General features: G+C 32.3%; 7 protein-coding genes and 1 pseudogene across 11 annotated transcripts in view; 5 read left to right on the top strand and 3 right to left on the bottom strand.

The window, feature by feature from the left end:
• LOC109347698 (CDT1-like protein a, chloroplastic) overlaps window positions 1-3,893 on the bottom strand; it is a 5,017-nt gene extending 1,124 nt beyond the window's left edge. Inside the window, exons 1-6 of the mRNA XM_019587707.1 lie at window positions 3,872-3,893; window positions 3,559-3,753; window positions 2,871-2,990; window positions 2,554-2,779; window positions 1,291-2,022; window positions 67-217 (exon numbers count right to left, since the gene is read on the bottom strand). Coding sequence (XP_019443252.1) covers window positions 67-217; window positions 1,291-2,022; window positions 2,554-2,779; window positions 2,871-2,990; window positions 3,559-3,722 — 1,393 coding nt within the window. The 5' untranslated portion in view covers window positions 3,723-3,753; window positions 3,872-3,893. The remainder of the gene's footprint in view (window positions 1-66; window positions 218-1,290; window positions 2,023-2,553; window positions 2,780-2,870; window positions 2,991-3,558; window positions 3,754-3,871) is intronic.
• Window positions 7,450-9,935, bottom strand: LOC109347699 (annotated as a pseudogene).
• On the top strand, window positions 22,313-44,793 carry LOC109347696 (ABC transporter G family member 11-like). 2 transcript variants are annotated; one of them, XM_019587705.1, is made up of 11 exons: window positions 22,313-22,317; window positions 38,141-38,536; window positions 39,576-39,865; window positions 40,869-41,040; window positions 41,350-41,472; window positions 41,797-41,925; window positions 42,207-42,401; window positions 42,892-42,978; window positions 43,086-43,358; window positions 43,938-44,045; window positions 44,306-44,793. In XM_019587705.1, the coding sequence occupies exons 2-11, from the start codon at window positions 38,144-38,146 to the stop codon at window positions 44,660-44,662; spliced, it is 2,127 nt and encodes a 708-aa protein (XP_019443250.1). In that variant the 5' UTR covers window positions 22,313-22,317; window positions 38,141-38,143; the 3' UTR covers window positions 44,663-44,793. The 2 variants fall into 2 exon arrangements, with proteins under 2 accessions (XP_019443250.1, XP_019443249.1); XM_019587704.1 differs by lacking the exon at window positions 22,313-22,317 and adding an exon at window positions 37,981-38,009 and having other exon boundaries at window positions 38,113-38,536.
• LOC109346973 (F-box protein At1g80960-like) lies at window positions 24,965-25,606 on the bottom strand. Its single transcript, XM_019586713.1, has one exon. The coding sequence runs from the start codon at window positions 25,604-25,606 to the stop codon at window positions 24,965-24,967; it is 642 nt and encodes a 213-aa protein (XP_019442258.1).
• LOC109347697 (probable leucine-rich repeat receptor-like protein kinase At1g68400) lies at window positions 29,273-32,077 on the top strand. Its single transcript, XM_019587706.1, has 3 exons — window positions 29,273-30,254; window positions 30,394-30,783; window positions 31,216-32,077. Exons 1-3 carry the CDS (start codon window positions 29,429-29,431, stop codon window positions 31,812-31,814), a joined length of 1,815 nt encoding a protein of 604 aa, XP_019443251.1. The 5' UTR covers window positions 29,273-29,428; the 3' UTR covers window positions 31,815-32,077.
• On the top strand, window positions 47,757-58,168 carry LOC109347693 (uncharacterized protein At5g08430-like). 2 transcript variants are annotated; one of them, XM_019587698.1, is made up of 8 exons: window positions 47,757-47,963; window positions 48,471-49,149; window positions 50,114-50,217; window positions 51,454-51,513; window positions 51,680-51,730; window positions 53,756-53,826; window positions 54,166-55,433; window positions 57,614-58,168. In XM_019587698.1, the coding sequence occupies exons 2-8, from the start codon at window positions 48,471-48,473 to the stop codon at window positions 58,039-58,041; spliced, it is 2,661 nt and encodes an 886-aa protein (XP_019443243.1). In that variant the 5' UTR covers window positions 47,757-47,963; the 3' UTR covers window positions 58,042-58,168. The 2 variants fall into 2 exon arrangements, with proteins under 2 accessions (XP_019443243.1, XP_019443242.1); XM_019587697.1 differs by having other exon boundaries at window positions 47,799-47,963; window positions 48,373-49,149.
• LOC109347694 (T-complex protein 1 subunit gamma) lies at window positions 59,503-65,192 on the top strand. 3 transcript variants are annotated; one of them, XM_019587702.1, is made up of 14 exons: window positions 59,503-59,622; window positions 59,838-59,877; window positions 60,318-60,379; window positions 60,477-60,549; window positions 60,688-60,755; window positions 60,922-60,991; window positions 61,297-61,365; window positions 61,464-61,535; window positions 61,747-61,820; window positions 62,947-63,609; window positions 63,682-63,807; window positions 63,919-64,023; window positions 64,096-64,170; window positions 64,668-65,192. In XM_019587702.1, exons 2-14 carry the CDS (start codon window positions 59,853-59,855, stop codon window positions 64,851-64,853), a joined length of 1,668 nt encoding a protein of 555 aa, XP_019443247.1. In that variant the 5' UTR covers window positions 59,503-59,622; window positions 59,838-59,852; the 3' UTR covers window positions 64,854-65,192. The 3 variants fall into 3 exon arrangements, with proteins under 3 accessions (XP_019443247.1, XP_019443246.1, XP_019443244.1); XM_019587701.1 differs by having other exon boundaries at window positions 59,503-59,646; XM_019587699.1 differs by having other exon boundaries at window positions 59,503-59,647; window positions 59,829-59,877.
• LOC109347695 (tubulin beta chain-like) lies at window positions 66,647-69,790 on the top strand. The gene is made up of 3 exons (XM_019587703.1): window positions 66,647-67,120; window positions 68,535-68,804; window positions 68,898-69,790. Exons 1-3 carry the CDS (start codon window positions 66,718-66,720, stop codon window positions 69,572-69,574), a joined length of 1,350 nt encoding a protein of 449 aa, XP_019443248.1. The 5' UTR covers window positions 66,647-66,717; the 3' UTR covers window positions 69,575-69,790.

The raw sequence follows: 72,089 nt of genomic DNA, 5'->3' as shown, positions 1-72,089 counted from the left end.
CTTAGTTTACTATTAACAATCAGCAAGGAACTTCTTGTGCATTGTAAAAATTGAGTTGGAACATACTAATCTCAATAAAATCCAAGCAATTCATAATTATCTTCTGCAAGAGCTCCTCTTTTGTGATTGGAGTTTTTTTGAGAGAATAAAATATAGAGTGAATCACATTAACCATATCCAGCATTAATGAAGATCCTTCATGACATGTATCTTCTACCTGCATTGAAAAACCAATTTAAAATAAAGAATCACTTTTGCATTTTAAAAAATCTTAAGATAAAATTATTTACAATATATTCGTGATTTTTCGATCGGAACCTTTCAGGAAGCAATATCACATAACATAGAATAATGGCCCAACAAGTACATCAGGAACTCAACAAGTGGACTTTCAAAGGTCAAAACTAATCAAGTGTATAGCGGTTCAAAAAGAAGGGATATTGACATCCCATGCAAAGGGATAAAACAGCATTAGCAATTATTAAAACTAAGCAAAAAATCAAGATGTGACTGCAGAACAGATTTGACTGATGCTAGAAAAGCACAAGCATATTACATGCTCATGTGAATCATGAATAGGGAATGCAGAACAGATCTGACTGATGCTAGAAAAGTTGAGACCAATAGAAAAAACAAAGGATAGTTGGTAAACAAATAAAATTAAACAACAACCAAGCCTTAATCCCACTAAGTATTAATAACTCAACTAAAACGACGTCATACTACTCAATCATGTTTATTGACAAAGCAATAATCTGTACATATTTCCTAATAGTTTCGCATATGGTTTTATTGGCCTCCCTCTTCCTCTAAAGAAATGGACTAACCCCCATTTGATCTACTCTCTTTATAAGGGTTTCAAAGGTATTCTCTACATATGTCCAAACTACCTAAAGTACGATCTACCATCTTTTCTACAATAAGAACTACTTCAACTTTCTTCCTAATGCATTCATTTCTAATTCTATCTTGTCTGGTGAATCCATTCATCCAACATAACATTTTCATGTAACCGACCCTGATGTTTTCATTGATAATCTTCCCACACATTTCTCACTGCTTCCTTATCTTCATAACCGTCTCCTCTGTCCCACCCTTTCATGCATGCACATATTATGTGGGCCGCACTATTTAGTTAGAAATTAACATGAATAGTTACAATGTTAGACAAAATTTGCTTCATTTGCAAGTTCTCCACTGATGCAGAAATAAAGCTTCAAAATGGAATAATTCTCAGAAGTATGACACAGAGAATCAGTTAAAAATTAAAACAAGGGTGAGATGACATACCAGAGGCAGAGCAACAGAACCAGAAAAATTGAAATCCTCAGAACATCCTCTACTAGGTTCAGGAATGCTATCAAATTCATGTCTGCTAGATTCTATCTTGTCTTCTCTAATGTCTAAATCATCATCGCCTTCTGTGAGTGAGAAGTCAAGCACTCTTTTTGCAGGCTTATAACATGATATTGAGTTTTGGGTAGTAGCATTCTGAAGCTTAACATCAGAAGTCGGCATCAATCTCTGAGGTGCTGACTGCACAGGTGTCTCTGTCATTAAACTATCAGTGCAAAAGACAACTTTGGTATCAGGGCTTTTAGAACTGATGCCACTAATAGAATCTGGAGGGGAGATCATATGCACCGGTGTATTAATAACACTAGGTTGAAAACGAATAGAGAATGACTCCTGCTGCTCTCCTTCGTTATTCGGATTACTCAAACGATGAGATGATGCTACACATTCTTTCTTACAACTGCTTTCATTTTCTTGGTTATCCAGGCAAGCAGACATATTGGATAGTAGAGGAGTTTCGGATGATGGAAAACATGACAAATCCATCTTTTGAGAAAAGTGTCTGCCAAAAGATGGACACAAATGGGATTTCCCTGGAAACGGCTCAATTTCACTGGAAGTTGATGAAAGTGTTGTTGATGGATTCACAGGCAAATCCACACTAATCAAGCTACAAGTTCTTTTGCTAGAGGGTTCTGGAAGTATGGCCTCCGGAATATCAGTAGCCTTATTCACACAAAAAAAACAAAAAAAAAATGAAATTAATTCCTCTCTATTAATCAATTGTCAAATTCCTCAACCTAACAATATCAAATAAAAGCAATGAGCTGAGCCTGAGCCAGGAAAGCAGCTGTAGAGAGTTTAGCCCAATCACAGAATCTCATATAGCTACTTTCTATCTATCATCAACCATTTTTCATCAAAGAATAGCATGCTACAACAACATATTATGTCTACATATTAGATGAAACCCAAAATTCACAGCATAGAATACATTGCAGATAAAATAAATGTCACCACAGTAATAATCTTCAGTTCCACATTCGATACTGTCATCAAAATAGTTGTATAACATTGACTATGTTGGACCTAATCAGATGAATAAGACACAACACAACCAAACAAGTTCCAAAACCCCCTCAGAGTGGAGTTAGGATCGAGGATTCTGAGCAAAAATATAATACTCAACATCCTAGCTAAAAATACCTACCACCAAATACAACTAACAAGAACAACAAGCCAAATTTAAAATGTTACCTCAGGATGCATTTTGAAGAAATCAATCAGCTTAGAGCTAAAATATCGTCGAAGAGCCATATCAGCAGAATCTTTATAGTTTTCTTCCACAACCTCAAATACCAATGTGATATTCATATCTGGTTTCATACACGAGCTCTTACTATCATAAACAAGCACCTTCTCTATAAGTATGCCTTCAGGAAGTATATACTTCATCTGTGCAAGATGGGCATCCAAGAATTTTCTGGAAATAAAACATAGTCCTATCACCTCACTTCCTTACCATCACTTGAATGCTTCAAAAGATTTGAATTTGGTTAATGTAAAATAATTACCTCTTGGCCAGAATTTCAACCTGGGCACAAACATTTCGAAATGTTGGAGACTTTTTGCGAAGATGCAACAATCTAAGTGAACAAGTCACATGACTAAACAAATCTGCAATGGCCTTATACCTGAACAGAGAGAGGAAACAATAACTAACATCACATTTTTTGGAATCATTTTTTATAGTAATGATCCAAATTGGTCCCCAAAAATAATAACAGAAACACATTTGGTCCCTAAAAAATAAAATAAAAATATAAACTCAGTCCTAAAAAATCTCAATTGTTGGTCAAATCAGTCCATCTAAACATAAACTTGATGGACAGTTTAGTGCCTGGGAGGGGCTATTAATACTCCAATTTGCCTAATCGCTTTCTTCCTAACTAATCACAATTTTACAAAAACAAAATCAAAATCAAATCAAGATTGATTATAAAAAGGTTGTTAATAGGCAAACTAGAGTATCAATAATTTCATCCTTAGCCCTCTCCGGAACTATTTAGACCACCATTTTTCAAAATCATTCTTTTTTTTTTTTCATTTTCTTCAAGCCCATTTACTAATTTTAAAATTTGGCACAAGGTTGTTACACCGAGGCTCACCCTCTCTCCCTTTACTATTTATAAAAGAAAATAAATTTGACAATGAAAATATTCAGAAAAGTAAAAAAAAAAACACTGAATTCAGAGTTCATACTTCTCTGGAAGCTGAGTTTGTCCCTCCTTAGATTTGGTTGGTAAGGGTTCACTCGTCTTCTGTGGAGTGGGGCACTCAATTACTTTATCAACTCCTTCTACAATCTTCTCACATTTGAAATCCAAATCATTTTTCACAGATTCCACGCACGCTTTTTGATCCATTTTCAATAAACAATAATGCAGTACCAAAAAACTGTAGAGCATGGAAAATTCAACGAAAAACAAAAAAGAATTTTAATTCAAACGAAGATTTCAGTGATAATTGAATTTAAACGAAAAAACGAAACAGTGAATTTCGAAAGAGTATTTACCTGAGAGTGGTTGAGGGAACCCTAGATGGATTTCGAACGGAGGGAAATTATGTGCTTTCGAAAATGAATGTTTTCGATTTTATGAACGAGCCTTTTGGTGAAAAGACGTAGTTACCCTCGTTTTATTTCAACTTTTATGTGTTTTTGGGCCTCGGAATTTGACCGTTGAAGGGCACATGAAGTCCTCAGATTTTTTCCCTATTCGTTTTTTTTTTGTTTTTGGCACCTCAGTCCATATTTCGAAGTAATATTAATTCTTGATTCTCGGTATACTTTAAGTATTTTGACTTTTTTAAATGATTTTTACTAACATTAGCGTGTGGTAGTCACTGCGTATCTGCCCGATCCACATCTTTTACTTTTTAGTATTGAATATTTAATTTTTATATATTTCATTTTAGAGAATTATATCATTTTTTTCGTACATGATATTTTAATTTTTTTATAAAAATATAAAAATGAATTGTGATATTATTAAAAAATGCTGGTAGTTTGATATATTTAGTGAATGTAACTACCTCTAACCTTCATTTATATTTTTTATCGTATAGAAAATTATTGTAATAATTGTTAATTATAAGGACAAAATAAGTAAGTGGAAATTATGTTGTGTAGGTAGTTATAATAAGTTTGACTTTATATATAGTATAGATATAAGTACAACTTTTTAAGATTTTTAGACAGTCACTTCAACCAATCAAATTCGTTAATTAATTTTTCCTTGTTTACTCTTTTGCCTAGTGTTATAAAACTTGGCTGGAATTCGGCCTGACTGGTTCAACCATGAATCGGATATCTAACTGGTTTGAGCCTCACATCTAACTGGTTTGAGCCTCACATCTAACCGGTTTTCCATCAAATTGGATTGACTCGGTCAGTTTAAGCTTAAAATTAATGATTTAGGTAGTCGGACCGGTTGGACCGGCTGAGTCAATCAAAAAAATATTTATAAAAAAACAACCAAATCCTGTTAACTTATTTGTAGTTATGTTTGTCATTTGTTAGTTTAATTATCAAAAAAAATTCATTGTTCGATGATGTTATCAAACTTACTTGTATCATTTTATAATAGTGAAATATTCTTTTTTGTTGTTTAATTAGACATGATAATGTTTTTAAATTTTGAGTATACGATTATTAAATATTGTTACGTAATATTATGATGTTGTTAGAATTTTAATACAAATCGAGTTAACCAATCCAACAATTGATCTACTCGTTAAACTATTGACTTATTGGTTTAGTATCCTATTCCTATCTGAGTTGTTGACAATTCCAAGTTTAATAACATTGCTTTTGCCTCTTATATTGTCATGCATTATTACTTGAATTATATTGTAAATAATAGCCATTATTCCAAAACATTATTAGCAATATTTTATCAAAAATATATTTTATATTGTGATTAACATTTCCAACTATTATCTTAAAAAGAAAGTTATAATATATTAAAATTTAAAATTACTATATAAATTAATATTGATATGAATAAAAGTTGTACGAATATTAACTAAATTAAAGAATATATAATATATTAAATTTATTATTAGTAATAGTTAGGATGAGAAACATGTGAAATCATCTTTCAATTATCTATTATTCAACTTATATCATGGCACACCAAACTTTTTTCATAAATAAATTAGGTTTTGGTTTCTTATAAAAAGTCGGTTTAATTTAACAAGCTAAACTTTAGACTTTGTAAAGGACAAATTAAACTAAAAGGTCGTAATATTTAATTATGTTATAATAATATTTACAAAAGTAAATTACACGATATCCCATGAGTTTTAATGAAATTATACAAATTACCCAGACTTTTTTAAAAATTACACAAACCCCCCTAATTATATATATATTACACTGACTACCCCTGTAAGATAGATAAGTGTAATTTCTTAAATAAAAAATGGTGACGGATGTAATTAAGTCAAACAAAATACGATATATTATGAAGACAAATCCAAATAATATAAAAGTCGATGTTTATTCTTTATTTTGGTTAGTTACAATATAATATGAGAGTAATTTAAACACCTCCTTAGACTTATTGATGTAGTTTGTAACGAATAAAAAATAATGAATATACATCACGTTTATACTATTTGGACTTGTCTCCACAATATAACATATTTTGTTTTGACTTAATTATACTCGTCACTATTTTTGTTTAAGAAATTACACTTATATCTCTTACGTAGGTAGTCAATATAATATATATGTATAAATAAGGGTGGTTTACACTCTATTTACAACGTATATTTTAATATAACTATTATTATTATATATAAATTTTTAATATAAAAATATATGCAAAAAATATATTTTAATTTTTAGTTTAGGACCTATTTAAAAGCATATTTGTTAGCATATTTACAGATAATTGATTTATGTGAAGATCTTGTATTATGATATATCTTTAAATAGGCTCATAAGCTAAGTTTTTAAATAGACTAGATATAGAATTTAACTTTTTTAAATAAACTAGACTCAAGATCCTCTATATTATAGGTTTAGTTTGTTTAAAATAAAGTCTAGTATGACATGTATCCACTCTTATTTAATAATAATATTTTAACTTTAGTGAGAAAATAAGAATAATATATAAAATGAAAATATGTAATAAAAAATAATAACTTTTATAAGCCATATTTCATAATATAGTCAAAATGGAAATTCCACTTTAACAAGTCCATTGTTTATATTTTGAATCTTTTAAGTGCAATAAGTAGTTTAGTTTGATTTTTGCAATTTAAACTAAGAAGAAAAAGCAATGAACTACCATTATTTTTTTGCTTTTCATCATATTTATGAATGGGAAGATGAATAGTTTTATCATAAACCATATTAATAGTACTAGTTACCGGGTGGGGATTTGTCTCATTTGGTGTCCCCATCCAATCAAAAAATTTTATTTAATTAAAAATAAAATTTATAATAACATAAATTAATTTTTGTACGCTATTTTATGAGATTTTATTGGCTTGATACATGGGGACAGGAATTTCTTGGGACAGAGGATCCTTGTCCACAAGTTACCACCACCAATAGTGCTTCCAAATATGCAACATCTCTTTAGTCACAAACAAGTGAAAAGAGAATGATGGTATATAAGACCTTATCCAATATGTTCAATCATTTTGATTTAATAATGAGTAGAGGTAAAAGTAGTTGGGATTCATCATGTCTATGAACGAGTTTAACTTAAAAAATTAGATCTAATAAATATCACTTTAATAAAGTAAGACAATGCATTTTATTGCTACAACCTATCTATTAATATAATTTTATATTTGTAATCATACTTTTTCAATTGTTTTTGCTAATTATTTAGAGATTCTTTTACAAATGATTTATTGTCAAAAAAGTGTATATTATTTCATATATCATCAATTCTCTAATATTTTATCATATATACAAATATGTAAATAATTAACAAAATGACTTCATATATATCATTTCATATATCAAATTACATATCCATAATAATAAGACATTCAGAAAACTTTATTTAAAAGGGGAGAATGATTATATTTAACCAGTCTATAGCAATATTCAAGTTCAAAATCTAATCCGATCAACATTTAAGATTCAATGAACCCATTCAAATTTTAACATATATCTAGTTGTACAGTATCAGTCTAATTCTAACACTTAATCTTGATCCATTTCCACCTTCAAACTAAAGTTTCATTCATCTAACTTTTGATGCCATCTTTACTACACAATTTAGAGTATACTAGCTCTAAGGAAATAAAGCATTCAATACTAAGCTACAAAAACAACGACAGAACTTGATGTGTCTTGTCATTCATTCTTCATCATCAGAACTAGTATATGCCAAGCCCAATAATCCACCAACAGAGTTATTCATATTAGGCTTAGCTTCTGTTTCTAGCACCAACACATGACGATGTTGTTCCTCTACTTTCTTTGATTCAGACGATGGTTGATCCTCAACTTTCTTTGGCCATGACAAAGATTGCTCCTTCTCTTTCAAATGGCCATGATCGGGCGTGCGATTTGTAACAGGAACAATACTCGAAACTGGGATTGACGGATTACCATTGGTCCTAGGGTGCTTAGGTTTGATCTCGACGACCTTTTTCAGCAGATCTTGCTGCCTATATATCACAAAAATATTAATAGTATGAATGACACTAAAACGAGAAAACGAATTACATGAAATGCATGCAAGGGGAGGAGTAGAGGAAGAAGGTTTACCTGATTCCACTCTTTGGCTTTGGTTCAACCCGAAATGGCAACGGTACTGTTGCAGGTGATGAATTTGCTAAGCTTGCAGCTCTGTATCCCTTGGTGAAGGAAACAAAAGAATAACAGAATTACAAGCACAAGAAATTTTATCATCATTAGAAAAATGAAGTTTACAAGTATCATAAAATAAATTTCACAAATTATTGAAAAAGGAAAATAATGCACCATGCTACATATGTATAGTCTAGGTCTCTAGGGCATAAAATCATTTTGAACCAAAGATAATGAAGAAGAAAACATGGTGCATCATTGGGTGTGATGATTACAAAAGGATATCTTAAATGCAGCAAATGCCCGTTTTTCAGTGCGACGCAGAAGGTGTTATGCATCTTCCTCGGCTTCCATTTGCTCCTTTAGAAAGAGTAGATCGTCGTTGGCCAACGCTGCATATCTATACCTTAAAAAGGACCCAAGAAACTTAACATAATATAAAAGCAGAATACTTAAGCAAGTGGTGAGGGTGCACAACTGCAAAAGGAACACAAAAATACAAAAGGCAAGAAAAAAGAGTGATACCACCATGTCCATGAAGGTAGCCACCAAGCTCCCCAGCAACCTCTTGCATATATGCTTGTATCAGCCACCCAGTGCAGGAAGCCAATATCCCTGTCGGGGCATGTTATCAGCAAAATTCCTTGAAACATGAAAGATATTGGAATTTTAAAACAACATAGACAGACATTACACAACTAAAAGCGAAAACATGGAAGAATAGAATCTCCTCATTATGCATTTTCTCTTGTATCCTCCTGAGTCATAAGTTCAAAGTTTCCTTTTTCAATTGAAGTAGATAACTAGAGCTTCAGATGTTAGCATATTTGTAAGTGTCAATAAACAAATCTTATTATCACTTTGGTGGATCCTCATATGGTGCAAAATTCTTGCACACTGGCAAGTGGCAACACGTAAGGTGTAACTATGAATGATAGACTCTGGTCTCACACCTCGGAGGAGCATTTACAGTTCTCTAAACTCTTGGAGCACTAAAGACAACTAAGTTACAAACTTAAAATCAGCTATCAACAGATAGCATTAGCATGACTTAGGTTTTAGATAAATCTTCACTCATTCCTCAATCAACATCATTGAAGAGAAAAGAAGCTACCTCCAAACCTTATTCTAAACCTGCTAACTCATAGTGAATACAACAATTAAATAAAGGCATCTAACAACAATAGAATACAAGGAATAGTGTTATAAATAATCACAGACACTATTGTATATACTTTAAAATGATTTCATCGAAAAGAAATGTACTGTAAAATGCAAAAAAACATAAATAAAAAAACAAATGGGAGAAAAAGTAAATAAAAAAACTCATACAACTGAAAATCAAATATTAGTACATTTCAAATGGATACCCAACTATATAAATTTGTTTTCCTTAAAAATTGAATATATATACATATGAAAAAGGGAATTGAAGAGAAAATACCGGAAGGTGATTAAATGCGCTAATCTTTGCAACCATGCGTTGGAAGGTAACGTCTTCATCGTCAATCCTATCTTTCCCTTTACCCAATTTTTTATCTGCAAAATTAACACATGCCCACTACCTCAAAATCATAAAATATCAAAACTTTGAAGAAAAAAACATAAAAAATTGAGATTAAAATTTGAAATACCTTTGGGGTCGCTTAGGTTGGTGTAATCTCGAACTTCTCTCCCTGCCATATCCAATGCACTTTCTCTGAAGAACTTCTCTTTCCTTTTGTTGATTGAATTGCAATTTGTGAAGGTTATTACTTATTAATGATTTCTTTTTTGTGAGAGAGACTCTGAAAGGGGAAGATAGAAGACACACTTCCAGAAACATAAGTGTTATTTTATCTCACAAAATTGGTATTTTTATTATTATTTTATGTTGAAAATTGAAAAAATATAATTAATTTTGTTGTTTTTTACCAACAAAAAAAGTGTTTTACGGTCTATATTTAATTAAATAGGTTCTTCTTTTTTTGAGTGGCTGGATTTTCAATTTTGAACCCTGTACAATCCTAACCATTTAAAAAAATCAAAATGCTATTTTACTTCCTTCAATTGTTACATTTCTATATGTTATTTTGGAACATATTTTTTGATATGCTCTTACATTTTGACATGTTATTTTTGGAACATGTTCAAATAATTAATCAAGTACATAAACAAAAGTAAAGATAGAAATAGGTTCAAGATGAAGATGTTATACTTGGGAGATCTTATTGATTCAGCAAAGTAGAATGTTGGTGTGGGGATTTGAGAAAAATGTAGGTATGTGAGGTTTGAGAAGAATGTTGGTAGTAGGTGAGGTTTGAGAAGAATGATGAAGTTTATGGATTTAAGAAGTGTTTTACCCCTCTTTCACCCAAGCTACCATCTCATCTGCCGTCCTTTTCTCTTGATCATCCAACTGATCATACGAGAAACCAAAGGAGTCAACATGCCTTTGATGAATTCCCTCGTTCCAAGAGAAGGGGAAAAACGAGACATTGCGAAGGCCATATGCCCAATTATGACATCCCCTGGGTCTCAACGCGAAAAAAGTTACCCTTTCAGTTCTTTACAGAACCCTCAAAGGGAAGAAATAGAGCTCGCCCATTCCGGGATTGAAAGGATGTCCACCCACGACGTCCAGCCCGAGCCTCATCCTTGTTGGAACTACGAGTCACCCAGAACATTCAGAAAAATATCTAAAGCGTGCAAGGCCATTCCATGACCCGACAAAATAGCTTGAACACCCGAATGAATCCCCAAGAGTTAGGATGAAGCTGAGAGGGGGCTACCTGGAGATGTTGTAATACCTCCGTATACCACCCTTCAAAGGGGATTTTCACCCCTATCCGTCGGCAAACTTGTTCGTACATATCAAAACTCCATCTATTCTTGGTCTCCAAGAGAATATCCCGACAAACTCGCTCCTAAGCAGTAGGAGGGTACCACTGGATATAATTAGCCGGGCGCGTCAGCACATCCACGGTCGGGCGCACATCCGAGGGGAAGTAGGATGGGATTCCCTTAACTTCCTGATCAACCCACCAATAGCGGCCATCGTTGCCCACCATGTCCTCCGGGATAGCGAACTGATCGACACGATCAGAAAAGTTCTACCCCATGATAGACCTATCATCAGAAGAAGTATCAGAGTCCGAGTTGGAAAAGTTATCCAAGATCGAACGCCACATCTCAGAAAAAGACAAGTGAAGAAGACTGAAGAAAATGACCTCTATTTATAGGAGAAAGGTTCGGCCCATGCCATACTTGAGGCCCAACATCACCTCCCATCGCACCCATCCAAAAACCCTCAAAGACAATCCAACGGTGGTTAAACAAACGAGGATGAAGAATCGAAACGAGCACGCGCGTCGATTGGGCACTCGAGGTCATCAAAAAGGATACTATTGATCCCCCGTGTCAGCCTAAAAGAAAATAACCATCATGACCTACCCCTATACCTATATATGTTAGACTAACATTGGGTCATAATAGCCTGAATCAACTAGCCTGGTCCATTCTCAACCAACCTGATAGACTGGGGGCAACTGTTCTACCCCAGTTACATCTGGACTATCCTCCATCCGCCCCCGAGTATCCAATACAATATTCCTCATCTCCTCATTACCCGCCTCAAATGGGCATACGCGACAAATGCCATAAATGCTCTTGACATAACATAAATACTCTTTATGCGACATTAATGTGACTAGCTCACCATTTAATACACCTCTGACCCCATTATTAAAGTGTCATTGACCCGCCCTCCATGTCAGCTAACAGGCTGCATGTCACGCAGCCTACATATTCCGTCTGCCCCCAACAATTCGACAAAAGCAATTCTACACGACAAAAAAGGACGACCAAAGTACATCCACTGTACCCGTTAGAAGATCCTTCAAGGAATAACGTTGTTCGGATTTAGATAGCCGACGTACTCGACAGGAGGCAATTTCTCAGAAAAAGACAAGTGAAGAAGAATGAAGAAAATGACACCTATTTATAGGAGAAAGGTTGGGGCCAGGCCATACTCGAGGCCCAACATCACCTCCCATCGCACCCGTCCAAAAACCCTTAAAGAAAATCCAACAGTGGCTCCACAAACGAGGAATAAGAACCGAAACGAGCAGACGTGTCGGTTGGGCACTCGAGGTCATCAGAAAGGATACTACTGATCCCCCACATGTCACCCTAAAAGCAAATAACCATCATGACATACCCATATACCTATATATGTCCGACTAACACTGGGTCAGAATAGCATGAGTCTACCAGCCTGTTCCATCCTCGACCAACCTAATAGACTAGGGGCAATTGTTCTACCCCAGTTATATTCGGGCTATCCTCCATCTATCCCAAGTATCCAATACAATATTCATCATCTCCTCATTACTGCCTCAAATGGGTCCACTTGTGACATATGTCATAAATGCTATTGAGACAACATAAATACTCATAACGTGACATTAATCCGTCTGACTCACCATTTAATGCACCTATGACCTCATCATTAATGTGTCGCTTGTCACGCCCTCCATGTCAACTAACATGCCGCCTGTGACGCTGCTTGTGACGCCGCCTGCACATTCCGCATTCCCCCAACAATTCGACAAGAGCAAATATGCATGACATTCAAGGACGACCAAAGTACATCCACTATACCCGTTAGATGCTGACCAATAACGAGATATCATCTCAGCATACCTTAAACTCTATAAATAGAAGAGACCACATATGAAGTATAATTAATTCTCATTTCCTCATTTATTGCTACACTTATTACTCCAACTTCTCTCTTATTTACTCCATTTATCTCTCTAGAATACTCCACTGACTTAATCGTCGGAGAACCTTTTCAGGTATCTCCCCCGGCGGGTCCAGACGACAATCCGATCAAGCTACATGATCTCTCGCATTCTACCAGACATCTACCACCAACCATCCTTCTTCCACTACCGACTATCCCTTCCTAATACAAAAGAACAACAAGGAAAAAATTGAGAAGTTATTGTGTCTGATTTGAGAAGATGAATGGGTTATGAGAGAAGAAGGGATTGTGGAGGGAAAATGACATTAAGTGTGTTCCATCCTGGTCAAACGATCTCCACCTTGATCTGGTTGGGATACTCCAAGTCAACCAAAGACTAAACATTTCGTAAGGGCTCATGTTGTAATCTGATCGGTCGTACAACACATTAAGGTATACTATTGATCAAACACAATTGTATAGACCAATACTAGGACCACGCATCTGCCATCCAATTATCATGCGCCAATATTGGACTGTCATGTTGCCTGCGATAGACATCTGGTGCATGCCACATGCATCTCTCACATAACTCTCTCCCCTACGACAATGACATGCCTAGATAACGGCTACTAAACCTATCAGAGACTATAAGTCAACTATACTCAGAATACGACCTTGTCGAACAGCCTGATACAGATAAAACAACCCATTGCCAACCAAGACAGACCGACAGGCCCAAATGATGGACCATGCCAACAACATATACTAGAGAGTATTCCACTAACCTTCACTATAAATAGGGGGTCCACCCAATAAGGAAGTAACATTATTCCCTCATATCTTGAACTCTTACTTTGTCATATTATTTTCTTCAACTTCCCTCCTCTTTCACATGATGATTTGATTGTCAGAGCACCTTCTTAAGTACCTCCACTGACATGTCTAGGCTCAGACCAAACACTCTAAGAAGACCTCTTGCCTAGCTACTATCTGACTCAGTCACCAGATACCACACCGAGGAAATCAGAAGAAGACCCTTTGCTCGAATACTGTCCGACTTAGTCACTTTTTATCACCTCAAGAGAACAAAGTGTATTATGAAAATTTTGGGTTGAATATTAATTTGTTTGAGTTCAAAACCCAAACTCTGATTTTGGCTTTTCTAATGTGTACATGGTGTTAGGATCGATCCTGTCATATCATAAAAGTCTATAAATTATGTTCCAAAACACGTTAGGAAACCTTTTTTTTAATTTGATCGGAGAAACATTTTACATGACATGAGCGGACCATGACACACTGTGTTCAAACCCTCTTTAAATGGGTCTAATGACCATAGTTAATTCAAGAGAGTTTTTGAGACCTTAAACCCACCAACTAATAGGGTGGACTCAAATCAACATGTACATCTAAGTCAAGAGTGATGATGATAACTCTTTTAGTTTGTACTCATAGGTGCAACTATTAAATGCATCATCAAATATGATAGAAAGGCATTGGAGTACAAATAACCTATCTACTATCTTTATAAGAATGCAATGAGCTGCTGTAATTATCATTTTAGACATTCTAAAACTTTGACACTTGCATTTTTAGGGGTTAAAATTGTAATAGCAAAATATATTTTTTAAATAAAAAAAAAGGAATTTCATATTTATTTTACAAATGTAATGACACACATCTCCTTTTTCCACTCACCCTTTTCAGAGACCCATTTCATTTCACTTTTCCTTCTTCTTACCCCTCCATTTACTATTTTGCGTTTATTCTGTTTCCATAGGTATTCCTTTTTTCTCTTCTCTCTTTCTTAGTTGTTTCCCACTTTCTTCTGTTCACCACCTTTTCTGCATGTCCATTGTTTTCTGACCATTACAATCATCTCACTCTATGCTGTGTTTACAAGGGTCTCTCTTACTTTTCTCTTCTTTTTCAATCTGTTGCATAACTTTTATATTTTTCATAGATGTTACTAGATAGATAGTGGGGTGGTTACTAAACAGTGAAAGTGTTAGTAGATAGTGATGTTATGTTATCTAATCCACTACTCTTCATTTCTTCTTTCTTATTCCCTATTTCATTTCTTCTTCTTCTTCAAGTCTATACTTAAAGTAACACAACACGTCAGGTATCAAAGTATCATATTCTACATTTCTCCTTAAAAAACCGATTTTTAGTGTAGAAATGTTTTAGATCCTATTTTTATCGTTAAAATTTGGATATTTATTATACATTAGTTTGATTTTAGCTTAAAAATTCAATCTTTATCGTAGAAATGTTCTAGATCTATTTATATGGTTAAAAATCATATCTTTGTTGTATATTTCTTACCTTTTTTTGCTTAAAATGTAATCTTTACCGTAAAAATGTTTTGGATTCTACTTTTATGTTTAAAAATCGGACATTTATTATACATTACTTGGACTTATTGATTAAATATTCATTCTTTAGTGTAGAAATGTTCATTGTTTTCTGACCATTACAATCATCTCACTCTATGCTTTGTTCTCTTACTTCTCTTCTTTTTCAATCTGTTACATAACTTTATTATTTTTTATAGATGTTACTAGATAGTGAGGTGGTTACTAAACAGTGAAAGTGTTAGTAGATAGTGGTGTTATGTTATCTAATCCAGTACTCTTCATTTCTTCTTTCTTATTTCCTATTTCATTTCTTCTTATTCTTCTTCAGGTCTATATTTAAAGTAACACAACACATCAGGTATCAAAGTATCGTATTCTACATTTCTCCTTAAAATACCGATTTTTAGTGTAGAAATGTTTTAGATCCTATTTTTATCGTTAAAAATTGGATATTTATTATACATTAGTTTGATTTTAGCAAAAAAAAATCAATCTTTATCGTAGAAATGTTCTAGATCTATTTATATGGTTAAAAATCATATCTTTGTTGTATATTTCTTACCTTTTTTTGCTTTAAAATGTAATCTTTACTGTAAAAATGTTATGGATTCTATTTTTATGTTTAAAATTCGGACATTTATTATACATTACTTGAACTTATTGATTAAATATTCATTCTTTAGTGTAGAAATGTTCATTGTTTTCTGACCATTACAATCATCTCACTCTATGCTTTGTTTACAAGGACCTCTCTTACTTTTCTCTTCTTTTTCAATCTGTTGCATAACTTTTATATTTTTCATAGATGTTACTAGATAGTGGGGTGGTTACTAAACAGTGAAAGTGTTAGTAGATAATGATGTTATGTTATCTAATCCGATACTCTTCATTTCTTCTTTCTTATTCCCTATTTCATTTCTTCTTCTTCAAGTCTATACTTAAAGTAACACAACACATCAGGTATACAAGTATCTTATTCTACATTTCTCCTTAAAAAACCGATTTTTAGTGTAGAAATGTTTTAGATCCTATTTTTATCGTTAAAAATTGGATATTTATTATACATTAGTTTGATTTTAGCTTAAAAATTCATTTTTTATCGTAGAAATGTTATAGATCTATTTATATGGTTAAAAATCATATCTTTAATGTATATTTCTTACATTTTTTTGCTTAAAAATGTAATCTTTACCGTAAAAATGTTCTGGATTCTACTTTTATGTTTAAAAATCGGACATTTATTATACATTACTTGGACTTATTGATTAAATATTCATTCTTTAGTGTAGAAATATCCATTGTTTTCTGACGATTACAATCATCTCACTCTATGCTTTGTTTACAAGGGCCTCTCTTACTTTTCTCTTCTTTTTCAATCTGTTGCATAACTTTTATATTTTTCATAGATGTTACTAGATAGTGGGGTGGTTACTAAACAGTGAAAGTGTAAGTAGATAGTGATGTTATGTTATCTAATTCGATACTCTTCATTTCTTCTTTCTTATTCCCTATTTCATTTCTTCTTCTTCAAGTCTATACTTAAAGTAACACAACACATCAGGTATACAAGTATCTTATTCTACATTTCTCCTTAAAAAACCGATTTTTAGTGTAGAAATGTTTAAGATCCTATTTTTATCGTTAAAAAATGGATATTTATTATACATTAGTTGGATTTTTGCTTAAAAATTCAATCTTTATCATAGAAATGTTCTAGATCTATTTGTATGGTTAAAAATCATATCTTTATTGTATATTCCTTACCTTTTTTGCTTAAAAATATAATCTTTACTGTAAAAATGTTTTGGATTCTACTTTTATGTTTAAAAATCGGACATTTATTATACATTACTTAGACTTATTGATTACATATTCTTTAGTGTAGAAATGTTCTAGATCTTTTTTATTTTTAAAAATTGGATCTTTGTTATACATTACTTGAATTTTTTGTTGAAAATTTTATTCTTTAGCACTGAAATATTCTAGATCCCCTTTTTATGGTTAAAAATTGGAACAATGTTAGTTGTGATTACATCTATTTAATCTATTATGTTCTATAATAAAACATGTAAGACATATCAAGGAAACATCAAAATCTCTATAACAGAACTCACATTCAACATAGATCTTGCAGTGTGGTGTGAATGCTGATTTTTTATAATGATATTTTTCTATCATTAACGCTGATTAAACTGTGTATTGGTAACATTATTTTTCGTTTTATTAAGATTTTCTGTCCAGAAGTTGTATCTAATAGTGTCTGAAATTTGTGATATTTCTTTATATACATTTAAGAAGAGTTCTGATATTCTTCTCCTACCTTATTTAATAAAGAACTCAATACCTTATTTAATAATAATGTATGATATTATAAAATGCATTACTAATGACTTATGACAAATCTCCGAGTTCATTATATTGATACTGTTAGTACCTTATATTTTTCAACTGTGTGTTACTTAATTTATGAAGTTGACTATGTGCATGTCCATCGTTTGAATGTTCTTTTTTTTACATTATAATTATACTGTTTATTAGTTTTTGAACGTTAGAATTTTCTTAATTAGCACTTTAATATGCATACTTTAATGGACAAAAGTCACCCCTATTATATGTTGTTGTTTACTTCACTTCATTAGGTGATCTTATGTTTTTTGTTGGCATGGACTGTATATGTCTATTCCTATGATCAAAAAGTTACCTTAACATTTTTTACTTTATAACAATATTCTTACTTTCATGAATTGTGAGTCATGTCTTCAATATTATTTCTTAGATTCTGTTTTTTACCTAACAACAATATTTCTTCTTACATGTAAAACTTAATGTTTGTATTTGTGGTTGGTTAATGTTTTTATAAGTTAGTCTTTGCTGTATTAATGTTAACATCACGACCCTTCGAGCTGATAAGGGATCTGAATGATTCAAAACACCTGTGGAAAATCGTTGTTAGAATTACTGAAATTTGGTTTGTTCAACTTCCACCAAAACCTGGACATCTGGAAATGATATTGATGGACTGCAATGTAATATGTTATAAAAAATATGTTATTTTTTTAAGCAGGTTACTAATCTCCAATTCTTTTAATTGGGGAGACAAGATCCAAGTCTCTGTTAAAAAGGATGAGTTCAATCAATGGAGAGAACATTTGGTTGAAAATAACACCTATGTCATGCATAATTTCAATGTGTTCCACAATGATCTTCAATTTAAGGCTTGCAATCATGCCTATAGAATGCAATTTACTGCTGGTACAACTCTAAGAGATAAAGAGTTTCCCGAAATTCCACAATTTGAATTTGTTTTTAAAAAGTTTGCTGACATATTTGCTGGCAACTTTGAAAGTGATTTGTTAGTAGGTAACTTTTTATTTATATAACATATATATTTTCATATTTATCTAATTTTAATTTATTTCTATTATATTAGCACTTTATTATGATTAATTTGTAGACATTATTGGCACTATTGATAAGATGGTTTTCTCTCAGACACAAGCTTCTTTAAAGAAAGTTATTTTCACTCTCAGAGATTCAAGGTAATTGCAAGGAGACTTTATTTGTTATTCTCAACAATTAACTTATTCTATCACACATGTTTTTCACTGTAATTTTTAATCAGTGGTAATGTTATAACATGTACTCTATGGGAATCTCATGCCATTAAGTTTTTTAACTGTTACAACAAATTGTCCCTTGGTGAGCCCATGATTGTTCTGCTGACACATGCTAGAGTGAAGGAAGGACAATGTATTTCTTATCCTTCTACAATTACATTGTTGTGATTATTCAATTATGAATGGTACATGAAAGTTGATTGTTTTGTAGGTAAGTATCCACCGACTGTGAGCAATTCATGGCGTGGATCAAAAATATTGATTGATGATGAAATTCCTGATTATCTGAAATACAAAGATAGGTACAAATATTAAACATTTCATATAAATGTCACATTCTGTTCATATTAATCTGTTTTGATGTATTCTATATTAGTTTATCACATATTTGTTTGTTTATTATATTAATCATTCTATTTTTTGTATTGCTTTTTTGTAGTTTTGCAACAGTCAGTCTATCATGTGACTCATTGAGCCAAGGTAACACTCAATTGTCACAGTATTCTAATTTACCTGATGATGATCATTTCATGTATAAGGCTAAGGAGAAGACTCTTTCTCAAATTGCTGCCTTAACATCACCCGAGGTATATTCCTCACCCTGTCAATTGCAGCAAAGCACAAAAGATCAAGGCATATGCAACACAACCTTGTCTTAAAAAGAAAAACCAATAAATTAATATAATTTCTTAAAGTAACATATTATAATCAGATGATAGCAAATGAAAAAAAAAGTTTTCATTTTTATAATCAGATGATAGCAAATGCAACAAAAAAAAATTAGTATAAAAAATAACGTTTTTTAAGATACCCAATTCAAAGTCAAATTCAACAAACAACTCAGAATCCAAAATTGAAGAAACATATTATATTTATGTTGTGTTTTCCTTTTTCTATTAGTTATATCATGACCCAATTTTCTTAATAACTTGTGTTACTATTGGAACAACTACAATGTTTATTGTTGGAAAACAAGGGTTGTACTGTGATGGTTGTTTGAAGTGCACTAAGAAGATTGATATTAAGGATGGACCTTTCATGTGCAAGTGTGGAACTTATAACTTTGAGTTCTACCCCTAGGTAAAAGAATTTCATTATATAGTTTACATTTAAAATTATTATGTTCAATTTCATTACTTATTTTTAATTTGGATTTATTTTCAAGGTACAAATTGGACATTAAGGTTATTCATGAGAATGAAAGTGGACGGTTTGTCTTTTGGGATCGTCAATGTGCTGATATTATTGGTGTATCTGCTTGCGAGCTTTAATGAATATGTTTTGATCAAAATTCCAGGTAAATTATTCAATTTTATTCGACATACACATTTATGTTATATGTATTACATTTACTATATTTATAGTAACAACTATTCTAATGTATACTTACAGGCGATGAAAAAGAATACTTGAGTTCAGATGAAGTTGATATGTCTGATGCTAATGATAATGAAGCATTCAACATATTAACTCCTGAATTTCTAAATTCACTTTCAACATCAGGTCTTCCAAATCATAAGATCAAGCTAAAAGTAGGCACCCCGATTATGTTGTTAAGGAATTTAGATCAATCTGAAGGGTTATGTAACGATACAAGGTTAGTGGTTACGAAAATGGCTAATCATGTACTTGAGGCAAAAATAAAGTCTGAAAAAAACATTGGGAATATCGCTTACATTCCTAGGTTATCAATGTCACAATCCCAATCTCCATGGCTTTTCATGCTTATCCGAAGACAATTCCCTATAATTGTATCATATGGTATGACAATCAACAAATCGCAAGGACAATCACTAGAAAGCGTAGGGTTGTATTTGCCTAAACCAGTATTCAGTCATGGTCAATTATATGTTGTTGTTTCAAGAGTACAAAGCAAAAATGGATTGAAGATATTGATACATGACAAGGATGGTAAACCACTGAAGACAACGACAAATGTCGTTTATAAAGAAGTTTTCCAAAATCTATAACATGTATTCTATAAATTATTTTACATTATGTTTCAAACATTTATTTCTAACTAATACAATTTTTTAAATAACAGATTCAATATCATCCCAATGTACAACAACTTTACATCAACAATCAAGTATATACAAAATAAGGTTTATGAGGTAATATTTATTCACATTCTCATGTTAACAAAAATCATCTTTGCAACTACATTCATTCTAATTTTCATAACATTTTTCATTATTTTAACATTAATGGTTTAATATCATTTCATAGTCTCAATATTTTTACATCAACAATGAAATATTACATATAATGTTTTAGTAAGTAATTCTCAGTAACATTTTCATTAACAACTTAAGTTGTCACTCTTTAATTAAATTCATACAATACACATTATCACCCGTGCGAATGCACGAGTTTCCTACTAGTTCGAGAGAAAAACAAGATGTCATAATGTGCACTTTAAGAACACATTATTTTATTTTTATGAGATAGAATTCTATTATTACAAATAAATATAAATAATGCATGAATGATATATTGGCTTATGTATAAAATATAAAATGTATAAAAATTATATTCTTATTATTAACTAGTAGGTCGATAGTGATTAATATGTTATATCATTTCTTTTTAATACTATTTGTTGAGTTTCTATATTATTTGTTTGAAGATTTTGTTTGCCAACTATTTTTTACATGGATTTAGTGCTATTAGAATTTACATTACATTTAAATATATAATAGCCAAAACTATTATATTCTTATATTAAGTTATTTTTCAAGTCATCAGTGATATAAGTTATTTTGTTTCAATTAAGTTCTTGAAGTTACTTTTTTATTTTTAAATTGATTTTTTAAGTTTTTTTATGAAATTGGTCGTATAAAGTATTTTCAGTTAGATTTATAACTTGAAATTCATTTTTTAACTGTAAAGTTTCATAAAACTAATAAAAATATTTTTTACTCTAAACTACATGATGTTAATATTGTGAATTTTAGTTGAGAGTTGAAAGAGTTTCCATGAAAAATATACCAATAAGAGTTAGGAGCAAAATGGAACAAAAAAATTACAATGTGTTAAAAACATAAATATCTTGGATCATCCATGAAATAATGTTTTTAACTAAAGTATGACATGATGGGTAAATACAATATGGTCACGGACAATGCTATGTGTAATTTAGAGTGTGCAAATGAGCACCCTAGTATTTTTGAAAAAATATAATATTACTTACTGTTAGATGTCTCTCATTACTGTGTCTTAAAAGAATTTTATGACTATTTTATGGCTCTCTTTAAGGGCATTTTATGTCACTTTTATGGCTTTGTTTCCAAGCATCCAATGCTTCATATCCAAGATACCAAGACTTTGCTTGCCTATAAAAGGACACATATAGAGAGCTTCAAAATCATCTTCACAACACACAACATCTCTTTCATTTACACATATATTGTGAGTGCATTCTTGGTGAGAATTCTTGTTCCATTTGAGAGAGTATTTGTGAGAAAAAATATTGTCAAAGCATTGTATCGTTGGTTATAGTATTAAAGGAGCAAAGACCACTCCAATATCGCTTAAATTTAGTAAATAATAAGCAAGGGTTACAATGCTTATGTTAAACATACATGTAAAGAAATTATTTTGTCAGTCTAGGATATGAACATAAATATGAAATATACACACTCTCACATGTAAATCAATGTAAATAGTAGACACAGTGATTATGAGGTTGACCAATTTTATATGCCCACAAGGAACTTAGTTGTTGGGAAAATGGTAACGGAATTAGAAGCTTCAAGTTTTAAGTGGTGGTACACTAGTAATACAAGATCGAGAAATGAGATGTGTATGACTGTAAATTAGGGTTGAGTATAGATGCTCCTTCCTCTTTGTATACTACAAATTCATACATTAATAGAGCTTGACGTACAATCCAAAATAGAGTTTTGGTTATCGATGTAAGGATTAAGATTAGTCTGGAGAGAAAAGGACAATATAGAGTTCTAAAAATTAAATAATATAAATTGAAGGGAAAGGAAGGTAAGAGATCCAATCAGGGGGCATTGGAGGAGGGCTTCAAGAGGTATAGGAAGTGTTAAGGATATGAGAGGAGATGATTGATGAGTGACATATGTATAATAAGGGTTTCACAAACTTTATCAAACATGTACATGTATATTCCACCAGTATTTTCTCTATATTATGCTAGTGAGCGATATAGATTTGAGCTCAGTAACCCGCTCGAAAGTTCGTAAAATTTAATTGAGCCAAAGTCGAACTGAAAACATAATTCAGCATTGAACATAACTCAAAACTCGACTCAAGTCGATCCTAAACAAATCGAGTTGATCTTAACTTGACTCATTTTCACCTGTAGAATATTAAAATCACATTGCATAATATTTCACTAAAGAGAAACCCCAAATTATTATAAATATATTGTTCACATTTCAGTGACATTTAAATTGAAGCGATAAATTTCTTCCTGAAGTTATTCATATCAAGTTTCTCTCTATCAGTAGGAGATTAAAATTATTGAAATAAACCAAACAAAGAAAGTAAGAAACATGCCTAATAAGGAATGTTAAAGGATAAACATCCCTTTCATAAAAAAAGTATCAATTCATAATATTACTTGTATTAACCTTCAAATTGATGGAAAGTTGTTAGAAGCTTTGGGTAGTGACAACAAATATTCATCATCTTCCGTTAAGGTATTGCATAATATGGTGACTTTCTTCATCATTGTGGCCTTTGCTATTAGGTACTTCACAAATTCTACTTCTAGTTCATTTCCTTTGAATGCCTTTATCTACACAAACTTCAGCTTTTCATGTACACAGTAGCACAATTCTTGTTTCTCCCAAAACATTGAGATAGGATATGGAAAATCATAGTCATTAGGGCTACCAATAATTGGATTCTCAATATCCTGTGAAGCAAAAGTATATTATGCATCATATATACTTGGATAATAATGAAATTTCCCCAACAAAATATTAATATAAGGATTGTAACTCAAGGATAATATTACATATTGGTAGAGAAATTTCAAGAACTTGTAGAGAAGTACATAATTGTAATGCAGAATAAAGATCATGTGCATCTCTTATGTGGTTCAAATCCAAATCCATTGACAAGGTTGATAAATTTTTAAAAATGTTGTTGCTTGAATATACCTAGGAAATAGATAAGAAAAGGTTAGCAAATTAATATATATACTAAATGAAATATATAATCATACATAGAAGAAGTGATTTAAAGATCAAGTAGACAAGATAGTCAAGGATGATTCATGGTTCCACCGTTGGAGAAGTTGAATGACAATATGAAAAAAGAGGGAATTTTACCATAAGGAGGGAGCATGTCACAAACAACAATATGGAGTTTCATATCACCTACTTAAGTAAGAACAATAACATGAATGTGCCCAATAAATATCATGTCAACAAAGTTCAATCCATATAATTGGGTCTTCTCCTATTATGTGTTGCTTCAATTAAGTTTTGGAAGGAAATGAATAGAAATAGAAGGCTTGAGAATAATAATATACATTTGTGAGACGATTCTAAAGCCTTCCATTTCCCTCTAAAAACTTAGCTCAAACATACCCTTAGATAATTCAAAGTCATGTCAAACTAAATTTGGAGAAACTCAAATAAAATTAGAAGTGCAATCCATATTTTAGCATTTTCAACAAATGGTTGTTTAAATGAGGTTGAAAAGCAATCTTAGGGATTAACCATGGCTACTATATACAGGGTTCGGTCAAACAAGTTTCTAAAACATTATATTAGAAGAGTAAAAGATTAAGATATATTATAATGTAATTGATGTAGTTAAGAAAATAAAACTATTCAAAGAAACTTACCACTGCAGAATGTTCGAGAATTTCCCAGCCTTTCACAATAGAGTACCCTTCATTTATAGCATGCATGTTTCCAAACAATGAGTAATAATAAGAACTGAATGTTTTCAGGTTTGGTGTATAGATGCTTGCAGCATTTGTAGGATAAGTTAAAGAATCAAGCAACAAAACTTCAAGATTCTCACATGAAACTTTTAGCTTATCCACACACAGACCTTGGAGCTTCAAAACTTTAAGACTTTATTTCATGATAATGAGTTTGTTAAATCCAGTAGACTCATTCAGAGTAAAGTTCTACAACACTACACAATTATTCAGAATATCGTTGATGATCCTGTCAGCCAAGTTGATCTTCTCCAGCTTTAGGGTTTTAAGGTTTTTGCAGCCAACAAATGCATTTGAACAATTAATATTGTAGTTAATCATTTCAAGCGAACCTAGACTTTGAAATATCCCCTTTGAGAAATTGAGCTTAGGAATGTCATCTTTGAATAGGAACCACTCTCCCATTTCTCCATTATCAAGCTCACACTCAAGGCTCAATTTTTGAACCCCTTCCCTAGTTTTAAGCACATACTCAACCCAAGATTGAACTTCCCCAAGCAAAAGACTCTTCCATAAGTGCAAAATGCGGAAACTAGGTAAGTCACCATAGTGATGAAACATGATTCTATACACAAGAAGAGCATACCTGTTAGCTCCTTTTGTAACATCTTTGGTTGGTACAAATTTTCTTGAAATTAAAAGTTGTGATAAAGGCTTTATCAATTTCTTCTCATTCAGTTCTATGTGTGTAGTATTTCTCCAAAGATCTTTCCATTTCTTTGAAAGGATACCACTTCTTATAGCTTCATCAAGTGGAAGAAAAGTGAGGATGTGACTTAATACATTTGCAGGTACTTTTTTGGTTAAATCTGGTATTTCATCACTTCCCATTTCCAACTCCACCTTTGATCTCTTTTCTAATCTTCTTTTTGGGTTGAACATCAATGAAGAAATTATAGGATTCAACATTTAAGACAATACTATGGTGAAAAATGTGAGAATGGGAGAGGAAAGTTGTGTTACGGTTGTTCATCTATATATCCATGAAAGACATGTGTCAGCTTGTAATAAAATTTCACAAAATATCTTTCTTCTTTTCGTGTTGATTAAAATTTAAAAAAATCTAAGTTTATTAAATTTCCTAATAATGATATGGAATTGTGTTAATGAAAATTGACCCAAACAATAAATGTAGGTTGAGATTTTTTACCAAAACTGAATTGTAATATTTACTAATTAGAATTTATTTACATTGCAATAGATCAAATGAAAAAATTATATACGTTATATTGTTGAATACATGTATTTTTTCAACTCAACTCAAAGTCAATGTTATATTCTATATATGGTAAATGTCTACAACTCATAACTTTGTTTCTATATTGCTACAATACAAATTTGCATAGATTGCATAAAAGATATTATGTATTAAACTTATTTAAGATTATAAGTATAGTGTATTTTCTTAGAGTGATGATTGTAAGTATAGACTATAAGTATAGTGCATCCTAGTCATCAATTCTATGAACTGAAATGGTTTAAATCTAATAACTAATTCAAACCATTGGATTCCCCTAGAATTGATGGCTAAGATTGGGAGTAAGTTTTACTCTTAGAGTAAGCGGGTTCCTCCTCATTTTCTTATTGTTTGATAGAAGAGAAAGAGAAAAGAAAAAGATGAGAAATCTGTATTTTCTTCTATCTTTCGTTTGTTTGCTATAGTAAAAATGAGAAGAGATAAATAATAATATTTGTTAAATGTCAAAACTACCCTTGGAACAATTATATGATTAAAAAAAATTGTAAGTAGTAAAAAATTAAAAGAAAGAAATGTATGTAGCGATAGTGTAACAATATTTTATATTATCACTGTATTATACACCATTTATTTTTGTTAGATGCCTCTCATTTCTATGCCTTAAAAGAATTTTATGACTATTTTATGGCTCTCTCTAAAGACATTTTGTGTCACTTTTATGGCTTTGTTTCCAAGCATCCAATGCTTCATATCCAAGATACCAAGACTTTGCTTGCCTATAAAAGGACACATATAGAGAGCTTCAAAATCATCTTCACAACACACAACATCTCTTTCATTTACACATATATTGTGAGTGCATTCTTGGTGAGAATTCTTGTTCCATTTGAGAGAGTATTTGTGAGAAAAATATTGTCATTTGTCCTCATCATTATAAGAGGATTTCTTGTACTCTTCTTTTTTACATAGTGGAATTTTGCTCTTGATCGCCCGTGGTTTTTTTCCTCTCACACTGAGGGGTTTTTCCACGTTAAATCTTGTGTGTTATTTTCTTTATCCTTTACTTGCTTCTCTTTTGTTCTCAATTGATTCAATCATGTGCTTCCGCATTGTGCTCTATCCTTAACACTTACAACTTTATATGATCAAAGTTTATTTATTTTTGTAAATGACATGACATATATGATAAAAAATAAATAATTATTATTGTGTTGAATTATTTTAAAATATTATATATATGTAACTTAAGGAACTTCATGATTATTTCTCCGAGACAAATACTCAATTGCTTCTTTGAGCTAACCAATTTCTTCTCTAGTTTTGATATGACATAACTAACTAAATTTGCAAAGTTTTATCTACATACTTTTTTCCAACTAATTTGAGGATCATTTTGAGTTTGTAATTCTTTGTAGGGACAAACTAGTAAGATAAAAAATATGAACGACTAAAATGAATTTTTTGTAATCATGAGAAAATATTCATATGTCTATTAGTTGTACAATATCAACACAATATTAATCATATGAACATTAATCGCTAATGCCTCTTAAATAGAAGTTATCCTTTGTATTGAATAGATGTTATTGGTATTCGAATTCCCTAGTTAAGTGTTAGTAGATGTCGACTTTGAATGTTGTCGGAGCTTTGGTTGTTTGAATAGATCTGATAATCGTCAACCTTGATTAACTCGAGTTTGTATCGAAAAGGGAACTATGATCCTTTATTGGAGTATGTACAGAAAAGGTAGAGGTAATATTATTATTCTAGAGAAATCTAATAGTTTAGATATACTCACTAATTCAAATCATTAGATTTTCCTATAATTGATAGTTATGAATGATATCACTTATTTTTTCTTTTATAATATAGGTGGAGTAAATTGTACTTCGAAGTTCGAAGGATGTGTCATCATTGTATATGACATTATCATTTTAGCAACCTATCAAATTGACGATAATTACTTGAAAATTCAAATGTATTTATCTTTTAATCTTAAACGTTTAAATGAAACTTAATAATCCATATTAGAGAAAAATGTATACTCCTGACAGTGTAAGAGTTTTTTATAGTGTCATTGCATCATCCACTATTCATTTTCAATCATATTTGACTTTTCACAAAAAGTAATCCAAATAAACAATGATGATGCATTAATAGGGTAAGTATCTTTATATTATCAGTGCATAAATTTAACACCGGAAATCTTATACTAAAAAACTAATGACATGATCAAAATAAATAAGGCATTAGGTGGGAACATATTCTAACCTAATTTATATCCCAATTAAGTGTTTGTTAAAGTGATGGCAATATCAGATTAATTAATATAGCCAGCGTGCCCACGAACCATAGCGACTAATCAGTGCCCTACCTTATCTTACACGAAACATTTTTTTTCTGTAGAAAAATTAAAATTCTAGTTACATAAAGTCTCCACAATTATTGGTACATTGGTCAGATAAACTATTTCAACAAGTTCTGAAATTCTCTTAACACTAACTTAATATATAAAAAGATCTATACATGATAAAATAGTAGTTCTTATACTATCATTTCTTCCATCATCAACCACTTTTGGGTATTATATCAATACTATAAGAATTTTTGCATTATTATTATTGGAGTTTACTAGCAATTTGAGGGGTTGAATTTCTAAAGGATAACTCACTTTGTATATTGCTAAGAAACTAATGTTTTTAGAGTAAACGTCTCTTTCAACAAATATTGCTCTCGGTAATCAAACATTTAATCTATTAGTCTATAAGGAATCTAGCGAGGTTGAGACTATTAAATTATACACATAATTATATATCTTGATCATTGATTTGTTCCATACAAAGTTTACTGTACCAACAATGCGTTGATCTAGTGGTGTAAGGTCTCACTAGATCTCTATGATCGATTATTCAATTCCTAGGAGTGATACTTGTTGATCTAGTGACCATTGACATTCCTTGCTTCCCACGAAGTTCCCATTTTAAGAAAACAAACATATTTCTTATTCATAAATCATAAACAACTCAGTTCTAACAACAAATCATTTAGGATCCTACATGAAAGCTGTCATATTGTCACAAATATAATATTTTTTTGGTAGCAAGAGCATTCTTCATCCTATGGATAAGTAAGTAGTCATTTTCGAGGTGCGTGATTGTCTCTCCCAATAAGTGTCGTTCTCAGGAATTGAAGTTGACATTTTTTGGTCTATCTGGGAATTCAGTTGAATCGTATATCATTAGACCAACACCTTCTTCGTTCAATGATATAATGTAATCATAAAGAAAGTAATCAAACCTTGTTCAAACCGCTTGTATCACAACATTACCTTGTCAACTTTGTGAAACTGTGAAAACATTAGAACAAGAAAAGGGGTATTATTTCATTCAATTTCTTCCTATTTGTTTGGTTCCAAAACTCATGTCAATTTTGTTTCTGAAACTTAATCTACCATAATGAGCTTGTTCTTTAACATAAGCTTTTGCTATGTGATCATATTATCAATTTTCTTGAACATGTTCTTGTGTGTTGAAACTGATCTGAAAGATTTTCAAGTAGAAGAAAGAGATGCTTTATTGCTCATAAGGGATTCTTTAAATTCTTCTTCTGATTTGCTTGTGAATTGGACAGGTTCTCCTTGTATAGAAAATATTAGTAGATGGTTTGGTATAAATTGTTCCAATTTGCATGTTGTTCACATTGTCCTTGAAGGGATTAACCTTAGTGGCTCTTTACCTCCTAGATGCTTTCAGAACATAACTTTCTTGAGCCAAATCAACTTCAGAAACAATGCAATTTTTGGTCCACTTCCAAATCTCACAAATTTGATGTTTTTGGAACAAGTGATTCTCTCAAATAATCACTTTTCAGGGCCAATTCCTTTGGACTATGTTGAACTTCCTATTCTAGAAGTGTTGGAGCTGCAAGAAAATTACTTGGATTGGCAAATTCCACCCTTTGATCAACCATCATTGACAAGTTTCAATGTGTCCTACAATCATCTGGTAGGGCCAATTCCTGAGACTTCCGTGTTCCAAAGGTTCCGAAAGAGTTCGTTCGATAACAATTCCGATATTTGTGGAATTCCATTGGATACTATATGCCCTGCTGCTCCATCTCCTGCTCCAAGCTCAGAAGTAGAAAAAAATAAGAAGAGATTCCATGTTTGGATCATTGCTCTGATTGCTGCTGCAGCTGCACTATTTCTCTTCCTGATCATTATTGCTATCCGGTTTAACAAGCGATCGAGCGAAAAAGAAACAAGAAGACATGGTTCAGCAAGTAAGATATATCTTATATATGTCAATTCTCCCTTTTGGTTTTCTAAACATATTATTGAAGTACTATTTATATAATGTAAAACAAACTTGTCTGATATATTTAGAGTAAAATGTTGTCTCGAATCGAAATTCTCGTATAGGGTATGTTTTCGGAGCATGGGCAAAGAAGATGGTGACTTATGCTGGGACCAGTGAAGATTCAGAAGGATTAGGCAGGTTGGAATTTTGCAACAAGAAATTTGCAGTTTTTGACATAGATGATTTGTTAAGGGCATCAGCAGAAGTGTTAGGAAAAGGAAATTTAGGTATGACATACAAAGCAACACTTGAAAATGGTATAGCTATTGCAGTAAAGAGACTTAATTACATGAATGAATTGAGCAGTAGGGAATTTCAACAGCAGATGCAATTGCTAGGAAAAATGAGGCATAAGAATGTAGTAGAAGTTGTTTCCTTTTATTATTCAGAGGAGCAGAAGTTGGTCATATATGAACTTATCTCTGATGGCACATTGTTTGAGCTCTTACATGGTTAGTTTGATTCTTTCCTACCTTAAATTTTCCCTCGATTCTTATCGATAGTATAAAAGAGTAAACGGTCAGTTCAGTCCTCTAAAGATAATAGAATCATCAGTTAGGTCTTCGAAAGTTTCATGTCACTAATTAAGCCTTTCAATACAAAAATGTTAAGTTCAAGGCTTAATCGCTGACTGAAGGGCTTAATTCGTGACAAAACTTTTAGGGTCTGTTTGCGAGTTGGATTTAGAGGGAAAGGGAAGGCTTGGGAGCTATGAAATACATTGTGAAATGGCTCTAAAGTCTTCATTTTCCCTCCATTCCCCCTCTAAAACTCAACTCGCAAACGAACCCTTAAAGAACCAACTGGTGGTACTAAATTAAAGGTTTACTCTAACATAAAATGAACAAATTAAGACACTAACATTGACAATCTTGTGGTGCTAGAGGGTAGAGGAATTGGAAGAATAACTCTTGATTGGACCACAAGACTAGCTATTATCAAAGACATTGCAAAGGGTCTTGATTTCCTTCACCATTCAATGTCTTCTCACAAGGTCCCTCATGCCAATCTCAAATCATCCAATGTCCTAATCCATCAAGATAACCAAGGTTACCATTCCAAGCTCACAGACTATGGCTTCTTACCTCTACTTCCATCTAAACTTTATGCAGAAAAGTTAGCCATAAGTAAGGCACCAGAATTTTTTCAAGCAAAGAAGTTGACACACAAAAGTGATGTATATTGCTTTGGTATCATTATCCTAGAGATTATAACAGGAAAAATTCCTGGTCAAATCCTAGGAGAAATTGAAGAAACAACTAATGATCTTTCAAGTTGGGTAAGAAATGTTGTGAGCAATGATTGGTCCACAGATATACTTGATCTAGAAATACTAGCAGAAAAAGAAGGGCATGATGCAATGTTGAAGCTTACAGAGTTAGCTCTTGAGTGTACTGATGTGACACCAGAAAAAAGGCCTAAGATGAGTGCAGTGTTGAGGAGAATAGAAGAGTTAGAGCAAATGGAATTAGAGAATGACTGAAACAAATTAATGTCATTGATGCATGAAGCATAAGTGGATTAACAAATGCATATAGTTATGTGTGGAGAAACTTTTTTTGTCTAAGACAGAAAATTTTCTGTTTTTGAGAAATTATTGGTTCCACTTTTATTTTTGTTTTTACTTTAGAAGATACACTAGTAAGGATTAGAAGATTTTTTTATAGTATTTGTTTAGTCTCAACTACTGATTCAAGGAACTAGAGAATCAGTGAATTAAGTTAAGCTATTTATTGAATAAAATGTATTAGATAGGGGTGGTAAAATTATTCATAATCCAAAATCCATCCAACTTAAATCCATTATATCTAATGAATATCCATGGTTATATCCATTTGGATGGATAACCAATTCATCCAAAAAAATAAAAATAAAAACAAATTTTTCCCCAATTAACTCAATATTAATATAAAAAATCTCTCACATTTTTAAGCACAATCTCACACACATTACAAAAGTTGAAAATTGCAATTGTGATTTTAAAAAGTGCTTATAAAAAAGTATAAACGATTTTGGCCTTAGTCCTTTACCCCAACATCTTAATACAAAGTATAAATATATCATTTTGGTTATTAACTAATGTGATAATATAATAACAAAATTAAATATTTCAGGATCGAACTATTGCATACAACTTATGGAAGTCCCAATTATTAGGGGCGTAAGCGGTTCTGGTTTAAACCATAAAACTGATGAAACCGGACCAAACCATAAAATGCGGTTCGGTTCAATTCCGCGGTTCGGTTCAGTTTTTTTTTATTTTGAACCATTTAAGTTCGGTTTGATTTACGATTTTGTAAATTTTGGAACCGTTAAAACCGAACCGAACCGCATATTAAAAAATAATTTTATTTATATTTGGATGATTAAGCTTTAAAGTTAGGAAATAAAATATGATTAAGAATTTATGATTATTAATAAAATACTCTATAATTAAGAGGCAAATAGAAAAAATAAATTAGTAAACAAACCTAAATATCTATTATCTCTATTATTCATTGAGAAGATAGAAAGAAAACTAAAAAAACTAGTATACATTTTGTCACTATTCAGATATGAAATTAATCAAATAAAGAAATTAAAGAACTAAAAGAAAATAAAGAAAGAACTCGAGGATATTACTAATGACGTGGAGTATTAGGTGTTAATGTTGGACTAAAATATTGGTACCAAGTTTGTCATTCTTAAATTTTGTTGAACATTATAGAAGATTTTGTGGACTAAAATTTCAAAGTTTGTAGTGCGTTGAGATGTTGAATTATTATTGTTTTACTAGAAAGAGTATTAAATATTTTATTATTGACGTGTTTAGTATTCATTTAGTTGACTTTATACTTTGCAAATTATGTTCAACTATTTCTTAAATGATTTTATTTAAATAAGTTGAAAAACTGCGGAACCGAACCACTAATGAACGGTTCGATTCCTAAATAAAATTTGTGGTTAATCGAACCGAATCATATCTTTGTGTTCGGTTTGGTCATTAAATTGCGTCAAAAACTGAACCGGACTTTTACGCCCCTACCAATTATGTTGCACCAGAAATTCTTGCTACTAAGAGTGCTTATAAAAAAAATTCACAAATTCACATTTTTAAGATTGCTTATCAGAAAACATTTTTTAAAAGTGTTTGTTAAGAAAAATATTTTTAAAATTGATATTTAAAAATGCTTTATTAAATAATATTATTTAAAAGAATTTTTTTCTTTAAATTTGCTTTATTAAAATGTCTTGTTCAAATTAAAAAAAAAGTGGGTTGAATATCCATCCATCCAATCCATTAAAATGGATACATGAATAGAATGGATGGATTAAAATCCACTGAATATGGATGAATTGGATAATTTAAAAATGTGATGTAATTAATTTATTTGGATTGATGAATAATTTTTTATCCATCCATTAGGATCCAAATCTAAACTCATTCAATTGCCACCCCTAGTATTAGAGCATAAGCTTACCAAGCCAAAATAATTTCATTTCATTATAATTAGAAAGATAAATGTGTCATGAGAGATTGTGTTTTTCTTTGTTTTTTTATGCACTTGCCTCTTCATTAATGGAGAGAATCCTTGTTCATATATGTTGAGTGAGACTCCTCTCCATTAATGGAGAGACAAGTGTTATGTAAAAGTAAAGAAAATGCAATACACATTGATATTCATATCCCTTTTATTTAAAATGATATTACACTTTTATCCTTAAAATACAAAGGAAAAAGTCACTTGCCTCTCTATTACTTGAGAGGAGTCTCACTCATATATGCTAGTCTAAGTATAACTTGAGGATTTGAGACACTAACTATAGGCATATATGTAAGTCTAAAGGGTAATCACTGAACTCAGTAAAGCCAATAGTTGAAATATATTATCATGTCAAAGTCTCATTGTCTAAGTTGCAGAGGATTTGAAAAGATGTGGCAAGCACTAAAACTAGACTCATTCCTTCCTTGTAACAACTTCTATTAACATTGGGTTCAAAGTTTTTTGTTACAACTTATGCAAACTAGAAGCATCTAGTGTGCCGCAGATGAGTATGTTAGAGGTTGTAATTCTTCTTCTCTTCTATCTATTTCTTGATTTATTTGATTAGTTGGTGGTCAATCTGTACAATAATCATTTCCATTACACCAACATTTTATACAAACTCGTTCGATAGACATTAGTTACTCATTTGAGTTTGAAGAGAAATGAGCTAGCAATTAAAATGCTTGCATGACGCTATTATCTAGTTGGGTTTGAGGAGTTTACTTGTATTCAAGTTGTCACTTTTTATATTAATTGTATGTGATATATACAATGAATTTACTGTATGGTACATAGATGTAGTTATGATAAATAACCTTATAATTGTGGTCAACCTTACTCTCTTTTAACAATTAAAATGTAATATTGTCACAAAATAATTTATATGATTGTAATTGAGTTACTTAACAAAACTCAAAAACTTAATATAAAAAGCGATAGTCATTACCAGTAAACGATTCTAAATTTTTGTAATAATTATGCTACTATTGTTATAGATCAACAAAGTTGGTATCTCTTTTTCCATAAACTTCCAAGAAAATGTTTCACTAATTATATTAAAGATATATTCATTGATTACTTTGGAACCATATGAAATAGTATATCAATATGCATCACTATATCTCGCAAGGTTCCAATCCGTTACTTTTCCAAAGATAACATAAACTTCTAATAATGTAATTTGAAATTCATAGTTCTCTTGACGTATCTCATAATACTAGGTTTACCATTCAAAGTACAATCAATAACATTAGGAAGGCTGTCAATGATGCTCACACATTCAAAGTTGTCTTAACCATCATTAATGTTGTTACAAATTTTTACACTTAGGTCATATAATGTGTAAGCAAATTTACAATAACAATAATTATATTTCTTAAGAATTGTCTCGACATAATGTGATTGATCTAGATAAGTTCCTTTTTATGACCTAGTAATCTTCGTACCAAAATTGTACTATCTTCTATAAGATTTTTCATATCAAAGTTGTCTATAACAATAATCTTAAGTCATAATATGAATTTTAGAACCAAAAATTACAAAATCATCCACATATGGTAGTGTCCATCCATTGATATGTTACTCAAACTGCTAAAAAATGGCTAAAAGATAGATAAGTAAGTACATCTGCTATTAGATTTACTTTTAGTAAACTTGTATAATTCAGTTGGGCCGAAGTAGTTTGCCACAATGCCTTAAGGGCTACAAACCCAAAATAATAACACAATGTGTCTATAACTAAATGATTTATATAATTATTAATTATATATAATTATTCAATCGGACAGTTTTACCAATTAATTTGAATAGCTCATATATGTGATTTTCTCCGGTTTAATTTTTGGTTCTGCTTTCGCAACTATGATTACAAATTTTCTATCATGTAATGCTCCCATACGATATGTCATATGAGTTTCTTAGACCTTCTCAAGTACGTGACAATCCAGTACTGAAATATGAAATAGTTTAAAAAAAGAATTAAAAATATTCACTGTTACATTTTTTTTTTAATATCACATGTGATTATTTCCTCAGTATTTAACTCATATTGTTACAAGTTTTATTGCATGTAATGCTTCCATCACCATATATCTTATCTATTTCACTCTTCCTTCTTATCCATTATTTATTACTTAACCAATTCTCCACTCCCAACTCCTTCCAACCCAAGTTTTTTAACAGAAAAATATGAATGAAGGGTTCATTTTGTCCTAGTAGTTGCAGCCAGGTACCAAATGATAGTGATGACCATTACTTGGTCCACCCTTATTAAACTCACATGGATATAGCCATCTCTAATGAATCTTATCTTTCAACTATATCTATAGTTTTCTTAACAATAAAGAAAGGGTAGGTTCGGTTTCACATGGCATGCCATATTAACTGGCTCATGTTCATGCGCACCACATTTTTTGTTAAGAGTGAAATGTGGCACACAGTTTTTATGGCATAACATTATCTCTGAAAAGGAATATATATTTTTATTAAATTTTGATTGAAATATACAATAAGTTAATTAATGATCCTTCAAATTGGAGGAGTGAAAACTGTATATATTATCCCATTGTTTATATAGAAAATTTTTTGTTGCCCTTTATTTAGCTGAAATAATAGCTCATTTTGACATATTTAGAAAGAGAAAGAGGCGTGTCTATGAAAATGTTTTCTATTTTCAATAATAAAAAATATGTGTCACTTTGTTTTCATTCTCTTTTCCATGTTATAAAAAAGTTGTACATCAAACAATAGAAAAAGAAATGTTTTCTTGCTATATGTTTTGTAAAGTAGGGAATAATGAAAGGTGTAAACAAGATGAACCACATATTCATAAATAAGGAAAAAATAAATGCACTCAAAGCGCAGAAATTTATATATTGTCAACCTATCATTTATTTTTAATTTTAATTATTATTAACTCTTTAAAAAAGAGAATAGTGAATAATATATTCTATAAATCTTTACCTTACTAACTGACTCATTAATTTGTATATTGAAACAAGTATAGGCTCAACTTTCACAAATAACAAGAATATGTGTGCAATTATTAATCAAGTCATCGAAGATCAGAAATAACAAATAATTATAATTTCAACCATATCCCATACCAATATCATTTTTATCTTCATAGAAATATGCTTCACTCCTTTTAATAACAAGATTTTTTTTAATAGCGACCACTTATGATTTCTTTGTGTGATACATTACGAATTTTGAATAAAAATTATATCCTACTTTTATTTCATGTTCTAATATAACGTTTGTTAAATTGCTTAAATAGATAAAGCAAAGTTTGATATTTTTCTATCTCCAAGTTAAAAGTATTTAACTTTACTCCACTCATTTAGGGCTTTACTTATAATATACTTTTTAACTTTTTATAGGTAAAATTTTAGAGGAAATTATAAATCTATTAGATTTTCAACTTATATACTTATAAATTATAAATCTATTAGAGTTTCAACTTATATACTTATAAATTATAAAATCTATACACTGTCAGTTCCTCTTTTATTTGTATTACTTTTTTAAGAGTCAATAGTCAATCATGATTAAAAATGAACTATAGATAATAAACTAACAGTGTATAAAACTATTATACTATTTGCATGCCCTTTTTTCTCGTTTTTATTAATAAATACAAAATTTCAATGTTAACATTCCCATTTTTTTATTCACATATTACATAGGGTCGGTTTTGGCATTAAATGTATCTACCAACTACTTGCTGCACCAATAAATTGCCCCATAAAATGGCCAACACTTCTTACTTTAATTTGAAGCTCATCCTATTCTCTAAAATTCTCTAGAGTATGTTCTTGTAGTCATTCCTTACATCACTTTCCACAATATTATATGCTCTTTATCTCCAATCACTTCCTCTTGTTCATGCCAAAACTAAACTAAAATTTTCCACAACTCTATAAGAGAGGTTCTTTTTGCATGGGATATTTCTCTTAAAGCTTAAAACCTTTGAGTCAATATTCTCAACACACAACTTTCCTATTTCACCATGCACACTTTTCTTTCCTCCTACTACTCCTTTTTTATTCTCTCTTAGCCTCTTTTTTCTATAATAACTCCCTCACAGTCACACTTTTCCTCTAACTTAGCATGAATGTTTGGTTTTCTATAATCAATAACTGATTATCTTTTTGCCCTTTTGGAATATTTGGTTACCCTTTTCTATAATAAATCTTCTGTACAAAATAAAAGTGCCAATCTTTTCAACCTTTGGACCCTACTGTACTGAAGCCAAAAAAAAGTGTTATAGGGTTGAATAAAGATCATGAGAAATTCTGAAGCAACTCATGTAGCTATGGAGATAGAAGCAAACAAGCCTACAGGGAATGGAATAACAACACTTCCAGGGTTAAGTCCTTTGAGTGAAACCCTATGGAGAGAAAAAACAGACACAGAAATGATTGGTGATGTTTCTGCAAGGCTTACATGGAAGGATCTAACTGTAATGGTTACCCTTAGTAATGGAGAGACTCAGAATGTTTTGGAGGGTTTAACTGGTTATGCTGAACCTGGTACTTTTACTGCTCTTATGGGACCATCTGGTTCAGGAAAATCTACTCTTCTTGATGCACTTTCAAGTCGCCTTGCAGCAAATGCATTCCTCTCAGGAACCATTCTTCTCAATGGTCGAAAAGCCAAACTCTCTTTTGGCACTGCTGTGAGTTTCTTTCACTGCTCTTTCTTTTCTTCTAATCTATGATCCTTTTTTATCAACTCTATACTAAAAATTTGATACAGTATTTGACACTATATATATGTTTCTATATAATACATGAAAAAGGAACATTAGATATGATACATATTGGTGTAGTTTTGATGTAGACAAATCATTTTTCTTCTCTTATTGTCCTTATTTACTTCACACGTAATTTGTGTGACTATGTTTCATTGGAAGAATGAAGTTATTTGTGTCATGAACTCACTTGATTAATATCATATGCCATCAACACCTCTATGAATAAATAGTAAACTTTTATTATTCTTATCTCTAGTGTTTCTAAATAAAAACATGACCAAAAAGTAACAAATATCAAGCTTAAATTAGTGACTCTTTTGTAACATTGCAAATAAATGGTAAGAAATTAATATTTTTTAAAATGTGTGATTATCATTTCTAATAAATATCAAGCTTGAATTCTTTATCTTTTAGTTTTTTTTATAGATCTAACAAACCTTATAATATCATAGTAACGTCTTGTCAGTATAGGTCTTCTATTGTGTATACATGTGTATTAGTTTAGGATTCCAAACAAAGGGAAGTTTTCATTTTGAAGAAATTTAGTACTTATTATTGAGAAAGATGGTAAAATTAGTTTTCCATAGAAAGTTTTTTTTCCCCACATTTTAACCAATTAATGCCCATAAGCTTAAAACAGAAAAAAGCTGTTACAATATTATAAACCCATTCAAGTACCTTCACCATACAACTTAAACTCTCATAAATGACCCACAGCACCTACCTTTCATCCTCTTTGATGCCCTTATATCTTGTTTCTTTTGAACTTTTACACTAACTTTTGTAGGTTACATATCTAAAACCAAAATAAATACCCATACAGTTAGTTAGGTATATAAAGCTTGTAATACTATTTTTTCCTACTAGCAGTGATACTGTAAAAACCTCTTAGTCCATATATACATATTTTTCTCCTTAGCTTACTATACTATTTTTGTCTATTAATGTTCATCATATTCAGGCTTATGTGACACAAGATGACAACTTAATTGGAACCCTAACAGTAAGAGAAACAATCTCATATTCAGCACGTTTGCGTTTACCTGATAAGATGGCATGGTCAGATAAAAGAGCTTTGGTTGAAAGTACCATTGTTGCAATGGGTCTTCAAGATTGTGCTGATACAGTGATTGGGAATTGGCACTTGCGTGGGATAAGTGGTGGAGAGAAGAGAAGAGTTAGCATTGCTTTGGAAATATTGATGAGACCGAGATTGCTTTTTCTTGATGAACCAACTAGTGGACTTGATAGGTTGGTTTTTATCCATCACTACTATGTGCATTTATTTTGCTTTTCCAACTGTTTGCATCTTAAATTCAAATATGTTTTACCATCTCTAATTGTAATTATCCAACATAAATAAATTCAACTACAATCACCTAAATTTTTTGTTTATTCTTCTAAGCAACTAATCTTAACCAATATACATGAGTTATATAAAATAAATAATTTTTTGTTTGAATTTTTAATAAACTAAATAAATTATCTATTGCTGATAAAAAAAATACATTTTGATTTGAGGACACATTAGTATTCAATAGTAGTTGATTGAAGTGTATAGATGAATTGCATCTCCAAACAAATTTTATTAAGAGGTAAGAGTTTGATTGTAATACTCATCAAAGTTAAAAAATAGACACATTAGAAAAACCATATTCATGATTAAGTTTTAAAACTTTTTACAATATGGTTAATAATAAAAAAAAACTTTATCATCAAACATTTGTATAATTTCTTGTTGGGTCTTGCTAACCATGCATCTAATGTAGTATCATTTAAGGTATCAGAATTTGATGTCTTTGATTTCTTAACAAGCACTTGGTAGCTATATTCTAACACCACAGCCTTTTGAGATGTAGCTCTATGAATTTATTGAATGTGTTACCTTTAAGCTTAAGTACTACTAAAAGGAGTTTTTTGTGCGACTCGAACTCATAACCTCGGAGACTTATAGTCATTGATTCTATTGAGTCGCTACCACCAATAGTTTAGTGGTAAATGGTAATGGCCCAATGAAATCAATGACTATAAATCGTTGAGGTCGAGTCACGGGAGGCTCCTTTTAGGGAATAAAATACTGTATTTAAGTTGGAGAATGACATGCTCAATAAGTTCATGGGGCTAACATGTCAAGCCCGAAGTGTTACACAAATGGTTTCTATAGTCTCCTATTGATTATGTTTATAAAGAAGAAAAAATTCTTTCAGCTTAGTTCACATCATATTTATTAGTTGAAAATTTTGTTGTGTGGCAGTGCTTCTGCTTTCTTTGTAACTCAGACACTACGTGCCTTGGCAAGAGATGGAAGAACTGTGATAGCTTCTATTCATCAACCTAGCAGTGAAGTGTTTGAACTATTTGATCAATTATACTTGCTTTCTGGTGGCAAAACAATTTATTTTGGTCATGCTTCTGAGGCATATGAGGTAATAATATTAAGTTATTAACCTCACCTCTCACTTTTTCCTGTAACACATTTTCTGTCCCAAAATGTATATTACTCCATGTATCTTTTATTTCTTATTGGTCAAAAAATACAAAGTTAATATATATTTAATTCATGTTTTAATTTTCTGACCAATAAGAAATAAAAGGTACGTGTAGAGTGGTACAAAGTTTGTGATAGAATATGTGTTCTCATTTTTTCTTATGCAAAATTTATTGAATGTTTGGTGATCGTTAAAGGATTGTAGCTTTTTATTTATGTTAATTAGTTTAAGTGATGTTGCATGCAGTTCTTTGCACAAGCTGGTTTTCCATGTCCTGCTTTGAGGAACCCTTCAGATCATTTCCTTAGGTGTGTCAATTCTGATTTTGACAAAGTCAAAAGCACTCTTAAAGGGTCAATGAAATTAAAGGTACTACTTACCTTTTCTAATTTATGTACTTGTTTTGGTACTGTTAGAGTTGATTTACGAGTTGAATGTTAGAGGAGAATGAATGAAAATCGAAGACTTCAAAGTCATATCACAAATATATTTCATAATTCTAAAGTTTTTCTTTCATTCCTCTCCAAAACTCAAATTGCAAACGAACTCTTAACTCTTTCTAAAATCTTTGAAATGATATATTCTTTAAAAGTTTCATTTTTACAAGAGGAGTGGATCTTCTTATAAAGTTAAAATCAGTAATTTCATTAAATATATATTTGTGTATGTTTATTTTGAACCCTGCTCTTTCAGTTTGAAGGAAGTGATGATCCCATAGACAAAATCACTACTGCTGAAGCTATAAAAACCCTTCTTGACTTCTACCGCACTTCTCAGCAATCTTATGCTGCAAGACAAAAAATTGATGAGATATCCAAAGTTGTAAGTGTTTTTTTTAATGATTACTAGTTAGTAGAGGGTGAGCTCAACAGAACAGTAAGGTTAGCTCAACAGAACAGTAAGGTTATTGTTTAGTGACCATTACGAGTTCAAATCCTGGAAACAGTTTCTCCACTTGTGGCAAGGTTACGTATATCTACCCTTCCCAAACCATACTAAGTGGAGAGCCTCGTGCGCTGGACTGCTCTTTAATTTTTGGAATAATTTCTCTAGTCTTAGGATCTTGTTTCTGACATTATGTATTTTCTCACAAAATTCTGCAGAAGGGAACTGTTCTTGATGGAGGAGGAAGCCAAGCTAGTTTCTTCATGCAGACTTACATCTTAACCAAACGCTCATTCATCAACATGTTAAGAGATTTTGGTTACTACTGGCTTAGGCTTGTAATCTACATTGTGGTCACTCTCTGCATTGGAACCATTTATTTTAATGTGGGGACAGGCTACAACTCAATTCTGGTACCTCAATTTATTGCTGTAATTTCATGAGATGTGGAATACTTGTTTTCCATATTTTACTATCATTATTGTTGTATTTTCGTGATACGTGTGTTGGGTATATTCAAGTGTGAAGTCTCACATGGATATGAGGGGAGGAGTGAAAGAGTTTATAAGTGGAAAAGACTCATAGAACCATTTCCTTAAGATTTCGGTTCAAGACGTCGTGTCTCACTTTTGGCTTTTCACTCTTCCCATGCCCCTGAAACAATGGAACTCCATGTGGTTGGAGGCTCCTCGGTAGCATTCGGGTCCAACAACATAAAATACTCTTTGTTTTCCATATCTTACTATCATTATGATTAATAAACTTTGTTGTTTGTTGATAAAAAAATAGTTTTAGATTGAGAGAAAAAATGGTAGACAACTATTTCTTATAGCCAGAATGATTAGCATTTTTTATATGGATCAGTTTGGTAACATAGCCAACTATGTGTTTTCTTTTTTCTAGGCTAGGGGTTCATGTGCTTCTTTTGTCTTTGGTTTTGTCACATTCATGTCAATTGGTGGATTCCCTTCATTTGTTGAAGATATGAAGGTATGTTTTGTCCCTTATATGTAACCTTTGGTCACCAACATTATATAAACTCACTAACTCAGTATAATAATAATGATATAATCTGGTTATATATCACTATCTTGCAGGTTTTTCAAAGGGAAAGGCTTAATGGACACTATGGTGTCCTTGGATTTGTCATCAGCAACACAATATCCGCGACACCGTTCCTGATATTAATCACCTTTCTCTCCGGAACAATTTGTTACTTCATGGTTAGCCTGCACCCTGGCTTTGTGCATTACCTGTTCTTTGTGCTGTGCCTTTATGCCAGTGTCACAGTCGTTGAAAGCTTAATGATGGCAATTGCTAGTGTAGTCCCTAACTTCCTTATGGGCATCATAATTGGAGCAGGGATTCAGGTATGAACCTCCTCATACATTAACTAATATCTATCCAAAGTTTTATCACATGTGGTTGATTCATGACTAATTGAATTTGTTAGTGATTATTTAGTTATATACATGATTAGTTGACAATATCTCGATTTTCCACGTGAAATCGCACAACCTTACATTTTTTATGCTCTTGGCGATACAAGATCTCACCAGAATCCCAATCCTGCTAGCACTAGTGAAATCACCGGGAAAGGATGTGAGATCGTGGAATTGGCACGATCTTTCTGAGTTTGAGAGCGGCTGAAAACTAAAAGAATTCGGGTCAAAACACACTTGTGGCTAGCTTGTTAATAGTTGAGTTGATTAGTGTTTGGCTAGGTAAATATATGATTAGTTAATAGTATGTTACTATCTCTGGTGCATTTAAGCCAGGTATAATGTACTAGGCTTGTGTAGTTTAGATATATCAGAATTTCATGGTACTAATTGCAAGCCTGACTTACATAAGCAGTTAAAGTTCTAACATCTGCTCAATAATTTATCATGAATTCTACCTAATCATAACTAATAAATGAATTTTGTTTTCCACTTTATAAATTTCAGGGCATATTCATGTTGGTCTCTGGCTACTTTAGGCTCCCGCATGATATCCCGAAGCCAGTCTGGCGCTACCCAATGTCATACATCAGTTTTCACTTTTGGGCATTACAGGTATACCAACTACTAGCACAGATCCATTGTTGAAACATGAATTGCACATGGTTCAGCTTAATGATGAAAAAACGTTTTTCGTAAAACACAAGTTTTTATGACTTTCCAGATAACTTCACATTTTATGGGGTGTAGTAAATGTACTTAGCATTATAGAACTTGAAGTTGTTGAACATGGTTCGTGAAATAGTTTGCATTATTAAGACATAAAAATAGCACATGATTTAGATTGATGATTAAAACAATGGAAAACTTTTCAGGGGCAATACCAAAATGATTTGCGGGGATTAATATTCGACAACCAGACACCAGACCTTCCTAAGATACCAGGTGAATACATCCTGGAAAATGTGTTTCAAATTGATGTGAACAGATCAAAGTGGGTAGACTTATGTGTAATCTTGAGCATGATCGTCATCTACCGTATTATTTTCTTCATCACGATCAAAATCAATGAGGATGTGACCCCTTGGGTTAGAGGGTACTTAGCTAGGAGAAGAATGCAGAAGAAGAGTGGAGCTCAGAATACAACTATTGCACCTTATGTTCTCACTCAATCACCATCTCTGAGAGCCTACATTTCCAGCCAAACAAAAAATGGCACTTCCAAGAGATAGAGTGGAGAAAAGCTTTCCACATGACAGAAAAACAAGTGTGCTAAGTTTGGATGAACAATTAATGAAGCTTTAGATTACTAACTAGGATTACCTAATAGCTTATATATAGTTTGAACTTCTTATGATTTTTAGATCATGAGTTCAAATTCTGAAAACAGACTCTCCACTTATGGAGGTAAAGCTGCTCACATCTACCATTTCTATCCAACTAAATGAGACTCTCATACACTGACCGTCCCGTTTTTTTTTTTTGTATACATCCTTAGACATCAATTATCAAAGTGTTTAAGTTTGTATTTTTCTTATCATTATTCTCCAAACATTGTCTACGGTTATTTGGAGGCAATTGTTGGATTCGAATCAATTAGTGGCAACAAAGAAAAACTATTATTTGCAAGGAAGCACTAACTTTTTCAATGTCCATAAGGACCATATATACCTATTGGAAAATAGTTTAATAGTGTGGTATGAAGGATTATAAACAAATAGTGGAATTTTAAAAGTAAATCCAAGAACATGTATTTGTGTTCAAAATATAGTCATATTATAGGGTAAGGTATAAATACTTGGTATGATGTCCTGCACCTTTCGAAAATTTTCTTCTGTTTTAGGAAAAAAATTAACATACTCACACCAAGATTAATTATTGCTGTAAGCCTTTGATCATCGGAGACCAATGACTTTAGCCAATATCTTTCATAATCTCCTTACATAAAATCAAACAATGTTGTTAAGGTTTTAAATATTGGTCGTGATTTCGGAGATTCTCAAAACTCGACGTTATGTTATATTTGGACAAATATGGCGAATGTGGGCTCAATTGGGTTGAATGTGTTTTGGCGACTAACAAAACTTTGATATATTGACATTTGTAATAGTTATGAACCCAAATTTAAAACATTTAATATTAGATTCGAATAAAAGTATCTTTGTCTATTTTCTAATTTTGACTTTTTATATTTATATACATATCAAAAATTCATATAAAAATCTAATTGTGTTATTTTCTTGATAAAACTATTGGAGTAAAAGACCTATGTACTTTTTAGCAAAGGAATGAATTCATTGAAATCTGATAATTATAAGGGATTGTGAAAGAAAAAAAAGTATCTAGTAAGGTTAAAAAAGAAATAATCACTTTCTTTAACTATTATACACCATTTCTCAATCAACCCTTAAACTCAATCATCAAAATCTCTCAAACCCATCAAAACAAAGGATGAGTAGCCTCAATCCAATAGAGTCCACTTTCATCCACAATGCAACCACATCCAAATTATAGACCAACTTGTAAGTGGAGGTGATAATTGGAATAGCCAATTTTCTCTATATGTTTTCTCTCTCTCCTAGTCTAATAATGGAATAGAGTGGTTGTTGTTGAAGAAGAATAGAGGATTTGATTTTTGTAATTTTCTTGAATTAATTTATTTATAAATATATTTTTATATTTTAAAATCTTGCCCATTAAAAATTGAATTGTCATGTGTGATAATTCTAACTTAATATTGATATTTCAAGTAATAAAGATGATCCATACTCATTTCTGCTATACAAAACTCACAATTAGAGCAAACATAAATCATATGTTTTAAGGAAAATAACATGTGCATGCATATTTGTTAGAGTAAATGTTGTTTGTAATGAATAAAGACTGTTTTATTGCAAAAATAAATATTGACAAAAAATATACTATAAATGTTTTAATAAAATATTACAACTCAAAAACTAGTTATATTAAAATCAATTAGAATATAGTTATTTTTATATAAAAATGCATTGATTTATATCCAAATATATTCTACTAAATTTGGTATATGAGTGATTCTTACTTATTTTAAGATTTAAACAAATTTATTTTATTTAATAATTAAAATTATAGTAATAAACAATATATAGTTTCATTAGATATATTTTTATATATACATTTAATTCATTTAAATAAAAAATGAAAAGTTGATTAAGATATTTACTTATTTAAATTTTATATAAAAATTACACGTTTTGTTTTTAACATGCCAGTCATATTAATACTAGAGATGACAAATGGGTCAAGCAAACATGGGTAATATTCAACGAATTTTTAATTTTTATTATATATTTATCTATTTTGTAACAATAATATATAAAAATAATTGTTATATGAATACTAATATATTTTTATGATAAATTAATGATTATAAATAAATGACTTCAATTTATTGTGAAATAATAAGAATTAGATAATATATAATCTTAAAATAATAATAGTAAGTATGATATATATAAAAATTCAACTAAAAAATAAGTTTATAAATATGTGAGTACCCACGAGACGAGTACAATAAATTCAATTTTCACTCATAAGCTATTATTGCGGGTACTTCTTGCGAATATTTTTATGGATACCCACAAATCATATTTTTGCCATTCATAATTAATATTAGTTATAATAATTTTATAATCAATTTAATACTCTTATGTACCAAACTAATCTATATTTTTTATCAAAAAAACTAATTTATATTTACAATTTAAATTGAGAGGTGAAATTATTTTCACTAATTTTTTTTTTCAGTTATTACCTTGTTGGGCGGGGCTTTTGGTTGGAATGAAAACTTTATCTACCAATTTTCCTATGAAAATTTTTTTTCTATCATTCACTATTTATATTTAATCATTATTATTTCTGTAATACAAATCAAATTAACACCGATAAATAAGTAAATAACATAGGGTGTATTATACGCATAAATATTATACTATTTCCTTATACCACCTTTTATTTTTATTATCGACTAGTGTGTACAGGCACTTCGTGCCTACCGGTCAATATTATATGGTATTACATATTCAATTTTTATATATTTTATTTTTAGAATTATAATGTATTTGTTATAATTTTTATGTATTTATGGTAATGTTCAATTTAATATGAAAGATATAATTAATTAATGTATTGATGATGTTTATTTATGATTATATGATTTTCTTGTAAAAATTAAATAATATGAAGGGTAAAACGAAGTTACACAATATTTTGCACCTAACTAATAAATAATAAATTTTGTGATATGAAGAAAGAAATTAAACCAAAAATTAATAAATAATCTCATTTGCACCTAACTAATGCAAATTAATTTTTGTTCAAATTGGGGTTTCTTCTTCTCTTTCCCATTGTATTGAGTTACGAACGCAATGCTTATTCTTCACTCTCTCTGTTGTGCTCTCTGACTCAGATACTCACACTACTCCTAAACACTCACCAACTATCTCTGATTCTTCTAGAACCTTCACCTTCTTCTCTTTGGTCAACGCTCTCAAGGTATATTTTTCTCTCTTCGATTTTTCCATTTTCACTTTTTTCTTCTGAATGTGATTTTATTTTGTGCTTCGTTTTTATGCGTTCACTAGGTTTCAATCCCAATAACAAATGAAAATGCAGGTGTTTTCTTTAATAAAAAAATGTCAATTTTATTTTTGGAGAAAATACCTATTTTGATCATTATAAATTTTCATGTGTACCAATTCGATCATAAATACAAATACGAATCAATACAAAACGATAGAAAACTAATTTGACCCATATTCGATATTTTTGGACCATGTTGAATTTTTGAACTTTTCAGTGGGCAAATTGGTAGAGGCAAAAATTATGAGTGGTCAAAATAGGGATTTACTCTTATTTTTATGCTTCAAAATTATGTATCTTTTACTGATTTGCTTTTTCGTAGGTTGAAAAATTGATAAACATAAAGCATGACAACATAGAAATTTGATAGGTAGCAGAATTAGGAATCAATATCAGCAGAGAAGATTGAAATTTTTGTAGATGGATGATAAAGCTAGTGCTGATTCTTTTTGGGTAGAGACAATTAATGGGAAGGTTCAGAACCCTATTAAAAAGAAGAGGAAATACAAAAAACAGAAAAAGGAGTTTGATGGTTGGGGTTCGACGTCGCTTATTCGGTTTCTCCAATCCATTGGTAGAGATACTAGCAATGAGATGACTCAAAGTGAAGTCACTACTATCGTAAACGAGTATGTTAAACAGAATAACCTTATTCATGCTACAAAAAAGAAGAGGATTATGTGTGACCAGAGGCTCCATTTGCTGTTTGGAAGGAAGAGCATTGGCCGGTTGAAAATTAGCGACTTGCTCGAGCCACATTTTGCTGAGAACCGTGACAAATCTGATGATGATATTTTCTTTAACTCGGATGATGAGGAGGAGGAGGATGACACCTTGGGGACATGTCAAACTCCGAAATCGACAAATTCAGAGAGGAAGAGTCAGCCAAAGAAACTGGCTAAGGAAAAACCGAGGAGCTGTTTTGCAGCTATTATTCCTTTCAATATCAAGCTTGTTTATCTAAGGAAGAGTTTAGTTGAGGAACTTCTAAAGGACCTTGAAACATTTGAGACTAAAGTAGTTGGAGGCTTCATAAGAATCAAGTGTGACCCCAATGACTACCTTCAGAAAAACTCGCACCAGCTTCTGCAGGTCAAAGGTAATTTGGCTGCTGTAACCTGCAGGTTGAATATGTCATTGCATTCTAATCAATGTTTTTTTATCATGACTTTTGAATGCACATGTTGCTGTTAAAGGCATCCTCGTTAACTATTTCAATTTCACATGTGTGCTTGTTAGAAGTAGAAGCGACCAACAAAAGGCCAAACCCAAATGTAAATAGTATATGTACTCTTTTTTGCATCATTTGCATTTGATGACCTGACAAGTATTATAGTACTCTAATTAGGCCCAATTGAGTGATTTGGACTATTCTCAGTGAACGGCAATGAACAAAACAATATAACCCAATAACCTCTTGTTGGGTGGGATTCATGTACATGAAGTAAAGCTCAATGTGCTTATTAGTTTTCTTTTACCATGATTAGTAACGGTCACATCCCAGTTAGGATTCGCGTTAAATGAAGCAGACTGAAATGTGTTGATGTTCTTTGTTTTGACTTCATTATTAGTAAAGGTCACATTTTGTGTGGGGTTCACATAAATGAAGCAAACCAAAATGTGCATATGTACTCTTGTTTGATGTCATTGGCAATTATTGCATGCTAGGCGTGATTAGTCCCAATTGAACGATTTGGACCTTTCACAAGTTCACAACGAATGGCCATGAAGAAAACAATATAATCCATTAGCCTCATGTGGGTATGACTCACTTAAACGAAACGTAGTTCCCTGAACAATTGACTGAGAAAGGCAATAAAAATGAGAAAAACTGTCATACCTCTGGAAATTATGAATAAGTAATAAACAATTCAGTATACAATTAATATTCTATGGGATCCTCCATGGAATTATTTCTATTAGCGTTGCTTATTCATGTACTAATTATTTTTGAATTTAGTATGCCAATTGACAGTTGAGTATGACAGATATAGAAAAGTTAGATGATGAGATTTATTTCTTCTAACTAGCTAATGTACAGTTCTTTCTGGGCTGTCTCGTAGGTGTAAATAAGGGAGCTGGAATAATTGGTGGAATTCTCCTGGAAATTTCTGGTTTCTTTAAAGACGTAAGCATTAAGATGCTTTCAGATGATAACTTCACTGAGGTACAGTTGTTTTATCTTACAAGTTTTGAACTTTATTTTGTTAAAGTTGTGCATTATGCCAATGACATTTTGCCCAACTGGTAGGATGGAATTGCATCAACTCAATGGTTTAGATTTGATTCATGATGGTGATCCTTCATTGGTGTGTCATTTGTTAGTACCATCATAGGCTGATGCCATGTCCTGAACATCGAGTGGGATACCCCTCCCCATACTTTCATTTCATGTTCCAAAAAGTTTGTCTTGTCTGGTCCTAAGCCATAGTGTTAAGTTATCCGTGTGTAATTATTTTATTTATCAATTCATTACAAATTAAAGTTGGATTAATTATTCATTGAGAGTTTTAAATAATCACACATCGGCTGAAAGTTGATGGTTTATTTGGTGTTTTTGACTGCTGAATTGCATTGGTATTACCTTTTTTGTATGCTTACATCCAGAGCTCATTTGGATGTGCTTTTTCAGACTAATCGTAGTGGTGTACCAACTCCTAACAGAAAATGAAAAGAAGTAGTAAAAAGCGCAATGAGTCATCGTATAACTTTTTGTTGTCTTCTGACTATATTAATTTGAGAATTAGATATTTTTTTAATCTAGTTATCATTAATATAGAAACTGATGCAGCTTTCAACTTTCAAATATCTTTTTCACGCCAGTTTTGGGGAAGTAAAGAGATAAGGTCAATTTCCTCAAGGTTGTATTCTAGTTCCAATTAATGCAGGAATAAACATATCAAAAAATGTAGGAATAAATTTTCAAATAACTAAAGGAAGGGGTGGGACAAGAGTATGATATAAGGAGAAAAAATTAGGTATTCCTGTAGATTTCAAACTAAAAATAGTATAGCTTGCCCTAAATTTTGGTTACTAAGGGATGCGCTTCTTGCTCTCCTACTTTACAAAACCCATGTTAAGTCATACAGGAAAAGGCGATGCTTAAAAATAATTAGGAAATCTGAAAAGTAAAGCATAGAACAAAATGATTTTGAAATTCTTATACAAAACAAATGCCATACAAAAAATTCCCTACCCCATGCTCTACTTTGAGAAATCATTTCTATGATCTCTAATAACAAGCTAATAAAATTTTCGAATTGTCTCCAGGTATTTTTTGAATATGTTTATTGGCTTAATACCATCTTTTCAACGAGATTTAACATTATCGTGAACTTTCTGCATTACAAATGTGCCTGAATCCTTTGAATTTGGGGTTTTTGGATCTATAACATGGTTTCAGGAGGAGTGTAAGGATTTGCATCAAAGAGTAAAAGATGGCTTGATCAAGAAGCCTATGATTGTAAGTTCTTTCTATTACTTTGAGTTATTCGTAAATAAAAAATTCCTGCAGCACTAGAACTATGAGCACAGTTTATTCTTTTATGTTTGCCTAAAATATGATGTCTGGTGCTTTAATGAATCTGAATTTCATGACAGTAATTTTTTTTTCTTTTTCTACACGGTAGGTTGATATAGAGCAGACGGCAAGAGCATTGCATGAAGATATGACTAAGCATGTATGTACTGAACTGTTATGGAACCTTGTGTTTCAATTGCTTCATTCATGTTTCATTTCAGTGATGTGTCAAATTGTCTGAACGATTTTCTATCTTGTATTGTTTCTCATAAATAGATAATGTAAAGAAATAATCTCGTGAAACTTTTCCCATGTATAGGCAATAAATGTAGATTTCCTATAATTCCTAAGCTGTATATTCTATATACTATAATAGGTTATGCTAGCTAGTTGTTGCACTACACAGCAGGGAAGACCCTAATAAAATAAGGCTACTAGGTATAATTGTCACTGCTAACATCCCTCCTCAAATTAATGTGGCTGGTCAAAGAGCTTCAGTTTGCTTATGAGAAATTGATGACATGGGCGAGGTATTGCCTTGGTAAAGACATCTGCAAGTTGAAGCTCAGAGGTGACATGTGAAAGGGAAATAACATGATTGTCAAAAGTTTTGTGGATAGTGATAGTCGACCTCAATATGTTTGGCGTGCTCATGGAAAACCAGATTGGTAGCAATCTGAATACCACTAGCATTGTGAACCAAACGAGTAGGGTCGGACTGATGGAATCCAAGCTCAGCTAACAAACCACAAAGCCAAATAATTTCAAAACAGGCAGTAGACATGGCCTGATTTTTACACTCAATGGAAGATTTAGATACTGTGTCTTTCTTTTTATTTTCCCAAGAAATGAGGGCAGGGTCAAGAAGCATGCACCAACCTGTAATTGAGCACTGAGTATCTGTGCAGCCAGCCCAATACGCATCACTATAACCAAGAAAAATAATCCATGGTGAGAAGTACCCATCAGGTAGCAGATAACGCAACAAACAACAGCCAAATGGGGTTGTTGGGGTATGTGCATAAATTGGCTGACATACTGTACCACAAAAGATATGTCAGGACATGTCATGGTCAAATAATTAGGACTCCCAACTGACTGACGATACAACAAAGGGTTGGGAAGAGGTTCACTCTCGTCACACTGGTATTACATATTGGCTTCTAAATGAGAGTCAACAAGATCAGCAGATCGAAAACCAGCCAAAGAGATCAGGTCCTGTGTGTATTTATGTTGCTATAAGAAACTACCCTTTGAATCTGACTTGGACATCTTTACCAGTTTTTAGGCTGTAAATGGACTTTAAACAGCATCCACAAAGTGTTCTGAATGCACCTAAGACCCAATGGAACATGCTCCCTAGTGACTTCCAATACAAATCACCAAGAGCCCAACCCACATGGCAATCAGACCACACACGTTTTTATTCATACTTGTACAACCATTGTCCATCATCTAAAACAGAACATGCTGCCCAACGGCTTTCAATACATGGGACCCCATGCATGGATCCACCAACGGCCTCCACCTCTCCAATAATCATCTCAGCTGAACGTTTGGCTCTAATACCATGAAATTTGTCTGAATGGATTTCTATCTTGTATTTTTTTCCCCATAAGTAGATACTGTACTGAAATAATGTGTGGAAACTTATCCCATCTGGAGCTAATAAATGAGATTTCCTATAATTCCTAAACTATATATTCTACAATAGTACATTAGTATTCCTAGCTGGTTGTCGCATTGACACTGCAATTTAGATCAGCACTGATACTGTTCCCATGCTATTTTTCCATTAGTCAGTTACAAAAACTGACACTTCATTATAGGAGCTGTCATTATGTGTCACAATCTGGCACCTCTAAACAATACTCGTAGGACTAAATAACTCTTGAATTTTAAGCATTTGACACATCTTAAATACTATTTAGTTTTTATACACACTAGCTCTACCTTTGATGTATTTCATGTACTTATTGATGTTTGTGTGTGTTAAACATCAACACTTATGTATTCATAATTTCAATGTGTATACTTGACCTGCTTCCTCTGTGTGTTATCAAAACTATAATGTGCTGTACATGCTTGTTTCAAATAAGACCTTGTGTTTTCTTTTTTGATACTCCGGCTTGATTTTTTACCTAACTTTTTTCTCCTTTCTTATTATGTGTTAATTCTGTTGTAGTGGCTAGCAAGAGAACTCACCATGTTACAAAATCTTATTGATCGAGCAAATGAAAAGGGTTGGCGTAGAGAATATCCTTTTCTGGTATTTGTTGGATAATATATTTTCTGTTTTGTAGTAAAATCTCCCTATCATCTTTTATGTTAGAAGATGGCAAAATGTAGTAGAATATGCTGCTGATTCTCGTAATGCATTATACTACACTTATTATACAACTAAGTTTCTTCTCTAATATATGCTCCATATAGAATTGATTGTACTACCAGTCATAAAAATAAAACATTGGCTGTTTATGGTGAGAAAGTTGTCGATTATAGTGATGAATATTTTGCTTTGTGAAGAGATCTTTTAGTCAATTTCTGTAAATATATTTTCAATAAAACACATATTCCTTAACCAATGGGAAGTACACTGTACGAGTACCTTCAGAAAAGGGAGAAGCTTCAGAGTCCTGTTGAACAGGAAAGGTTATTGCATGAAATTCCTCAAGCTGTTGCAGAAGATCTAGAATTAGAATCTCCAACACCTGATGTTCCAGAAGATGAGCAATTAGAATCTCCAATACCTTATGTTCCAGATAAAACAGTAGAAAACAATTTACGAGAGTTACGGAAGTCTCCTCGTAAGCAAGCATCTTTAGTGACTGAGGTTCCAAAAGCAGTTGCAGATGTTTTTCTATGGAAGGCTACAGAACGTGATGTTCCAGAAGATCTAGAATTAGAATCTCCGACACCTGATGTTCCGGATAAAAGAGTAGAAAACAATTTGCAGGAGTTATGGAAGACTACTAGTAAGCGAGCATCTTTAATAACTGAGGTTCCAAAAGCAGTTGCAGAAAATGTTTTTCTTTGGAAGGCTACAAAACCTGATGTTCAAGAAGATCTAGAATTAGAATCTCCGACACCTAATGTTCCGGATAAAAGAGTAGAAAACAATTTGCAGGAGTTATGGAAGACTACTAGTAAGCGAGCATCTTTAGTGACCGAGATTCCAAAAGCAGTTGCAGATGTTTTTCTATGGAAGGCTCCAAAACCTGATGTTCCAAAAGATCCAGAATCAGAATCTCTGACACCTGATGTTCCGGATAAAAGAGTAGAAAACAATTTGCAAGAGTTATGGAAGACTACTAGTAAGCGAGCATCTTTAGTGACTGAGGTTCCAAAAGCAGTTGCAGATGTTTTTCTATGGAAGGCTCCAAAACCTGATGTTCCAAAAGATCTAGAATCAGAATCTCTGACACCTGATGTTCCGGAAAGAAGAGTAGAAAACAATTTGCGAGAGTTATGGAAGACTACTAGTAAGCAAGCATCTCTAGTGACTGAGGTTCCAAAAGCAGTTGCAGATGTTTTTCTATGGAAGGCTACAAAACCTAATGTTCCAGAAGGTCTAAATTTAGAACCTCCGACACCCGATGTTCCAAATAAAAGAGTAGAAAACAATTTGCAGGAGTCACGGAAGACTACTAGTAAGCAAGCATCTTTAGTAAGCGAGGTTCCAAAAGCAGTTACAGATAGTTTTCTATGGAAGGCTACAAAACTTGATATTGCTGCTCTTGTAAAAGAGGAAAACAATTCCCCAAAATCGACTCTCAGTCTCCGTGGAGCATCAGGAGTTCCTCCTTTCACTATGGAAATGAAGGGCACCCTGTTAAATGTCATTTCTGGTGACACTGCTGCAGGTTTGTTATAAATTTTAATCTTCTTACATGATTCTCTCTTGGTTATAGGCCTTCTTTTATCTGTGAATGCACTTCATGGTAATAATGCAGTATGTTTTTTTGATGGGAAGATGTACTGCATTTATTTATTTTACCTCAAAAACACCAAAGGTAAGCCATGAAAACAACTTGCATGGCAAAATATGGCTATTAAGCTCCACCCAAAGTTGCCACAGCATAGCGTAGAGATCATGCTACCCTCCCGACCCACCACAGCCTCTGGACTTGACCAAAAGGAAATGCTTCCAAGTTCTGTGGGATGCCCATTTTTACTGAAATTTTAAACTGTCTAATTCCAAATGTAACTAGGTATTTTAAGTCAGATAAACATATCAAGAAACAAAACTGTGACTCAATGGTTTTAACCCTTTTAGTATCACTGTCCAAATGAAAGGAGTTTGACGGTGATATTTTTCTCTATTTAGAAAATGGGTGAGACTATATAAGTAGGATGATTTAGTTGCTTTAATTACATTACGAGTAATTTATATGTGGTTGTAGTATCAGGATTGTAATTTCTCTCTATTAAGACAACAACAACAACCAAATCTTAATCCCACTAGGTGGGGTTGGATTTCTCTCTATTAAGACAAATTAAAAAACTTGTACTTGTTAAGGAATAAAAAAGACATGGTTCGGTTAGTAAATTAGTAGTGTTATATACACTTAATGTAATTTAAAATGTTCTACCTCATCTAAATCCTTCAATACCTTCTAAAAAGACTGACCTTACAATTTAGGACTCCTTTTGAACAATTGACACTGATTTGACAAATGTGTTTTGTGTCCTTAATAATGGTTGTAATGCCAAAAGATAATTATTGTTCTGGAGTATTAGATGCTTTAATCAACTCGAGTAATTGTTATATGTATTTTGTTATGTCACACATCAGATGGATAAGCTAGTTTTATAATGACTTGGGTAACCCTTCCCCTTAAGTTAGTTTTTGGAGTGGAGGTCACCCTTTATATTCTAATATGGTATTGGAACATATTCTCATATTGGGTGACAAGCAAATGTTCAGTCCTGCAACTTCACCTTCCAAACGTTCAGTCAAATATGTTAGGATGGTGTTTTGTGTCCCACATTAGTTGGGTTATATGGCAAAGAATCCTTTATAATGACTTTGGCGACCCTGTTTTCTTAAGCTAGCTTTTAGGGTGGAGCTAGGCTTAGCCCTTAGCTATTCTAATACATTTGATAAGTTAAGTCCAGAAAAGTCTCCCTAGTCAGATGGATATATGCCCAAATAACCCTTTACAATGGCTCTCCCCTTATGCTAGCTGTTGGGGTGATGTTAGATGAAGTTATTTTTGTATTTCATAAGTTAAAGAAGTCTAGAAAAGTCTAATCTTGTAATTATGGGTCAGTGTACTCAAAAGTAGTCTATATGATGGGGAAGATTAATAACTACTAAAGGGTTTAGTCAACCATTACAGGGGTCCGGGTCTATAAATAGCGTAGTATTCCAAGTTGAATTTATTGATTTCATATTGGCATATAGAACTACTTTCATTTCTCAGATTATATTTCTGAAGTCGTTTCATACTTCTGTCTCTGATGTATCTTCCCCATTTCTAACACCATCCTACATATTCTCCTTTCCCATCAACACTACCCTTCAATATAAGCCTCTGGGTTACATCTGGTTCCTTCTTTTGATTAAACAGCAAAATAAACGGGTCTGTGCTAATGTGCTTGTAAAGATAACCTGATCATATATAACTATTTCTGCTTATTTATTTGATATAATTACAAGGAATGCTATATTTGACATTGTAGTTACCATGTCCCGAACACTATTATTATCTAACACTTTTTTTACTTGATACTATGTTTCAGTCTTTTTCTTTGAGAAAATGCTTTATAAACCATACAAAGTTCTTTATAATCATTATTCGTTAGAGGGATTTAAGTATCTCTAATTCTGGAAGTAATTATTCTTCTTTTTACTCTGGTGCAATCAAAGTTGCTATGAACTTTAAGATAATGAAATGTACTGATTCCAATATTCCATCATTTTGGCCTGTATATGTCTCGTGTAATTTCAGAATAACGTATTTCTTAATAGATGTCAATATACACATGTAATCCGGCCCATATACCATTAATCGATGTTCTTCCTCCTATGTTTTGGCAGCGCAACAATCGTCTGTTCTGCCTTTTCAACAGAAGCCAAAGCAACAAATAGACTTGAACGTTGATCTGTCTGATGCAGCTGAATCAAATGAAGCGGAGATCTCTCAAGGATTACAGGACAAGCCAGTAAAGCCATCTCAGCCGGAGGTTATAGAGTTGAGCGATGATGATGATGATGAATATGAAGAATACGACGAAGATGAAGAACCGAAGACAACAATGCAGGTTCCGGCTGAGGTGTTGCAGTCCTTGATGTGGTATTATAGAGATCCACAAGGAACTGTACAAGGACCATTTTCCTTAACTTCACTAAAACGTTGGAGTGAAGAAAACTACTTTCCTCCAAATTTCATGGTTTGGAAAGCTGGCCAAAGCCCATATGAAGCTGCACTATTGGTGAACATTCTACACCAGTTTTTCCCAAGTTGATCAAATTGCAAATGATTCATTTTAATTCAGGTCAATAATTGTGTATGATTCTTGGGCAACCACCAACTTGCATTTCACAATTGACAATTAGGAATTCATGCTCAACTGAATCATTTTTTCTTCATCCCTTTCTTTGTCCTCTTTTTATTACTGTCCTCTTACTATGCTCAGAGAATAATCCTTTCGCTAGTTGAAGATTGCCATAATTGGTTTGATTTCTATAAAATTTACTAACAGCTGACATCATATTTCTACAAAAGGTTTTGAGATATTGACTTTATGGAGAGCCTATTTCATAATTGTTGAGGGGTTTTGATGATTAGTTATGAGTCATTGTCATTTTGGGTCTTTGCTAGTGAAACAATGTCATTTTGGTGTGTGGGTAATGTAATTTGAGTGAGATAGAGCTTAAATGAGTTTAACAAAGTTCAACAGAGTTCATCTGGGTCTGAGTTTGTATGCGATTTGACTCAATTTGATCGCCTAAACTCGTAAGAATTTGGCAATCATCATGCCAATCATAATACCTCCAAATACCTTGTGTCGTAGTTGTTAATATTCTATGATTTAATTTCATAACTATGTTCAAATGATGTTGTTTATATAAAGTCATGGACAAGTATTATTGACAATTGAGAATGAAACAACAAGGGGATTGTGTATTATGGTAGGTTTTATACTCATTGATTACTTTGGGCCACAATACTCTATTTCAAGAACTAGCTTTGATTACTTCAAACATATATCATCCTAAATGAAAGAAGTAGTATCACACACTTGTTAGTTAAGTCTAAGTATCAACTAATCAAAATTGTTTAATCAAACATAAGTCCACTCACAATCACTGACAAACATTTGTAAATTTCAAAAATTAATTTAGAAGTTTATTTTTTCAAGGACTAAAAGTGACACAAAGCATTACAATTTACATGAATTATTTTGGGTATTTTCTTATGAAAAATAAAACAAAAATAAAGGGGCAAACAAAAAAATAAAAGTGTGTTTTAAACTTTGAATATATGTATAAAAGTCAAATTGTATTGATCACTTCTAAAGATTAAACTATACTAATATGGTATAAGAATTATATCAATAATATAGTCACACTAATGTGAATAAGTTAAATTGATCATTTTTTATAATGTCATAATAGACCATTTTCAATTTACATTTCAAGTTAAAAAACCCAAAAATTTTGATTTTCAAAATATAGCTATTGGATGACGACGATTTTCATTTTACTTTTAGCTAAAAAAATGAAAATAATTTATTTTTAATAAAATTATCACACCAAATAATTTATTTGTATTTTTAAAATGTGATAAACCATTAATATATATATGAATGAGGTAAATTAAAATATTTTAGATTCTTTATTAATTTGGTTAACATTAATATTATCGTAATATATTTAATTTTATGAACATATTAATCATTTTACCATCTGTTAAAAACTACTTCATAGGTTTTGTAGTTAAAGTCCTACTCTCCCGCTCTTCTTTCTTTCTATTGCCCATCATTTCTCTCTGACCTAGTAGCGCCACTCACCGTCGCCACCGCCGCCACCACCACCGCCACCGATTCAACACTCTTCCTCCATCTTCAGGTAACTCCCATTCTTCTTTCTCATACCTCTCACCATTTATTCTTTCACTGCATCTACGCCTCCCATTGTTTTTTAGGGTTTTTATTTATTCCACATTCATTATTATCATTATTGTTTTCCTTTTCCTCATTTTATTCATATATTCGGTTAATGCTTTAATCTGTGTTCCAATAATTTTCAGTTAACCTTCGTTAACCTATATATCATGCAAGCTCCGGTTCTAGTTCTAAGTAAGTTCTCTCTCTTCATTTTGCTCTAATCTTTCTCCCTCTTAGTTTTTGGTTTGATTTTCTTCATTCTGATTTCGAAAACCAGTAAGTTTTTACCATTTTTTAAAATATTTACCTTTACAATTTAAGTGTGATGGTGGTTGTGTTTCACAATGTTTGATTATTAATACATGGTGGTGATTTATGTTGTTCATTTTAAACACATTTTGGTTGTGTTAGTACATGATGGAACATAGTGTTCTGTTTTATGTTTGGTGTACTGTGTGTACGTTATAAATAGAACAAAATGTGATACAAGGTCCAACGTTTTGGATCCGAGCAAAGGTTTGAACCTAATAAGACGGAATAGAACATTCTGTTCCATCCTATTCTTCTGCGTGACGAATGCTGCGTTTATTTAATATGGATTGACTCGAAATGTATGCTGTGGAAATTTGTAGAGGACTCTTTGAAACGTGAGTCTGGGACCAAGGTGCACCATGCTAACATTCAAGCATCAAAGGTAAAATGTTACAGAATACTAGCTATTATATGCTAATATTCCTTAATATTTGTTTCATGTTACTGCTTTTTCTAATTTATATGGATAATACTTCCAGGCTGTTGCTGACATAATCCGTACAACATTGGGACCCAGGTCCATGCTGAAAATGCTACTCGATGCTTCGGGAGGTTAGTGCGTTTGTTTCTGAAATTATGTTATGAGTTATTGAAGACTCATTTTATTAGTCTTTAACATAAAGGGTCAGATGTGTGGCTTTTTGTTTCTAAGTATTTATTTGTTTCCCATTTTGTTGTTGTAATTAACAGGAATTGTGGTGACTAATGATGGGAATGCTATCTTACGTGAATTAGATATTGCTCACCCAGCTGCAAAGGTATTTGTCTTTCTGATTTCACTTCATAGATATTTGGTTGCCTTGCTTGCATACATACTTCTGCCTGACATGTGTGAATACACTACAGTCTGGTTTGCTTTCGACTTCTGATGTTTAGATTCTCTGTTTTAAAAAACTTTCTAACACTTTTTATTGAGATGGCCAGTCAATGATTGAACTAAGTCGAACCCAAGACGAAGAAGTCGGGGATGGAACAACATCTGTCATCATTCTTGGTATGTCTCTAGCATGTATATTTATGTTTGCATAGTGCATATGCATTATATATTTTACAAGGACTTGTCATGTAGGGCTATATTGTAGGAAAACATTTTATGGAATTCGTCCTTTATATATGGTAAATGTGATAATGAAATTGAAACTGAAAATATGCTTCTTCCGCCAGAGATCAGTTTCACTGTATTTCTGCATGGTTGTATTTTGGTTTTGTTTTACTATCTTCTGAGTGTAGGATCAGATTTTGATTTATTGAGCAGCATATTGATTTCCCATTTTCAATTTATTGGATTTTTTGATGCAGCTGGTGAGATGCTCCATGTTGCTGAGGCATTCATTGAGAAAAACTATCATCCTACAGTTATTTGCAGAGGTAATTTAATAGCACTTATCTGTGGCTCTTTTCTAAAAGGGTATAAATAATAAAGTATAAACTGTATATAGTGACTGCTACAATTGTGTAATCTGCAGCTTATAACAAAGCTCTTGAGGATGCTATTGCTGTTCTAGACAAAATTGCAATGGTCATCGATCCCAATGATAGTAAGTTCTATTGCTACTTTGTTACCTTATTTTGTTAAGATCCTTTCCTTCACCTAATGGATTGGGAGTTGGGATGTGATGTTTTTAAAAGAATTGAGTTTGCTGCATAACCCCATAGCAATTTGCTGTAATCTTAGAAATAATACATAACTGTTTCTTTTTAATTTTCACTGTCATGTAATCTTAATGCTATTGATAAATTAAATTGTAGGAGCTACAATGTTAGGGCTAGTAAAAAGCTGCATAGGTACCAAGTTCACTAGTCAATTTGGGGATTTAATTGCTGTAAGTATCCTCTTTCCTTTTGGGCTACATTTCCAAATTAGTCTTCTATGTTCTTTTATAGCAGAAACTTGTTGACCTAGATGTATATTCTGCATATGCATGTCCTTAAAATCCTCTATAAAAGAGGGCCAACCCTTGGAGTTTTTCTGATGGGTAGGATGGGTCGCTTCTCAACATAGTGCACTAACTAGTGACACTAAAAGTTGTTATCTGCATAGTACTCAACCAGAATCAGAGTTTCTCTATCAAAGCATGACTTGATGATATTTATGCTAAATACAATTTGCATGTTCACTGTGCATCTCATGGTTTTGGCATCTAGTTTCTAGTTAAGTGGGTTTAAGTTAACCTCATGATTAGATGGACATTTAGAGATAGGGAATGTAAATCGTCTCTGAATTTATTGCCCTAACATTTTTTCTTCTCCCATAAAACTGCATAGAATATGCAAGCAAGGCCAAGAAATATGTCATTATAGTCTCATGTTATTTCAGCTCTTGTTCTTCTTAAGTTCTCAAGCAGGGTGGGTGAAATTGTGGAGTGCTTCAAGTGTCATATATGATAGAAATGTATTACTCAAGCTTAAGGGAAAATTTTATGCATAACTATAAGACCTGCAATGTTATAAGACTGAATGTTGGTGGTAAAATGTCAACAACAGAATAAACTCAATGTAGTAGAGATGAAAATATTGTGTTTGATGAGTGTACACTCTAGACAAGATAGAATTAAGAATGAATACATTATGGAGAAAAATGGGGTTTCTCTTATTGTAGAAAAGATAGTAGAATCATGCCTTAGGTGATTTTGGCATGTGTGAAGGAGACCGCTAGAACCCTTATAAGAAGATGGAGTCCAATAAAAACTATAGGCAAAACAATTGGTCAAAATTTAGAGATCAATGCTTTATCAATTGACATAATTTATGATAGATTATAGCATCATTCGATCCATGTAGTTGATCCCACCTAGTAGCTAGTGTGTGTGTGTGACTAAAGCTTGGTTGTTGGTTTTTGGCTTTTGGATACTGTGAATGCAGATAATTTTTATATCCCTTCTTCAATTGCATGTCACTTCTGAATCTGTTGAATTATGTATCATGTTTTTTACCTCGATTGACTTTCAGGATTTGGCTATTGATGCTACCACAACAGTAGGTGTTGATATTGGCCAAGGTTTGAGAGATGTAGATATTAAAAATTATATTAAGGTTGAGAAGGTTCCCGGTGGGCAGTTGGAGGACTCGAGGGTTCTTAAGGGTGTTATGTTTAACAAAGATGTGGTTGCCCCTGGCAAAATGAGGAGAAAGATTGTTAACCCACGTATCATTCTTCTTGATTCTCCTCTTGAGTATAAAAAGGGTGAGAACCAAACAAATGCTGAACTGCTTAAAGAAGAAGACTGGAATCTCTTATTGAGGATGGAAGAAGAATACATTGAGGAGATTTGCATGCAGATACTGAAGTTTAAACCGGACTTGGTAATTACAGAGAAGGGTCTCAGTGATTTGGCATGCCATTATCTGAGCAAGCATGGAGTTAGTGCAATCAGGAGGCTGAGGAAAACTGATAATAACAGAATTGCAAGGGCATGTGGTGCTGTTATCGTGAACAGACCAGATGAATTGCAGGAATCTGATGTCGGTACTGGTGCTGGTTTATTTGAAGTTAAGAAAATTGGAGATGAGTTCTTTGCATTTATTGTTGATTGCAAGGACCCTAAGGCTTGTACGGTACTATTAAGGGGTGCAAGTAAGGATCTCTTAAATGAAGTTGAGAGAAACCTACAGGTATGCTGTTAACATGTATTAAAGTCCTGCAGATTTGTTTATACTGCTTTCTGAAACTTGCTTCCATTACAGGATGCCATGTCTGTTGCAAGGAATATAATTAAAAATCCTAAACTTGTTCCTGGAGGCGGTGCTACAGAGTTGACTGTGTCAGCCACTTTGAAACAGAAAAGTTCTTCTGTTGAAGGCATAGAGAAAGTGAGTGTGTTATAACCTTTGTTTCAACGAACTAGTTGGTACTACACCCTATCTGGTTTTGAGAGTACTAGTCTACTCCAGTTTTCACTTAAGATTATTGTTGATTAACAGTGGCCTTATGAAGCCGCTGCAATTGCTTTTGAGGGTATACCACGAACTTTGGCACAAAATTGTGGAATAAATGTCATCCGGACCATGACTGCACTACAAGGAAAGGTAAGATTAGTTTGCTAGTACTTGTTGCATATTGTACTTTGGTCATTTCTGACTAGTCTTTCAAAATTATAGCATGCAAATGGAGAAAATGCATGGGTTGGCATCGATGGAAATACTGGTGCTATCACTGACATGAAAGAGGGCAAGGTACTTTATTTTCATCTCTGAGACTTTTCTACCTGATACCCAATACTGCCAACTATTGTTTTACCAAAACAGAGTTAGTCTGGTTAGAATTAAAACTAAGACTTTCCAGTTATTCCCAAAACAAGCATGTTCATTTATATATCTTTGATGGTAGTTTGTTTTCTGATTTTAATTTCAGTTGATATTTTCTCATAAATAATTACGAAGTTGTCAGCTTTTTCTTCCTGTTTTTCAACTTTTGCTATCATTCCCTACAAAAGATTGAAAACATGATACAATGTTAAACCAAGTTACATTTTTGTAATTATTAGTAAAACCATCACATGAAAAAGAAAATAAACAAATTAAACACTCCTTATATTCTGTTGTGCCCTCTTCTGAAGTTTACACTCCTTTAAATCTTCTTCCAAATTGTGTTCACTTGCTTCAATTTGCCTTGATATATGCATACGTTATTGAACGAACTCTAAAGTTGTTTTGTTGTCATGCTATGTTAGATCTGGGATGCCTACAATGTGAAGGCACAAACATTTAAGACTGCCATTGAAGCTGCTTGCATGCTTTTGAGGATTGATGACATAGTGAGTGGGATCAAGAAGAAGCAAGCCCCTGGATCAGGCCCTTCAAAGCCTAAGATTGAGACTGAAGCAGATGCTGACGGCGAACAAATCCTTCCTGATTGAGAACATAGTTGAACTCAAATTGGTTTTTTACTTGCATAGAGTTGAAGATGTTTTAGGTAGGTTCTTGATGTGAGAGCTTTAAATCTTATCACTATTAGAAATTTTGGGTCCTTAATTATGCTGTGCTGTTTGCAAGTGCAATTGAGTTTTTTTATGGTATACTTTATTTTGCTTCTGTTAATTGCTGTGATATTTTGTGTGTCAAGGGTGAATTTCTCATTTTCACAACTTTGAAGTTGCCTATTGAGTTTGTTTTGCTTTTTCATGTGTTAAATTGTTATATCTATGGCACGCCCTTAGAACTCGTTTTAGTAAATTCATGCGCAGTTCAGTTTTCTTCTTTTGGTTTGTAATGTAGATTGTATTCCGGGAGGATTCCGCTATATCCCTAGGATGAATAAAAGATTAAAGGTTCGATTCCTGGAGGTGACATTTGTTGGGAGGGATAACTACATTCCTTACCCAAAAAGGTGAAAGGATATTCTTGGTCGTACAAAAAAACTGAATGTACTATGGAAGATTAATTGAATACTAATCATTTCATAAAATTATCCAAATAATATTTAGGTATTGGTCAACAATGCTATTTTGTAGCCTATAGTAGATTGTACTTTTTTGGCTCACTCAATAAAATGGTAGAGTCGCTGATACGAAACTGAGTCAGACATTAAAATTAGAGAGATTTCATAAAGATTCTAATATGTTAAAGTGTCCCTTTGACGATATCATAATGTTATATATATATATATATTGATCCCGCTTTTCATTTACATTCAAACAATTTTTCATTTAATCCCGCTTTACTTAATGAAGTTTGAACCATCCAGTGTAACAACTTTTGAAAGAAGAATATCTGACTTTCTCTGTGAAATGGAGTCATTGCATATAATAGACTATGGTTAGACCATCCAGTCCTAGTATCATTGACCATAATAGTTCAATGAACAAAACATTGAAAGTGTGTGTTTATTTTCAATGAACAAACCATTGATAAGTGTGGGTAGATTTTAAAACGTAACTTTTGAAAGGTAGCTTCTAGAAAGCTATTTTAACTGCCTTTTAGAAATTATAATAACTTCAACAATTCATTTATTTTCCACATTTTAAAGTTTATATTAATTACATCAATTATCTTCAAGTAAAAAACAATTAGAATTTAACATGATTTTAATGCTAGATACAGAGAACTTTTTTTTCAACTAACATAATAGCCAACAATAATTATAAATAAGTTATTTTATAATTTACTAACTAACAATAAGTAATTAGACAATTACTTTTATAAAATTGCTACATATTCCAAGGATAAGAATGACTCTATGTAGAACAATTGTTATTATATAATCTTAGTAGTATAAAAAAAGAACAATTATTATATGAGTGATAAATTGTAAGAATCAAAGATAAATGTATATAATTTTATTAAGTGATTATGTAGTTATTAATTACTCATTTATGTATATTTACGTATGTTTGTATGACTCAAATTTCTTGTCTCATAATTTTTATACGAAAACTACTGATACTAAACATTTTTTACAAAATTTAAAAATAAGTTTGCAAAGTGCAAACTATTACCACAAACATAAATGATTAAGAAAAAAAGAAAGACGTTGGCTTATAAATTTTCTTTAATTTTTTTTAACCATGCTTGTTTGTTTAAACATAAGTGCAACAAAATATTACCGCCCAGATATTTATTCTTGAATTTTGAATTTCACTAAAATTACCATCCTACCCTTCTCCCATCCCAATACCCTTTCCATAACCATATAAATACCACAATATCCGATCCCTCATTCTCACACCCTCTCATTTCTCTCAACCGCAACAAAGAACCCTAAATCTCATTTCTCAAAAAACGATGAGAGAAATTCTTCACATTCAAGGAGGCCAATGCGGTAACCAAATCGGTTCCAAGTTTTGGGAAGTAATCTGCGACGAACACGGCATCGATCATACTGGAAAGTACATCGGCGACGGTAGCGGTTCCGATCTCCAACTCGAGCGAATCAATGTCTACTACAACGAAGCCTCTGGTGGGAGGTACGTTCCGAGAGCGGTTCTTATGGATCTTGAACCTGGAACCATGGATAGCATCAGATCTGGTCCGTACGGTAAGATCTTTCGACCTGATAACTTCGTGTTCGGACAATCCGGTGCGGGGAATAACTGGGCGAAAGGTCATTACACTGAAGGCGCTGAGTTGATTGATTCGGTTCTCGATGTTGTTCGTAAAGAGGCTGAGAATTGTGACTGCTTGCAAGGTAATTTTAAGAGTTTTTGTTTTGAACGACATTGCGTTTTGTTATGATGTGCTTTTATTTGTATGTAGATCTCGCATCTGAGTTTATTATAATTGAAATTGTTGCTATGTTGTAAACGATGATGTTGTGTTGATGATAGATCTGAATACATTTTAAGCTTCTCTCAGTGTTATCGATATTTACGACTTTGTTTTGTTGTATCTAATTAACATGAAGTGGAAAAACGTTTTTAATTTTGTTCAAACTGAATGTGAATATAACATTCGAATATGGAACAATTTTATGCATAAAAATTGAATTAAAAATACGTGTGGATTTAGGATTGTGGAAAAAGCTACTTTAAGTGCGCTTTTGCTTTTTTTAAAGTGATTGTGAGCATTATGTATGAGTTAAATTAAGAAACACTTTATGAAATTGAAGGTTTATAGTTAGTCATTTTAAAGAGCTTGTGTGGTCCTTTTTTCATGGAGAATATACTTATTTCCTTTTAATGTTACTGTTATAGTGGCTTTTAGATGGTAATGACTTTTTGAATTTGTATAGTGACTTTTTTCATAGATCTATTTGAAAAAAGATAAAATAATACAAGTAGATCTTGAATTTCGTAGATACAAAATATAAAAAGATAATGACTATTGGGAGTTGTCAGTTTTTTTACTGTAATAATTGATGTTTCAACAAGTCCCTGTGTTGTTTGATAATTGGAGAAATTGACAAAAGGATTTGCTACACTTGCCGGGTTCCCTTGTTGTTTAGTGCCAAGACAGGCAGGGACCACCTAACCTTACTTTTATCTTTTGAAAATGGATGATTAAATTCAAAAGAATCTATAAATATCTCTTGTTATTTATTATGATATGTGACTGTGCAAACTGCTTGCCCAAACAGGTTCAGATTACCAGACACTGAGAATGTGGTTTTACGTTCAGTAATTTTACAGAGAAGAAAATAATGTCCAGTTGTTGCCAAGTTTGTAAATGAAATTTGGAATTAATTCAGAGTTAAATTAGTCTTAAAATTGGCAGAAGCTAAGTGATAGTACGTTAATAATTGTATGTCAAATCTCAATAGATCTCTGGTAATAAAAGAGAAATCTCATTAAATTTCATATTTCAATAGATTTTGTCTCATTTTGTTCCATTATGAGCATGTGGTGTAGCAAATTCCTATGGTGGTCAAAAGGTTAATAATTAAGGCACGGCTTCTATGATTTGTCTGAAACACTAATGATAGCTTCTGTTCTGTTGAGTTATGCTATATAGAACATATATTTGATCCTGGTTATGTAATTTGGCACAGATTGGAAGTGGTTTAATTTCATGATCTTGTAATGCCTTCCAAGATATCTGATAGTTTTATTTCCTTGAGATTCCACAATTATTTGTCTACATTCATAGTTGTCTTCTTTTCTCAGGTTTTCAAGTTTGTCACTCACTTGGAGGCGGCACTGGTTCTGGCATGGGAACTCTCTTGATATCAAAGATCAGGGAGGAATACCCTGACAGAATGATGCTCACTTTCTCTGTTTTCCCTTCTCCAAAGGTCTCTGACACAGTTGTGGAGCCATACAATGCCACTTTATCCGTGCACCAGCTTGTAGAGAATGCAGATGAGTGCATGGTCCTTGATAATGAAGCACTTTATGACATTTGCTTCAGGACTTTAAAACTCAGCACTCCTAGTTGTGAGTCCCTTGTTTCCTCTCCTTAAGTAATTCAGCCCTTTTATTATGCATGCAATGTAATAACTTGTTATCTCAAATGTTGTGTGATTACAGTTGGTGATCTGAACCATCTGATTTCTGCAACTATGAGTGGAGTTACCTGTTGCTTAAGGTTTCCTGGTCAACTTAACTCTGATCTAAGGAAGCTAGCTGTCAATCTGATCCCATTCCCTCGTCTTCACTTCTTTATGGTGGGATTTGCACCTCTCACATCCCATGGATCCCAGAAGTATGTCTCCCTCACTGTCCCAGAACTGACCCAGCAAATGTGGGATGCCAAGAATATGATGTGTGCTGCTGATCCTCGTCACGGTCGATACTTGACAGCATCTGCCATGTTCCGTGGGAAAATGAGCACTAAGGAGGTGGATGAACAAATGATTAATGTGCAGAACAAGAACTCATCATACTTTGTTGAGTGGATTCCTAACAACGTGAAATCCAGTGTTTGTGACATTCCACCCCGGAATTTGACAATGTCAAGTACTTTTATCGGTAACTCCACATCAATCCAGGAGATGTTTAGGAGGGTTAGTGAGCAATTCACTGCTATGTTCCGGCGCAAAGCTTTCTTGCATTGGTATACTGGGGAAGGAATGGACGAGATGGAGTTCACTGAGGCTGAGAGCAACATGAATGATTTGGTAGCTGAGTACCAGCAATACCAGGATGCAACTGCTGAGGAAGATGAGTACGAAGATGAGGAGGAAGACAATTACGATGAGCAGTAGCTGAACCACTTTGTGATTTTTTATACCAGATTTGCTGTTTTTCGTGTATCTACTACTACTATAGCCACCTGTGCTTGTTCCTTTCTACTTATTGCTCCTTTATTTTGTTGATTTTCATTTACCTGTTAAGCATATTACATTTCAATTGTTCAATGTGCACCCATAGACAATATTGTTGATTGTTCTATACTTAATGTAAGTGTATGAATTGTTCAATGTGCCTTTGTCAATGTTATCTACGATGATGTGGAATTATGCCTAGAAATAGAACTTTGCCCTTTCATTTGGAAAGGTGTATGTTTTTGCATAGTTACGCGACCCACATACACCTTTTTTTGGTTGAAAGCTAGATAGGGTGTCTTGTACCTTAATGTTTATTAAAGTGGTTTCTTTTAAGCAGGCCTTATGAAAAACACCTCTTTTGACATCATTATATAACATATAGCATATCTAGACCGATGGAGCGTAAAAATGTACATTTAAAGCCTATTGCCTTTGTCAATGTTATGAGTATCGGACATGATTTGTACTAATAATTGAATGAGGAGATGAGTCATTTGTGATTATGGAAATTCTGATTCCACCTGTTAAACCTGAATAACACCTGTCTATGGATTGGTATTACTTATGCAAAATGAATGTGGAAGGTGATGACTGTGATAAACTTTATAAGGAAGTCTGTCTTCTGGTAGATGAATTTGATATCACATCAAACAAACTCGATCGAGGAATGATGACATTGAGACATTCATTGGCAAGAACTATGACAATAGTATGTTCATCATATCAATCAAACTTGATTTATGAATGATGACATCGTGACATTCATTAGTTAGCAAGAAATACAACAGTAGTATGATGATCACATAAATCAAACTTGATTGGTGAATGATAACAATGAGACAAACATTAGCAAGAACTATGATGGTCATTAATCAATGACAATTCGATTCTCGTTGTAGCCCTTAATACACTAGAGGTCCTCATATATAATAGTGTTCTTTGAATTCATTCCTCATTTAACCTAGGAATGACAACAGAGCTAATTTGGGTCAAATTTGTGCTTACCCAACCTTAAACTCAAAAACCAAAACTCGAATTAAGTGGGATTGAAAAAATACTATCATCCCCGAATCCATCTGGTTTCTGGTAACTTGAATCCCGATGGGAACTTGCCAAAAACATATTTATATATATTTATATTTATGTCTAATTTTGTAATTTTACATACATTAATCAGGTTCGGGACATGTTTGGGTAGGGTACAAATAGTATCAAACCTAAAAATTGAACTCGAGTACCTGATCTCAAACTCTCATATCATGTTTTCCCTGTTAAACTCGAGTTGAGTTTGGATGGATACTCACAGATTCGGTTTTCATTGTCATCCCTGGAAAGTTATACAAGAGAAAAATAAATATTAATTTTTTATTTTAAATATTAGTTTATATAATGTTATTTTATGATAAGATTATAAATATATATATATATATAGTATCTTCTTTCTTAAACATAAATAATTATTTTTTCCACTTAATCTATACTAATATATAAAGCAAATACTTAAAATAACCACCATGGAGTAATTTTTGTTGTCTATTTTACCCTTTATAATTTCTAACTTTATGTTTCTATAAACTTCTTATTCTCTTATTATAAATTCACGGTTACTTTTCTAAACTGCAGCAGTTCTTCAACCCCTCTCCCATTTTTTACTTTTTAACTACCCGCTGGGGCATGGGTTTCTCATTCACTACTTTAGCATTTCACATTCTTCTATAATAAATTATAAAGCCAACATGACTACTCACTACTTCCTCCTTTCACATTCTTATTTTCTCATGATACTTTATCATTTCTCATTTTCCATTTTGCAGGTAGAACGTGGATATAATGCAATTTTACATTATAATCAATATGGATGGTGTGTAGAGAATGTGACATCAACAAAAGTTCCCTCTGGATGGTATTTAGAAATGTAAGGTATGCACTTAAGATTATAACTCGCTCATTTTCTCTTAAGTTTATGCTTAAATATTGTTATCATGGTTTTCTTCTTCACCTATCTTTGCTTACATTCTATTCGATGAAATACCAAAATGAATTACATTATAGTGTGCATTCATGAATCTTTTGTTTATCGTATTGTATGGGTTCATAGAACAAATAATTTAACATTAATCGACATATTGTCTCAACTCATTCAAAACATCATCTTTTTTAGTCTGCAATTAGAAAAAATCATTATCTGAATCATAAACATTCTCTCTCAATTTATACACAGTTACCCAACCTATCAATAATAGATGATGATTATCTGAATCATAAATCATTTCTTTTCAACAATTGATGATGATTATATGTATTGCCTTTGTTTTGTGATATGATTATCTATATTTCAACCTTCAACTCATACTAAAAGTGGTGGCCAGATCATTCCCAAAATGGTTCTCTACATTTCAACCAGCGATGATAGGTAGTTGAAAAGAAAATGTAACTTTAGTATGCAATCAAA

This window comes from Lupinus angustifolius, chromosome LG05 (genome assembly GCF_001865875.1).
Source record: "Lupinus angustifolius cultivar Tanjil chromosome LG05, LupAngTanjil_v1.0, whole genome shotgun sequence".
NCBI lineage: Eukaryota > Viridiplantae > Streptophyta > Magnoliopsida > Fabales > Fabaceae > Lupinus > Lupinus angustifolius.
This window is presented reverse-complemented; position numbering and strand designations above follow the sequence as displayed.

Coding starts and splice junctions, on each gene's coding strand:
- LOC109346973 (XM_019586713.1), bottom strand. CDS start 25,606: ATGGGAAGTGATGAAATACCAGATTTAACCAAAAAAGTACCTGCAAAT.
- LOC109347697 (XM_019587706.1), top strand. CDS start 29,429: ATGAGCTTGTTCTTTAACATAAGCTTTTGCTATGTGATCATATTATCA. Junction 30,255..30,393: donor AAGAAGACATGGTTCAGCAA/GTAAGATATATC, acceptor ATTCTCGTATAG/GGTATGTTTTCGGAGCATGG. Junction 30,784..31,215: donor ATTGTTTGAGCTCTTACATG/GTTAGTTTGATT, acceptor TTGTGGTGCTAG/AGGGTAGAGGAATTGGAAGA.
- LOC109347696 (XM_019587705.1), top strand. CDS start 38,144: ATGAGAAATTCTGAAGCAACTCATGTAGCTATGGAGATAGAAGCAAAC. Junction 41,041..41,349: donor ATGCTTCTGAGGCATATGAG/GTAATAATATTA, acceptor TGTTGCATGCAG/TTCTTTGCACAAGCTGGTTT. Junction 43,359..43,937: donor TAATTGGAGCAGGGATTCAG/GTATGAACCTCC, acceptor TATAAATTTCAG/GGCATATTCATGTTGGTCTC.
- LOC109347693 (XM_019587698.1), top strand. CDS start 48,471: ATGGATGATAAAGCTAGTGCTGATTCTTTTTGGGTAGAGACAATTAAT. Junction 51,731..53,755: donor ATGAAGATATGACTAAGCAT/GTATGTACTGAA, acceptor ATTCTGTTGTAG/TGGCTAGCAAGAGAACTCAC. Junction 55,434..57,613: donor TTCTGGTGACACTGCTGCAG/GTTTGTTATAAA, acceptor ATGTTTTGGCAG/CGCAACAATCGTCTGTTCTG.
- LOC109347694 (XM_019587702.1), top strand. CDS start 59,853: ATGCAAGCTCCGGTTCTAGTTCTAA. Junction 60,550..60,687: donor GCTACTCGATGCTTCGGGAG/GTTAGTGCGTTT, acceptor TGTAATTAACAG/GAATTGTGGTGACTAATGAT. Junction 63,808..63,918: donor CTGTTGAAGGCATAGAGAAA/GTGAGTGTGTTA, acceptor GTTGATTAACAG/TGGCCTTATGAAGCCGCTGC.
- LOC109347695 (XM_019587703.1), top strand. CDS start 66,718: ATGAGAGAAATTCTTCACATTCAAGGAGGCCAATGCGGTAACCAAATC. Junction 67,121..68,534: donor GAATTGTGACTGCTTGCAAG/GTAATTTTAAGA, acceptor TTCTTTTCTCAG/GTTTTCAAGTTTGTCACTCA. Junction 68,805..68,897: donor AAAACTCAGCACTCCTAGTT/GTGAGTCCCTTG, acceptor GTGTGATTACAG/TTGGTGATCTGAACCATCTG.